The following is a 62,088-nucleotide window of genomic DNA, read 5'->3' on the forward strand; positions in this document are numbered from 1 at the left end:
GATGGGCATTTGGGTTGGTTCCAGGTCCTTGCTATTGTAAACAGTGCTGCAATGAACATTCGTGTACACGTGTCCTTATAGTAGAACGATTTGTAATCCTTTGGATATATACCCAGTAAGATAATTTAATCCATTTGTAGTCAAGGTAATTATGTGATAGGTAAAGTCTTTCTATTGCCATTTTGTCAACTGTCTTCTGTTTTATTTGTAAATACTTTGTTTCTTTCTTCCTCTTTTGCTGTCTTCCTTTGTGGTTTGATGGTTTTCTTGTCATGGTATGCTTTGAACTCTTTCTAATTTTGTTTTGTGCTTCTAGCATAGAGTTTTTCCTTTGTGATTATCATGAGGCTTGCATTAAAACATCTCATAATAGTATTTTTCAATCTTGTAACAACTTAACTTTACATACCACTGTATGATTTTATCCTCCCATGCACATTTTGATGTCAGAATTGACATAATTTTGTTATATGTATCCCTTGACACTTTATTTTAGCAATAGTTGCTGATAATAGTTTTGTATTTTAATCTTCACCCTATAGATAAAATTGCTTTGCACAGCAGTGTTATAGACCTAGAGTAATCTTAATATAGCTCTGTCTTACTTATGCCATTAAATTTTGTTACTAGTAATATTTTCTTCAGCTAAAAGCACTTTCTTTAGCAATTTCTATAAGGCAAGCCTAGTGGTAATAAAGTCCCTTAGCCTTTGTGTGTCTGGAAAAGGCTTTATTTCTCCCTCATTTTGACCAACAGATTTGCTGGGTAATTTATTCTTGGCTGGAAATTATTTTTCTTTCAGCACTTGGAATATATACTCCAACTCTCTCCTGGCCTGCAGGGTTTCTGCTGAGCAAACTATAGATAATTGTATGTGGACTTTTTGTACGTGATGTGTTTCTTATACATTACTGCTCTCAGAATTTTTTCTTTATCATTGATTTTTGATAGTTTGATTATTATGTGTCTTGGTAAACTTTTCTTACAGTTGAATTTGTTGGAGGGCCTCTGTACTTTCTGTACTGGGATGTTGACTTCCCTTTCCAGATTAGGGAAGCCATTAGTTTCTTTAAATATTTTTTCTGACCCTTTTCTCTTTCTTTTACTTCTTAAATTTCTATTATGTGAAATCAGATCTCTTTATAGTGTCCCATAATTACTGTAGGCTTTCTTCATTCTTTCTTATTCTTTTTTCTTTTAGATCCTCTTCAAGCTCACTTTTTCCTTTTAGATTTTTGAGGCTTCTGTTAAATATTTCTTTTTTTTTTTTTGAAGAGAAGGCAAGTTTTTATTTTATTAGGACAATTGCAGTCATACTGAGGAGGGATAAGAGAATGGGACAGATTTTATGAGGGTTTCACCATGAAGTCCCTCAAATGATACCATGTAAATAGCCACTGACTTCTATTTATGTGCTGACCCCTTTTCAGATGATATACCCTTGTCCATGTCCAAAATCTGTTATATCCACCTGTACCTTATCCTGGAACAGTGTTGCTCATGCAAAGTAACCAGCCCAAGTAAGGATTAACTCTGATCTTAGTTTCTTTAACACAGATTCTAACCAGTAGAACTAGCTACTTCGGATCTAATATCAGGAAACACTTTTGATAATGTACATCTAGTAGCTGTTAAACATCTAAGTGAATATTCTTCTCATATGATTTCTCAGATTTTTTTGAGTATAAAAATTATGTAAGAACTAGATAGGAAAAATCATGACTATTGTTTTCTTTCCTGACTATATAATGAAGCTGTACTAGCTTGCCACTGATCATGTTTTCTGAAAAGCTACCTTCTATGTCTTTTGGACAATAATCATTACCCATTATTAGTTTCTTGGCATGGTTTTTATTTGCTAGGGAAGCTATTCAGAAGCTCCCACACCCTGCTTATGACCCAGATAGTAACAGAATATCAACATCTCTGCAGTGCACATTACCAAAACAGCAATCTGGCAGCATTGATTAATAGGAAGGATAAAGTGGCATTTTAAAATTCTATTTTAAATGTCAGAATTCTTTCATTTTAAAGTATTTTTTAACCCCTTTAAAAAATCAGGGAATAAAACGTCTAATAAACTCTATGGTGGAGTTTGTGCCAGGATAAATCTGTTAAATATTTCTATTGCATTTTTTTTTTTCCAGTGTAGCCTTGTTTTCTTCATGCCTAGATTTTACATATTTTTTATTATTCATATGTCTTGGTCAAACTTTTAATTTTCTTTGTGTATTGTTTTCCAAGTGTTATTTTTTAAATCTGTATATTCTTATAGTTAATTGAACTCTACAAGGATTATTCAAATTATTTGCTTGTAATTTCACAGATCTCTGTTTCTTTAGAGACCATTCTTGTAGTATTCTTAGTTTCTTTTAGATGCGTCATGATTTCCTGTGTCATTGTAATCTTTGTGTCCTTGTTTTGGCGTCTGTGCCTTTCAGGACACAACCACCACTTCTGGCTTTCACAGGTGTTCTCTACCAGAGATAGACCTTCACTTTTTATTTTATCCTGTGATTCTGCTATTTTCTTGGCCAGGTAGTACTACTGTTTTGGTTCTGCAGTTGGGCAATGCGTAAGAGGGGCCTTAAGGTTAGATTGAGTAGTTGCTCAGGATGGATGAGACCAGCTGCTATACTCAACAGAAATGCATGATTGAGATTTGCCTTTCTGCCTAGGTAGGACCTTAAAATGGAGATTTGAGACTCAGCTGAGTGCTAATTAAAATACTAGTTGTTGCAGAATGAGTCCCTGTTCTTTGCTGAAATGTACTCTGGGAGTTTTCTCCCTCTCTGGGTGGAGTCTTTACGTGAGCTTTAAGGCTATGCTAAGAAATATTTGAACTCTTGAATGTAGCAGAGCTAGCCCCTGCTTTTCACTGAAATGTGCAGTTGTGTTCATCTCTCTGCTTGGATGGGGTTTTAGGATAGGGACTGAGGTTGGGCCTGGAGGCTGGCCATCTAGGGATTAAAGTCAAGTAGAACTTCCTACCCCTTTTGAGAACAGCCAGCTTGACTTTGTGTATGGCCTACACTGTTTGCTGGCACCTCTAATTGGGCACTGTTGGCAGATACACATAACTAGCAACAAGTTCTGTATGCTGGTCCTTGTGGGCTCCACCTCTTTGCTTTGTTTCTACTTGACCCTAGGTAATCTAGCCATGATGTTATCCCTTGCATTTCCCATGAGGTGAGACTAAAGTGAGATTCCTATAAAGCATCTTGGAATTCTAGGAAAGCTGGATGTCCCCTTCTGGGGTAGAAATCATGGACCTTGGGGAATCCTCTCCATGTGGTGTTTTACTGACATAGAGGAGTGTATGGAAGAATGCAATCAAAATGAGAATATTTTTACTTTTTAAATGTGAGTTTTTATTCAATTCTGTGTTCTACAAAGATGTCTCAGGCTTATTTCCAAGTGTTGAGGTTTTCACTAAGGTGTTCTTGTCCATGGGTAGTTGCTAGTTAAACTTTCTTCAGGGGTTATGGAAGCCTGGGACCTCCTATTCTGCTATCTTGCTGAGGTCTGACATTACTCCCTCTGGAATTTTTAACTCTCAGCATTGTCCACTGTGAGCCTCCAACAATTCGTCAATTAAAGTTCAGGTTTTCTTACCCAGGTAATGCTCTTTGAGAAGATTCCTGCCCCAGTTGACTTGTAAGTCTATGTATCTGTTTGCCTCTCTCTCCAATTTTGGGAGGTTTGCCCTGTGACCTCACTTCTTTTATACATCTAACTTCCGTTTTCAGTTTTTTCCAACATTTTACTTGTTATTAGGAGGAAGTGGCAATTTCTAAGCTCCTTATGTGTCAGGCCAGAAACTGGAAGCCCCAAAGTTATCTCGAATAATTTTTTTCTATTAACCCACAAGTGCAGTCTTGAGTTAATCTTATTTCTAGCTAATGGCATATGATTTTTTCACTCTTTCAGCCTTCAAAAATATTATGACTATCTTATATCTCAGTTGGGATGAGTCTCACTGAGGTTGCATGTAGTTTTCTGATGACATAACTTAGTAGAGGTCTACAGAGCAACATAAGAAAAAATTCATAGGTAAAATTAATGTTACATTTGTTATTTCAGTGTTCTTTATACTGGAATATGCCTTCCTCTGAGGGTCCATTTACACTTTCCTAGGCACTCTGGCAGGAATAGTTTTAAGAAAATCAATTTCCAAATTTTTAACTGTCAAATGTGTAATTTCCTAGAATTGATTTATCTGACAATTTTCCAGTGGTCAGCTATGCTAGAGGCTTCCCATCTATTCTCTTTTACTAATTTTCCTCTCATAACTTTTTCACACTTTACAAAAGAAAGCCATAGGTATCACACAAAGGAAATTGTACATAATACCTTACCTGTGGGTGAGGGTCCAATCAAAGGAAGAATTTAAGTGATAGAAATGACTGGGAAATAAGTTATTTTGACAATTGTCTAGGTTCTAATTGTTTATTCCCAATAAGATTGAATGAAGAACTACTCTAGCAATTGGATTGTTACTTGTATGTTTTTAATGAAAAGTCAATATATGATTTTTGTCTTAAAATTTGAAAGGAGTTCAATGAATTGTGTTTCACTGTTGTAACAAAACTCTTCATTCCAATCTACTTACATGTGACAATTTATCTCAATGCATATGTCTTTAATTGATCTGAATCCTGTTTCATTTTTAAAATTAGTTTTTAAATGTTTTTAATTGACATGAAATGTTTTTTATATTTATGGGATACAGGCTGATATTTTGATACATGTGCACAATGGGTAATAATCAAATCTAGGTTATTAGCATATCCAACACCTCAAACATTTATCATTTCTTTGTCTTGGGAACATTCAAAATCCTTTCTTTTATCTCTTTGAAAATATACAATAAATTATTTTTAGCTATAGTCACCCTACAGTGCTATTGAACTCTGGAACTTATGTCTTCTATCTAGCTAAAATTGCGTATCCATTAACCAACGTATATTTTCCTACCCACTTTCCCAGCCTCTAGTAACCAATATACTACTGCCTTATATGAGATCAACTCTTTTAGCTTCCATACATGAGTGAGAACATATGTGAGCCCTGTTTTATTTTCAAGGAGGATACACAAACTAACTGAAATGAAATAAGAGCTTATTTCATTACGAAATATATTTCTAATGCCATTAGACTTATTTTCCTTAATGATTACTTATCAAAATTTTGTAATGAATGTATTTTCTGTTGGTCCATATAGATGCCTATAGAAAATGATTTAAAAGTTTATGTTTATTTATGTGTGTTTGTATTATAGGGTAATCTAGAAAATATTTTCATAACACAAAATATGTTTTGTAAGAATAAGATTATATGTTGAGGGGGAATGGAAAAACAACAAGATCAAAACGAAATGATATTAGATTTGTGAAGAATATCTTGTTCATATTTTTCTTTAATGAATAATAGTGGGTATTAAATCATGATAACAATCACATTTTATTGAAAATGTTTTAAATCGTGATCTACCAGTATTATTTTAAAGTGCTATTAAAAAAAAACAGCTTTTATACATTCTTTGAAACTAAAGTTAAAATGATGGAAAAATTTTAGATGTCAACTTCAAATGTGCAAGATGATTCATAGTTTTCAAAATTGTTTTAGAGTATCTAATGATAAAATGTTAGAAAGCCACTATTTTTATCTACTGTATGTAGATATCATTTCTCTTAACCAGGCTTTTGATAAGAGAAAGATGGCAGGAAGTGTGAGACCTTTTTATCTCAAGAGAACCAGCACGGCTGAAATTCTGTGATTCTGACTGTCACACTCTATAATGCTTAAAAAACGCAATCAGAGTTAGGATACAAGGTCATAAGAACTTGGTGTAAAATAAGCTAAAATCTCCCAACAACAACAAAAAAAATCATATTCTCCCAAGAGAAACAGAGTTTGATATATATTTTAATGCCCATATGATTTTTGTTTTGTGTCCATGGTGGGTGAAGTCCTTCTTCTTTCTCTAATACAATCTTCTTATTCTAATGTACATCCACCTAACTCCCAAATTTTATAGTTTATTTGTTTAATATGCATATTATTTTCTCTCTACTAGATTGTAATTTGGATACACTATTGAAATTTCTGAAGTCCAATGATAAAGAAAATTTTGTGAAGGTGTCCCAACTGAAAGAGCAAATGATCTTTCACACACTCAAATTTGGAAGCAGGTAGCATTATATTGCTTGCTTATGCATTGCCCATGTGTTGCTCTATTTCTTTGGAAATCCCTCTTTCATTCCTGTCCTTCCCGGAAATCTCTGCTCTGTATAGTAGCCTGTCCTACCACACCTAGAAAACTTTTGATCACAAAAGAGCCAGGGTGATGAAGCAGAAGAAAACTGAGTCCAGAGGAAAGAAAAAAATATTTAATGAACTTTGACACTGCTTTAGATAACTGAGCATGAACAACTTTCTGCACCTAAACAAAACAAAACAAAACAAAACAAAACAAAAAAACCTTAGTTTTCCCTTTTCTTTTTTTAAAGACAGGGTTTCACTGTGTTGATCAGGCTGGTCTTGAACTTCCGACCTCAGGTGATCCACCCACCTTGGCATCCAAAGTGCTTGAATTACAGGTGTGAGCTACCATGCCCGGCCCAGTTTTCTTACATATAAAATAAAAATTGTGGCTAGATCCCACAAAATTTTATTCAAGTCTTAAAAGTCTGTGACTGTGAGAACATTTTAGGATGATGGATATGTTCAATTTCATGACTGTGGCCATGGTTATTCTACTGTATATATGATAAAAATTCGCAGGTGAATTTAATATAATAAAGCTGAAAAAAATTTATGACTTTCAAAAATAATGATAACAGCAACATTTATTGAACATTGTATCAGCTGTTAACTTCTTTACATATACTGTTTCATCAAATTATCTTATGTACACTAAGAATTTGATACGATTTTTATCCCCATTCTTCTGGGCATATCACTGAAATCTAAAGATATAAGTGACTTGCCGAAAGTCACACACTTAGTGAGGGACAATGCCAAAACTCAAATATAGTTCTTCCAGTTCCAAAGTCTGTGTTTGAACAATTTATTTACTATTAGTGAAAGAGCTGGCAATGAAGTATATATACTGAACTCTTTCTTCCCAGAGTTGTATGTGAGAAAAAGGCTGAGGTAGTATTGTTTTATCTGTACCACGTATTAGTGTGGGTTTCTAGAATTATCCTGATTCCTAAAACAGGCTTAGAGATTCCATATCTTTCTTTGCAGGCTTAAAACCAATACTACCTTACATGGAAAACTTCAAAAAAAAAAAGTGAAAAAAAATCACAACACACAGCAATTTATGGTTTTGTTGTTGAAGCACACATGTTTTAATTTAAGATGCACTCAACTGATTGTAAATCATCATTTGCACATAGAATCCTAAGGGAATGCTAAACCTGACCATTGACCCAACCTGGACTGTTGTCATATTCCTCTATAAATCAATACTGCAATGTGTGCTTTTGTCAGAATTTGTGCTATATCATGTGATTTTTAGAGAAAGAGAATCAGCAAGGTTATTTTTGACCGTATTTGAAGTACCAGTAAACAAACATGTCTAAAATAAAAAACAGAAGAACGCTTGGCTAACAAAATAGAGCTAAGAACAGTGGCTGTTGTTTCTTCCTTGAAAATTTCTTTTAGCAGCTCATATTGTTTTCATTTTTAAATGCCTTTTTAAAGAAATATATAATTATAATATATGCATTATAATGATATATGGCATTAATTCATGCCTAAAATAACTTAAAATCAAATAAATACTCCCTACATTGGAGATACTGATTGATAGTATCCAGGAGGAAGCTGAAATATGTCTACAAATTAAAGATTGATGCTGGGAGAATTTGCTCTGTCCCAAGAGAAAATTAACGGCATTTGAGGTCTAATTGTCATACCCTCAGCAATTTTGCTTAAGAAATTAACCCTGGATTTCTTTGGGTCATTGATTCTTCTAATGCATGAGTAGTAGATATTACCTGTTTCAGTCTTTGAGATCTAATTATACTCATTCTCTTAACTTAAAAGCAGTTTTCACATCCAAAATTTTCTTAAATATGGCTTCATATTTAAGAAATCTACCATTTGGCAGATTTAAATGGTAACATAAAAAACATTTTTAGAATCATTGCAGGTTGTCTTTTCTTAGGTGGGAGGCAAAGAAGCTATCAAGGATAAGTTAAGATTAATTTGCAAAACATGCTTTAAGAAAAAAAGCTGTCTCTCATTAAATTTTTCAAAATTTGGTGTCATCTGTGTTAAAACCACTAAGCAAGATTTGTAAAGCACACATTCTATCCAAGACTTGCTTTTGAATTGAGCCTTATTTTTCTGTGCAGAAGTAGAATAAATTATAAATGATGATAACATTTAAATTCTAGGTTTATTTTCAAGTGTAGTTGATTTTACTTAAATAGAAATTCTGTAGTTATTTAGTAATTAGGAATGATAGTTCTCTGCAATTCATAATTAGACCCAAAACAGGTATTTTCCTTCTTTCTTTTTTTTTTAAATTAGAAGTATTTTCAGCTTTGGCAGAATAATACAAATGCAAATGGCTATAAGCTAATGAAAAATTTAGGAAAAAGTAAAATACAGGAAGGTTGCATTTTTGTTACATTTTTAAAAACTATTTTTATTGAGCAAATCAAAGGAATCTTCACTCCTAATTGAAGTATGCATCATTTGAGGTTTTAATACCGACTGACTAGCTAGAAATGATAGTTTAAATGGGCATTAAAGGATGATAGTAAAAGAATAAAGATAATTAAAACAAAACAAATGGATAAAATTATGTTACCCACTATTCCAGAGCACGCGCGCGTGCACACACACACACACACACACATACATCTGTGTGTACAAAACCAAACTATTCCAATTATGAACTTAACTTTAAAATAGAACAAAAGTTACATCTTATTTCACCATCATAATCGAAATAAGGATAGATCACAATGTATTTGGTGCCATTAATGAGAGAATGAGCCTAAGAATTGTGTAATCCTAATAAGATAAAATTTTACTAATAAATGACCCAAAGCAATTTTCCAATATAAAATGTCAAATTGAAAATGGTTTGGATAGAGTACAATTCCCAAAGTAGTATATGTTCAAAATGTTTTACAAACCACAAAATAGAATTAAGAGGAAGGTTATTAGAGGCTAGACCTATCAAGAGGATTCTGCTGTCTCATTAGCGTGTACTATCTCATACTAATACCAGCTGGCTCATGAAACTGTACCCAAGAGTGACCACAAAAGCAAAACAGTCTGTAGCAAACAATGTTACAAAGTGATATCTAGGTTTCCTCCTTCTTTCAAAGGAATATGATGTAAAAGATATTTGATTTACATAAAATAGTGAATTAGGAAACAATGACCTAAACTGGAGATATTTACTGGAAGGCTGTAGCAATTAGTCAGATGGTAGGTGATTCCTCTTCCTATTTTGTGTCAGCATGCTCACAAATAGTCTTAGAAAAGACATATGAAGTCTGCTTAAAAATTTTCCTTTGATTAGCTACTTTGCTTGTTTTATGTCTTTATTAATGTAAAAGGAGTTTATTCTGATTTGGAATCCACCCTATTTTAAAGTTTCCTCTAACTTTTCCTCTTTTAGAATAAATGCAGCTCATTTGAGATATTCTGAAAATGAAGTTAAGTAGAAAAAAGAAAAAACACATAGGATCCTTTTTCTCAGTGATGTACATTTTGATATGCTAAGTGGCTTGAATGCCTCTGAGAAATATCTTCATATGATTACTATGTTGGTTAAATACAGACAAGTGTGATTAAGTGTAAATCTACACATATGCCATAAATGACCACAGGATTGGAGAAGGGCACAGGGGATGCTAGCACTTTGTTACTGCAAATTGAGGGGAGCACTTGTGAGCCACCCTATGTACTGCCAGCATTCTTAATTGAGAAGACACAGGGACAAGAAGGTATAACCTGGACCATTATTAGACCTTGTTAAACCCAGCCACATTGCTTTTCTAGGAAAGAATGCTTTCTTGGCACACTCCTTTACAGTTTCATTACATTTTCATTTTCATGTGTTTGGCATTCAGATTCTAGCTGTCTCAGTGAGGATCCTTGAGCTCCTCACAGGATTTTGCCTTCATTCTGGTTAGTAATGTGAAACACAGAGGATGTCTGAATAAAATTTCAAGTAGGTGGGAGGTTGACTCAAGAATTACTCAGATTGGATTACAGTCCTGCTATAAATGTATTAAAATCCTATCATGCTAACCCATTAGGCAGAACTTTCTTCTTCTTTCAGTTGCCGTCTTGTAAAATGTCAATTATTTTATAAGCGTAAGAAAAGCAGTTGCCTAACAATTCTAACAATGAATATAACCCCAAAGATAAGACTCATTTCACAACTTCAAAAAGCTGATTATTTTCAGACCGACACTAGTTGTATGTGCCTTTGTATTAGACAGAAGTCCTCCTGATAACCTCCTCATTATTAAAATTGTGCACAGTGCACTAATCTGTTTATTTTGGGTCTTTATCCAAGTACACACCTTAGTCAATGTCAGAATATAGAAAGAAAAACCTAATATTGATTTTGAAGCCTACCACGGAGATACTAAAAGTCTAAACAACATTTTAGTGGCGTTTTCCATGTTAAGATTTAAGAAAGAAGACAACAAAGGTCACTTTGATTATTTACTTGATTGGATTATTTGACTAAGCCTACGGTATATGAATATGTTGATTCTTTCATTACAGACAAAAAGTATTATCCTCAAGTCTATTCTGGAAAAGAGAATCTCCATTTTATTTTGGCTTCTAACCAAAGAATCAGCCCACTTCTAAGGAAGTTTTTCTTTTGACATTTCTGTCTTCAATGCATTAAGCTTCTATTCATATATATTTGTGTCTGTTCTTTTAACAGCCACGTCATCTAGCAGTCAAGTAACTTATTTGATTTTCTTCAAATGATCTGATCTCAGATACCTTTATCCTCACAGCAGGCAATTTTTATGTAAAATACTGGTATCAACTCTATTGGATCTGATGACAGTTTTAAAACCTTTCTACATTAATGGCCTTTCCATTGTATTTAAGCATCATGTCTCCTATATGCCGTGATAAATGTGACACTCCCATTATAATGTCCTAACCACCCTGAATGGGGCACTATCCAATCTTCAAAATTGTAATTGCCTAATGCAATATATCATTATGACTTTCGGGGGGAGAAAAATAACCTTTAACTTACATGAGTGTTTAGTTGCAAATGTGTGATTATGTGGTTACTTTGCTATTGGAATATATTTAGCAAAGATAAAATAAGATACAGTTACTGGAGTTTCATATATTGATATCTATCCCAAATATTCAAGTTTACTTTGTAGGGGAAAACAAGGAGCAGATCTTATAGTGGCTATTAATATATTATTAAATATCCAGAACCAAATTTAAGTTTAAAAAAATCTTACTGCGCCCTGTTACAAAACATAACTTTGGGACATACTCTCAGTCTATACTGAGTCTGTTCCTGGGCTTAAGTCCTCAAACTTGGCTAAGAATAAATCTAACTGTGACTTTTCTAAGTGCTAGTACCTGTCTCTTTTCACCTTTTGGTGGCTAATCACATTCCTGTTCTCTTAGTTTTTACTTCATATATTTTGAATCCCTCATATTTGGTGCACACATGCTTGGACTGTAATGTTCTGTTGATGAATTGACCTCTGTATCATTATTACGTGGCATTTTTATCCCTGCTAGAATTCTTTGCTCTTATATATGCTTTCTCTGATATAATATAGCCATTCCAAAATTTCTATAGATTAGTGTTAACATGGTATGACTCTTTCCATTCTTTTACTTTAGCCTTATTTTGCCTTTATATATAGGTGTAACCAACACATAGTTGATTCCTACTGTTCTATCCAGTCTGCCAATTTCTGCCTTTTAATTTGGGCATGCAGACCACTTATATGCAACATGATGGTTGGTATGGTTAGTTTAGATTTTTCATCTTGCTATTTGTTTTCCATTTCTCCCATCTATCCTTTGTTGCCTCTTTTATTTATTATTACTGAGTAGCTTATAGTCCCATTTCATCTTTTTTTTTTTTTTGCCTCATTAGTAGTTATAACTCTTCATTTTGTTCTTTTAATGGTTGCTGTAGGATTCACAGTATGCATTTTTAACCCACTATACTCTGTCTCAAGTTACATTATACAACTTCATCTATAGTATTAGAAATATCCTATTTTATTTCTTTTCTTCCCTCCCAACATTTATTCTAGTATTTTAATACATTTTTCTTATAGATATGCTATAAACATCTCTAAAATACCTTTACAGTTTTTTTCATTTCATGGTCAATTATCATTAACCAATTTTAAATATTAAGAAAAATATATTTATGATGTAGTTACAGTGTTTGGTGATGTGTGTTGTGAAAACCCATATTTCCATTTGATATCATTTTTTCTGCCTCAAATGCCTTATTTTATCCTTTTTTCTTTTTTTTTGTAGTGCAGGTGTGCAGGTATTAAATTATTTCAACTGTTTTATATTTCAAATAGTCTTTTTTTCTCTTCATTTTAGAAAGATATTTTCATTCAGTATATAACTGTGGATTAACAATTTTTCCACTATCTTCTTACCTGCATTGTCTCTGATGAGAAATTTTTTGTCATCCTGATTTTTGTTATTATGTACATTACATGTTTTTTTCCTTTGGCTTTTAAGATTTAAAAATCCTGAAATCACTGATTTTAAACATGTCATGCACATTAATTTTTTTTAACATCACTTTGAGTTCATGGAGCTTCTTTGATTTGACTTTTCATCACATGTGGACAAGTTATTTTGTTAAATGTTTTCTCCTTTACTTCTCTCTTTCCCATGGGGAACTTCGATTATATACTTATTAGGCTGCTTCAAGTTGTTCCAGTGATCTCTAATTTTGCATTCATTATTGGGAAGAGGTACTTTCTTCTTTTCTGTTTCCTTTTGGGTAGATTCCATTGCTTTTTAACATTTTCTCTCACAATATCAAATCAATTTTCTATGAATCTACAAATTTTCTGGTTTGGCTTGTAGGAACAGACCTATTTCTTGTTCGGTGTTAGTATGGGCACTGTTTTAATCCTTTTGGGTGGTTCTTTCCACATTGTTGGTTAGTTTTCTTACATGCATGCATCAATCAGTGCCAAATACTTGAGGGGACCCTCTGCCAATTTCTTGGGTTCTCTGAGCTACTATTCTCTCCTCTTTTGTACATTTTCTTCTGAACTCCTGTAACAGGCCTTGTTTTCTCCGGACTCTAAATTCTAGTTCCTCAATTCAGGAAGTCTGCTGAGAACTCCTGGTGCTAATTAAAGGTGAGTATATACAAGTAAGATTGTGGAATAGAAAACTCCACTGATTGTCACCGCTGACCCCCAGCCAGGACACCAAATTAACAAGTATCTAACAGGAAAAGAAAAGGCCAGGACTGGTGGCTCATGTCTGTAATCTCAGAACTTTGGGAGGCCAAGGTGGGTGGATCAAGAGATCAGGAGTTCAAGACTAGCCTGACCAACATAGTGAAACACTGTCTCTACTAAAAATACAAAAGTTAGCTGGATGTGGTGGCATGTGCCTGTAGTCCCAGCTACTCAGGAGTCTAAAGTGGGAGAATTGCTTGAACCTGGGAGGTGGAGGTTGCAGTGAGCTGAGACCATGCCGTTGCACTCCAGCCTGGGTAACAGAATGAAATGCTGTGTCAAAAAAGCAAAACAAAACAAACAAACAAAAAAACACCTTTGTAAGAACTAAAATTCAGATGAGTACTCATAGTACCTAGTTTTAACTTCATATCGCTGAAAAGAGCACTGAAGAGGTAGAAAAAACAGTCCTGAATCACAGATGCCACCCCTCCCTTATCATCTCACTCCCTACCCCCAGGAGGGAGAATGCAACAGTTGTTGTGATACGTTGAACTCAGTGCTGTCCTGTTAGAGCAGAAGGGAAAACCACACCATGGCCATGGGGATAGAGCACCAAATAGGCTCTTAGGGTCCCTGATTCTAGGAGTTGACTCTTGGATGGTGTTTGTGGGCCTGCCCTCCGCCAGAGGGGAACCCACTGCCCTGAAGGGTGAGTCCCAGGCCAGGCAGCATTCATGACAAACCGACTTAAGAGACCTTGGGCTTTAAGGGAATATTGGTGGTAGTCTAACAATGTTCCTTGTGGCCTGGGGTGATGATGGTTATGGGGTGAGGCTCCTTTGCCTTTGGAAAGTGGAGAGAAGAGTGGAAAGGACTGTGTCTTGTGGTTCGAGTGCCAGCTCAGCCACAATGCAGTAGAATACCAGGTAGATTTCTAAGATTTTTTACTTTAGTCCCTGATTCTTGGATAGCACTTCTGGACCCCACCTGGGGCCTGGAGGATCTCACTGCTCTGAAGAGAACACAGGCCTAGCTGGCTTTGCCATCTGCTGACTGTAAAGCCCTAAGGCCTTGAGCAAACATAAGTGGTAGTCAGGTAGTGGTGACAGCAGGCCTTGGGTGAGAGTGCTGTGCTGATTTCAGGTCTGACCCAGTAGAGTCACAGTGGTAGTGGCCACAAGGGTACTTGTGTCACTTCACTTTCAGCTTTAGGTGGCTCAGAACAGAGACAGATACTCTGTGTGTTTGGGAGAAAGATGAGAACAAGAGTCTCTAGTAGTCCAGAGTTTCCTGGACCTTATTCAATAGAATAAAAGTGGTACCTCTATGAGTCTGTAAGAACCACAGCAATACTGGGCTTCAGTTGCCCCCTAAAGCAGATACAATTTAGATTACCACACCCAAGTCCTTTCACAAACCTGGAAAGTTCTTCCCAAGAAACAGACTAGTCCTGGAGAAGCAGAGCTATGTGACCTTTCAGGCAGAATTCAAAATGGCTGTGTTGAGGAAACTCAAAGAAATTCAAGTTAACATAGAGAAGTAATTCAGAAATCCGTCAAATAAACTTAATGAAGAGATTGAAATAATTAAAAAAAAAATTTTAGAGCTGAGAAATACAATCGGCATATTGAAGAATGCATCAGTCTTTTAATACCAGAATTGATCAACCAGAAGAAAGAATTAGTAAGCTCGAAGACAGGCTATTTCAAAACATACGGTCAAAGGAGACAAAAGAAAAAAGAATAAAAAGCAATGAAGCACACGTACAGGTTCTAGAGAATAGCCTCAAAAGGGGAAATCTAAGAGCTAATTGGCCTTAAAGAGAAGGTAGAGAAAGAGATAGGAGTAGAAACTTTTTTCAAAGGGATAACAGAGAACTTCCCAAACCTAGAGAAATATGTCAATATCCAAGTACAAGATGGTAACAGAACACCAAGCAGACTTAATCCAAAGAAGACTACCTCAAGGCATTTAATAACTCAATTCTCAAAATTCAAGGATAGAGAAAGAATTCTAAAAGCAACAAGGAAAAAGAAATAAATAACATACAATGGAGCTCCAATTCATCTGGCAGCAAACTTTTCAGTGGAAGCCTTACAGGCCACAGGAGAGTGGCATGAAGTATTTGAGTTACTGAAGAAAAACAATTTTACCCTGGAATAGTATATCTGGTGAAAATATCCTTCAAACATGTATGAGAAATAAAGATTTCCCAGACAAACATAAGCTGGAGGATTTCATACACCAGACCTGTCCTAGAGGTAAATGCAAAAGGTGCTACTTCAATCAGAAATAAAAGGACTTTAGTGAGCAAAAATAATCATCTGAAGGTGCAAAACACACTGATAATAGTAAGTACACAGCAAAACACAGAAGATTATAACACTGTTACTGTGGTGTATGAACTGCTTTTATCCTAAGTGGAAAAATTTAACAATGAAGCAATCAGTAATGATAACTACAACTTTTCAAGATATAGTACAATAAGATATAATAGAAACAATAACTTTAAAAAGTTACAAAATGAAGGACAAAGTTAAGATATAGAGTTTTTATTTTTGTTTGTTTATTCTAATTGTATTAACTTATTATCAGGTTAAAATAATGTGATACAAAATTTACAAGCCTTAGAGTAATCTCAAACTAAAAATCATACAATGAATACAGAAAAAAATAAAAATCAAGAACCTAATTCATACCACTAAAGAAAACAACTTTCACTAGAGGAAGACAGGAAGGAAAGAAGGCGGAAGAGAAGACCACAAAACAACCAGAAAACAAATAAGTCTATACTTATCAGTAATAACATTAAATGTAAATAGACTAAACTCTCCAATCAAAAGATATAAAGTGGCTGGATGGATTAAAAACAAGATCCACTAATCTATTGCCTACAAGAAACACACTTCATTTATAAAGACACATATAGACTGAAAATAAAGGAATGGTAATAAGCTTTTCCACACCAATGGAAAATGAAAGAGAACAGGAGTCACTATACTTATATCAGAAAAAAATACATTTCAACAGAAAAACTAAAAGAAGAGACAAAGAAGGTCATTATATAATGATAAAGGGGTCAATCCAGCAAGGGTATATAAGAATTGTACGTACATATATACCCAACACTGGAGCACTGAGGTATATATAGGAAATATATATTTTTAATTTTTATTATACTGTAAGTTCTGGGATACATGTGCAGAATCTGTAGGTTTGTTAGATATATATACAGGTGCCATGGTGGTTTGCTGCACCCATCAACCCATTATCTCCATTAGGTATTTCTCCTAATGCTATTCCTTCCCTAGCCCACCACCCCACAGCAGGTCCCAGGGTGTGATGTTCCCCTCCCTGTGTCCATGTGTTCTCATTGTGCAACCGCCACATATGAGTAAGAACATGCGGTGTTTGGTTTTCCGTTCCTGTGTTATTTTGCTGAGAATGATGGTTTCCAGCTTCATCCATGTCCTGGCAAAGGATATGAACTCATCCTTTTTTATGGCTTCATGGTATTCCATGGTGTATATGTGCCACATTTTCTTTATCCAGTCTATCATTGATGGGCATTTTGGGTTGGTTCCAAGTCCTTGCTATTGTGAATAGTGCTGCAATAAACATATATGTGCATGTGTCTTTATAAGTAGAATGATTTATAATCATTTGGGTATATACCTAGTAATGGGATTGCTGAGTCAAACGGTATTTCTGGTTCTAGACCCTTGAGAAATCACACTGTCTTCCATAGTGGCTGAACTAATTTACACTCCCACTAACAGTGTAAAAGCATTCCTATTTCTCCACAGCCTTAACAGCATCTGTTGTTTCCTGACTTTTTAATGATTGCCATTCTAACTGGCATTGTGAGATGTTATCTCATTGTGGTTTTGATTTGCATTTCTCTAATGATCAGTGGTGGTGAGCTTTTTTCATATGTTTGTTGGCAGCATAATTGTCTTCTTTTGAAAAGTGTCTGTTGATATCCTTTGCCCACTTTTTGAAATGGTTGTTTGTTATTTTCTTGTAAATTTGTTTAACTTTTTGGAGATTCTGGATATTAGCCCTGTGTCAGATGGATAGATTGCAAGAATTTACTCCCATGCTGTAGGTTGCCTGTTCACTTGATGATAGTTTCTTTTGCTGTGCAGAAGCTCTTTAGTTTAATTAGATCCCATTTGTCAATTTTGGCTTTTGTTGCCATTGCTTATAGTGTTTTAGTGGTAAAGTCTTCACCCATGCCTATGTCCTGAATGGTTATTGCCTAGGTTTTCTTCTAGGATTTTAATGGTTTTAGATCTTACATTTAAGTCTTTAATCTATCTGGAGTTAATTTTTGTATAAGGTGTGAGGAAGGAGTCCAGTTTGTTTTCTGCATATGGCTAGCTAGTTTTCCCAACATCATTTATTAAATAGGGAATCCATTCCCCATTGCATGTTTTTTTGTCTTGTGTGTCAAAGATCAGGTGGTTATAGATGTGTGGTGTTATTTCTGAGGCCTCTGTTCTGCTCCATTGGTCTATGTATCTGTTCTGGTACCAGTACCATGATGTTTTTGTTACTGTAGCCTTGTAGTATAGTTTGAAGTCAGGTAGCATGATATCTCCAGCTTTGTTCTTTTTTCTTAGGATTGTCTTAGCTATATGGGGTCTTTTATGGTTTCATATAAAATTTAAAGTAGTTTTTCCTAATTTGGTGAAGAAAGTCAATGGTAGCTTGAGGGGGATAGCACTGAATCTATAAATTACTTTGGGCAGTATGACCATTTTCACAATATTGATTTCTCCTATCCATGAGCATGGAATGTTCTTCCATCTGTTTGTGCCCTCTCTTATTTCCTTGAGCAGTGGTTTGTAGTTCTTCTTAAAGAGGTCCTTCACATCTCTTGTAAGTTGTATTCCTGGTTTTTCTTTTCTCTTTGTAGCAATTGTGAATGGGGGTTCACTTATGATTTGGTTCTCTGTTTGTCTATTATTGGTGCATCGGAGTTCTTGTGAGTTTTGTACATGAATTTTGTATCCTGAGACTTTGTTGAAGTTGCTTATTGGCTTAAGGAGATTCTGAGATGAGATGCTGGGGTTTTCTAAGTATACAATCATGTCATCTGCAAACAGAGACAATTTGATTTCTTCTCTTCCCATTTAAGTATCCTTTATTTCTTTCTCTTGCCTGATTGCCCTGGCCAGAACTTCCAATACTATGTTGAATAGGAGTGGTAAGATAGGGCATCCTTGCCTTGTGCTGGTTTTCAAAGAATGCTTCCAGCTTTCGCCCATTCCATATGATATTGGCTGTAGGTTTGTCAAAATAGCTCTTATTATTTTGAAATACATCCCATGAATACTTAGTTTATTGAGAATTTTTATCATGAAAGGGTGTTGAATTTTATCAAAGGCCTTTTCTGTGTCTGTTGAGATAATTGTGTATTTTGTCATTGGCTCAGTTTATGTGATGGATTACATTTATTAATTTGCGTATGTTGAACCAGTCTTACATCCAAGGGATGAAGCCGACTTGATCATGATGGATAAGCTTTTTGATGTGCTGGTGGATTTGGTTTGCCAGTATTTTATTGAGGATTTTCACATCAGTGTTCATCAGGGATGTTGGCCTGAATTTTTTTTTTTATTGCACCTCAGCCAGGTTTTAGTATCAGGATGATGCTGACCTCATAAAAGGAGTTAGGGAAGATTCTCTCTTTTCTATTGTTGGAATAGTTTCAGAAGGAATGGTACCAGCTCCTCTTTGTAGCTCTAGTAGAATTTGGCTGTGAATCTGTCTGGTCCTGGGCTTTTTTGGTTGGTAGGCTATTAATTACTGCCTCAATTTCAGAACTTGTTTTTAGTCTATTCAGGGATTTGTATTATCAGAGTTAAAGCCAGAGACAGGCCCCAATACTATAATAGCTGGAGACTTCAACATCCCACTTTCAGCTTTGGACAGATCTTCCAAACAGAAAATCACAAAGAAATTTCAGACTTAATCTACCATATAGACCAAATGGATTGAATATATATTTACAGAATATTTCATTCAAGAGCTACAGAATATACATTCTTTTCCTCAGCCCTTGGATTATTCTCAAGGACAGACCATAGGTTAGGTCATAAGATAAATCTTAAAACATTCAAAAAATTGAAATGAAACCACGAAACTTATCTGACCACAGTGAAATAAAACTAGAAATTAATAACAAGTAGAATTTTGGAAATTATAGAAATAGATAAAAGTTAAACAATATTCTCCTGAATGACCACTGGGTCAAAAAATTAAGAAAAAAATTGGAAAAATTCTTATAATCAAAAACAATAAAAACACAACATACAAAAACCCATGAGATACAACAAAAGCAGTACTAAGAAGAAAGTTTATAAGTGCCTACATCAAAAAAGAGGAAAAAATCCAAATAAGCATCTAATAATGAATCTTAAATAACTAGAAAAGCAAGAACAAATCCAAAATTAACAGAAGAAAAGACACAATAGACATTAGAGCAGAAATAAATGAAATTAAAACTTAAAAATACAAAAGATCAATGAAACCAAAAGATGGGTTTTTGACAAGTTAAACAAAATTGACAAACCTTTAGCCAGACTAAGAAAGAAGGGGAAAAAAAAGAGACAAGATCTAAATAAATAAGATCATAAATGAAAAAGGAGATATTAAAAAAGATACTGCAAAAATTCAAAGGATCATTTAGTGGCCACTATGAACAACTATATACTAATAAATTGGAAAACCTAGAAGAAATGGACAAATTCCTAGATACATACAACCTATCAAGATTGAAACAGGAAGAAATGTAAAATCTGAACAGATTAATAACAAATAATAAAATCAAAGCCATAATAAAATGTTTCACAGCAAAGAAAAGCCTGGGACTCAATGGCTTCACTGCTGAATTGTACCAAACATTTAAAGAACTAATGCAAATTCTATTCAAACTATTCTGAAAAATTGAGGAGGAGGGAATACTTCCAAACTAATTCTTCAAGGCTGGTATTACCCTAATATCAAAATCAAAGACACATCAATAAGAGAAAACTATGAGCCAATATCTCTGATGATTATTGATGCAAAAATCCTCAATGATATACTAGCATACTGAATTCAACAATACATTTGAAAAATTATTCATCATGAACAAGTGGGATTTCTCCCTAGGATGTAAGGATGGTTCAAAATACACAAATAAATCAATGTGATACATCATATCCACAGAATGAAGGATAAAAATCCTATCATAATTTCACCTAATGATGAAAAAGTATTGGATAAAATTCAACATCTTTACATGATGAAAAAAAATCTCAAAAACTGAGGATAGAAGGAACATACCTCAACGTAATAAAAGCCACATATGACAGACCCACATTTAGTATTACACTGAATGGGGAAAAGCTTAAAGACTTTTCTCTAAGATCTGGAACCCAACAAGAAGGTCTACTGTAATCACTATTATTGAAAGACCTAGCTAGAGCAATCAGACAAGAGAAAAATAAAAAGGCATCCAAATTGGAAAGGAAGAAGTCAAGTTATACTTGTTTGCAGATGATAACATTATATATTTAGAAAAACCTAAAGATTCCACAATAAAATTATTAGAATTGATAAACAAACTCAGGAAAGTTGCAGGATACAGAGTAAATGTACGGAAATCAGTAACATTTCTATATGCCAACAGTTAACAATTTGAAAAATTAATAAAATTAATTCCACTTACAATAGCCACATGTAAATTAAATATCTAGGAATTAATCAAAGAAGTTAAAGATCTCTATAATGAAAAAAGTAAGACACTGATGAAAGAAATTGAAGAGGATGCAAAAAAATGAAAAAATGTTTTATGTTCATGGATTGGAAGAATCACTATTATTAAAATACCCATACTACCCAAAGCAACCTACAGATTCAATGAAATCTGTATCAAAATACCAATAACATTCTTCAGAGAAATACAAAAACAATTCTAGAATTTACATGGAACCATGAAAGATCCAGAACAGGCAAAACTATCCTAAGTAAAAAGAACTGGAGGGACCACATTACCTGACATCAATTATATTGTAGAGCTATAGTACCCCAAAACAGCATGGTGCTGTCATAAAAATAGATACATATACTAATGAAACAGAATAGAGAATCCAGAAGAAAATCCACACACCTACAGGGAATTCATTTTTGACAAAGGTACCCAGAACATACACGGAGGGAAAAACAGTCTCCTCAATAAATGGTGCTGAGAAAACTGGATATCCATATGTAGAAGAATGAAACCAGACTCCATCTCTCACTATATACAAAGACCAAATCAAAATAGATTACAGACTTAACTCTCAGACCTCAAACTATGAAAACTCAAACCACCATAAGAAAACATTGGGGATAATCTCCAGGACACTGGTCTGAGCAAAAAATTTTTAGCACTATCCGACAAGCACAGGCAACTAAAGCAATAATGGATAAGTGGGATCACATCAGTTAAAAAGCTTATGCACAGCAAAGGAAACAGTCAACAAAGTGAAGAGTCAACAAACAGAACAGAAGAAAATATTATCAAACTACCCATGTTAAAAGGGTTTAAAAACCAGAATATATGAAATGTTTAAACAAGTCTTTAGGAAAAAATCTGGTAATCCAAATTAAAATATGGGCAGAAGATTTGCATAGACATTTCTCAAAGGAAGACATAAAAATGACAAATAGGCATATGACAAGGTACTCTACATCACTGATCATCAGAGAAAAGCAAGTCAAAACTACAATGAAATATCATCTCACCCCAGTTAAAATGGCTTATATCTAAAAGACAGACAATAACAAATACTGGCAAGGATGTAGAGAAAAGAAAACACTGCACACTGTTGGTGGTAATGTAAATTAGTACAACCACTATAAAGAACATTTTGGAGGCTCCTCAATAAACTAAAAATTGAGCTACCATATGATCCAGCAATCCCACTTCTGGGTATATGCCCAAAATAAAGGAAATCAGAATATTGACGCAGTATCTGCATTTCCATATTTGTGGCAGCACTGTTCACAATAGCCAAGATTTGGAAGCAACGTAAGTGTGCATTCAGTGTATGAAGAAAATGTGGTTCACATACACAATGAAGTACTATTCAGCCATAAAATCATTAGTTTCTGTCATTTGCAACAATATGGATAGAACTGAAAATCATTATGTTAAGTAAAATAAGCCAGGTATAGAAAGTCGGATCACTTGTTTTCACTTATTTGTGGGATTGAAACATCAAGTAAACTAATTGACATAGACATAGAAAGTAGAAGCATGGTAACTACAGGCTGGGAAGTGTAGTGGTGGGTTGGGGGGCTGCAATGGAGCTGGTTTGGTAGTTCCATCCCTAGGCCCCCAACCCACCACTACGCTTTCCAGCCTATAGTAACCAGTACAAAAAATAGTTAGAAACAATGAATAAGACCTACTGTTTGATAGCACAATAGGGTGACTACAGTCAATAATAACTTAGTTACACATATTAAAATAAATATTAATCAGATAATTTGTAATTCAAAGCATCAGTGCTTGAGGAGAGGGATACTTCATTCTTATTTCAAATTGCAAGCCTGCATCAAACCATTTGATGTACTGCATAAATGCATGCAACTACTACGTACCCATAAAAATTTTTAATAAATAAAAAAATTAAAGAATAAAAAATTGAAACAAAAAAAAAGACTCCTGGTGTTCTCTTCCCTGTGCAAATCCCAAAAACTCTAGCATGACTATAATATAGAAAAATTATAAGGTACATCTTGTTGTTTCCTTTGTTGTTTGAAACTCATCATCTTGACGACTATTTTCACACATTTTGATTGTTTCATTTTTTATTGTTTCAGGCAGTGGGAATTTTTCATTCTTGTGATTTTGTGTTGGCCCTCTAATACTAAGCCTTATTTTTACACTTAACGCTTGACATTTTTATTAGACTCCTGAATAATTTGCATCTTATGTAATGGAGTCGGAGCAACTGTTTAGACACATGAAGTATCTTCTTAGATCAATATAAATATCTTGAATTTTCCACCAGGGTGAAAATCACAGCTACAGCTTAGCATCTGGGCCCAAAGTGCTGAGGTGTGCCTTAGACTAAAAGACTCCAAGCTTAATGAAAGAACTGCCTCTAATTATGCTTTAAAAGTGAATCTATACTTCAAGTCCCAGGTGCTATAGTAGTTTTACAAGATCCCAAGCCTAGAATACTAGCTCTGCAGCTTGTCTAAGCATCTGGGCCTGGATCCCAATGCCACTGCAGTTGGCTGTAGGCTATTTCAGACCCAATATCAAAATAGATCTCCTTATCTATAACATTTCACTGAAGGAAAAATCAAGCACAGAAGAATCCCTGAAGCCCTTGCCCTTATAAACTACACAGCCTACATCCCTGTCAAAAAGTCCTGCAGCCTAGACTACTAAGGCATTTGCAGTCATTGTTGACATTAGTCATAACTAAAGAAGTTGCATGGGAGACTATGTCAATGTGCCCCATGGAAACAGAATTACCATAGCCTGCTGCACAAACATCTTCAGGTCTATCTGCAGGTGTTACTCTTCCCTTATGAAAACCACTCTGTAAAATTTGTAAGAGGTGGCTACAATACCAGATGCATAGACATCATTCAGGGACACAAGAAACATGAAAGAACAATGAAACATGACACCATCGAAAAACAATAATTCTCTATTAACTGAGCTCAAAGAAATAAAAATTTATGGATTGCATTAAAAAGAATTGAAATTAATGATCTTAAGGAAATTCAGTTAGGTACAAGTACCTACACAAGTAGACAATTCAAAGAAATCAGAAAAACAATTTGTAATTTAAATGAGAGATTCAACAACGAGGGATATATAATAAAATAGAACTAAACAGAAATCTTAGAGCCAAAAAATTCAATCAGGGAAATAAAATTAGAATATATAACTTTAACAGCAGACTAGATCAAGCAGAATAAATAATCTGTCAACTAGAAGACATATCTTTTGAAATAAATTTGAGGAAAAGGAGAAAAAAGAATAAAAAGGAGTGAAGACAGCCTATAGGACTTATGGGACACCATCAAACAAACAAATACTTATATTGTGGGAGTTTGCAAAGAGAAGAGATGGTGAAAGGGACAGAAAGTTTATTTAATGAAATAATTGCTAAAATTTTCCAAGTCTTGGGAGATATCTGGACATTCAGATGCATGAAGATGGAAGATCTTCACACAGATACAAACAAAAGATAGCCACTTCAAGGCACATTATGGTCAAGCTGTCAAAAGTCAAGGACAAAGAGACAGTTGTTAAGTCAGCAAGAAAAAAGCAACAAGTCACATATAAGTGCCATTAGACTTATCAGATTTCTCAGGAGAAACTTTGCAGTCCAGGAGAGGATCAAATGATATATTCAAAGTGATGAAAAAAAAAATTCTGCAAACTGAGAATACTATGCCCAGCAAAACCATCATTCAGAAATAAAAGAGAAATAAAGTCTTCCCCAACAAAAAAAAAGTAGAAGGAATTCATCACTACATATGCTCTGCCAGAAATGCTTAAATAAGTTCTTCAAACAGAAACAAAAAGATGATAACTACAGATGGACCTCCAACTTATGATGATTTGATTTACTATTTTTTTACTTTATGATTGTTTGAAACAATTGCAATCTCAACATACTTTGAATTTTGAACTTTTCCTGGGCTAGTGATACATAGTACATGGCATATTTCATATTTTATTATAAAAATATGCTTTGTATAAATAATTTTGCAAAACTGTAGGCTAACATAAATGTTGTAAGCACATTTAAGGCATATTATTTTAAGCTATGATTTTGGATAGGTTAGATGTATTAATTGCATTTTCTATTTACAGAATTTTCAACTTAAAATGGGTTTACTGGGATGTATCACCATTATAAGTAATGGAGCATTTGTACTACAATGATACATATGAAAGTATAACATTCACGGTAGAAGTAAATACATAGTCAAATGCTGACTACTCCAATATTTTAATGACAATATATAAAGCATACAGATCTCTAATATGAGCCTTTTTGTTAAGCCTCATTAAAACCACAATAAACGAACAAACAAACAAAAAACCTGACAATAGATATACAAATTATCGAGAGAAAGGAATTAAAGCTAAGGACTATAAAAACTTACCAAATTAAAAATGAAGATGATAAGTGAGGAAGAAAGGAACAAAGGAGATGCAAAACAATCAGAAAAAAAAAGGCTGTGGTGAGTTGTTACCTATCAATAATAACCTTGAATATAAATGAATGAATTCTCCAAGCAAAAGCAAAGTGACTGAATGGATTAAAAAACAATATTTAATTACATGCTGCCTACAAGAAATTCTTTTAAGCTTTAAGGACACATATATGTTGAAACAAAAAGGAGGAGGAAGATATTCCATGCAAATAATATTCAAAAGAGAATAGAGGCAGCAATACTTATGTATCTGATAAAACAGACTTCAAGTCAAAGCTGTTGCAAGAGACAAAGAAGATAATTATTTAATGATAAATGGATCAATTTATTAAGAGGATATAACAGTGGTAAATATATATGCACTCAACATTGATGCACCTAAATATATAAAGCAAATATTAATGGACATGAAGGAAGAAATAGGTACCAATACAATAATAGCAGGAGAATACGATACATATTCAAAAATAGATAGATCAATCAGACAGAAAATCAACATGGAAATACTAGATTTGAAATGCACTTTAACCTAAATGGAACTAACAGACTGTATAAAACTCTCCATTGTACAGCAGCAGAATGTACGTTCTTCTCTAGTGCACATGGAACATTCTCCAGGATAGACCATATGTTAGGCCAAAAAACAAGTCTTAACAAATTTAAGATTGAAATCATACCTAGTATTGTTTCCAAACATAATGATATGAAACTAGAATTGATAACAGGAGGAATCTTGAAAAATTTATAAATATATGGAAATTAAACAACATGCTTCTGAACTACTGATGGGTAAAATAAGAATTCATAAGAAAAAATTTAAAATATCTTGAGCCAATGATGGAAACACAATATATAAAAACCTATGAAATGTGGTCAAAGTAGTGCTTTTTTTTTTTTTTTTCAACAATGACTCTTTATAAACTTGTATGGGGTCTAAATTATCTCTTGTAATATATTTGTGTGTATTCATTCCAGAGAGAATTAGGTGATCTGCCTTCAGGTAACCTGCTGGGAATTTCTCCAGAGCTTCTGGCTCCCCTTGAATGGCCGCCTCCAACTTGTTAGAACTCCCAGCATCACAGCGATGGCAGCTCTCTTAGATTCCCCACACATCCACGACCTATATCATGTCCAATAAATCATCCACATCACCACCTTCTTCAAATACGACTGCTGTGTCTTCACTTGGTTTTTCTTTGGGGGCCAGAAACTTTTTGGCTTCCTCAGCTGTGACAGAACTTCAAGATGCTTCCTCTTTGGCGATCAGAGTAATTCCATCATGAACAACAATTTCCCAGAAATGATTTAATTGTTTACTTTCCACTTTCTCTTGAAGGACTTTCAGGAAGTTGTTAAAGCGCTGCTCTTCTGAAAACTTAATGGCTTCTTCCCGGAAGGCCCTGATGCAGTCCATGCTCTTCATAAAATAAAATGTTTCATTAGTATCCAAAAACTGTTTGATGTGATTTATGAGCTGGTTACTTGCTTCCTCAAAGCTGGATTTCTTCTGTTTTCCTAGAACATGGAAGTTTTCAGCAGGATTCACACTTCCAACAGAGGTGACACTGCCTTCATTCAGGCTGGAGATGCTGAAATGGGCTCCCCCTTCCTCAGTCTTCAATTTTTTTTAGTGGTGAGTGGGTCCATCTTCATGGTTGTCTTGGAAAACATCCTGAGCAGTTACCTGATCATTTTTCTTGGCTTCAATCAGAGGAAAAAGAGTCTTTATTTTAGACAGCAGAATATGAAATTTCTTTGGCACCTCAGTGGGAGGATTCAGCATATTCCAAATATGCTGCTGAACTGGAGCCAGAGGCTCCCGGGGATATAAAGCTCAGTGCAGCAGACACTGGAATAATCTCTAAAATCGAGGATTTGGGATTTTGGTGGTTGGAAACAAGGCTTCAAGGGTGTTTGTCTTCTCATCTTTCTTTGCCAAGCTCATGGAGTCAATCAAAGTATCAATAGCATTCAACTGTGCCTCAGTGGGAGTGTATTTCTTACTGTTTTTCAAGGATAAAAACATGTATTGCCTCAAGTCTTCTATGAAAGGCAGCTGCACATACACCTAACACTCATAGTTATGTTTGATATGAGGAAAAGCCAAGCTGACTTGAAGATTAGCTCTTTTGTCATAAACATATCGAACTATGGCCACCATGTCTAAGTCATTCAAAGCATGAATCAGGGAGGAAGGTGCAACTGCTGCTGCCTCATCATCTCTTGCTGCAAATACCTTTAGAACTTGATTTCCCATGAAGAATCTTCTCTGAACCTGAGATGATTTACGAAATCCCAAAACAGAGAAGCACTTCCCCTCCAATTTATATTTCATTTGTTCCTCATCTACTTTAGAGAAAGGAACTATATCACTTCCATAGTGGAACTCTTGAATAATATCCTCTTTTAAAATTTCAGTTTCATCATCGTCATTTAAGCAATTAACTGTTTCTTTTTGTATATCTTCTTTTTTTAGGGTTTTTGCATCCACAACTGTACAAGTCTTTTAACTCTCTCCCATAGAATCGATTTATAGGCTGCAAACCTTATAGACAAATTGGAGCCAATGGTCAGTCAGCAGGGCCAGTGGATGGAATGTCTCTCAATTTTCTTGAAGACACACAGTTTTCTCAGACTCTCACTGAAGGAATAAATTTCATCCAACCCATCTTCACCTTCTAAAGATATCATCACCATTTTCACTATCTCAAGACCTTTTTGCTGTTCAGTAATTTCTTTTAGTGGAAAGGAAGGCCCATGGCCACCCAAGAGAAAGGGGCCATCTCCTCTGTCTCCACTTCCATCTTCCTTGCCAGGTGAGAAAGGCAAGAAGAATTGCAGGGAGATGTCACGTTTCTTTAAGCTATGAATTATAATATCCAGCTGACTTTTGCTGAATCGGCTGCTGAGGCCAGTGAATATTTCAATATGCCTCTTCTCGAACTTCTTTCCTATGGTTTCATGTCAAATCACATCCGTGCTCACGATTAGTGCATACAGGAAGTCAGCCTGTTTAGAACCTGGTTGGATTTTGCTTTCAATGTCCTCTAGCAAATCAAAATCCTGTAGCATCAGATGTCTGTGCACTGTGATGTTCTGATACTGATCACCACCAGAAAGCGGATTGTCAGTGCCATCTGTACCAAACAGGACTAAAGCAATCTTATCCTTGTTCTCAGCAAACACCTATCGCTGAACAAAAATGGTTATCACCTTCTTTGCTTGTTCAAATGGGGATTTCTTGACTAGGAAAAGAGTTACACATGGTAAAGCCCACATCTATACACACACAACAGCTGCCTTATTTCCCGACTGCACTGTGTTGCCAGTCTTCAGGAGCTTTGGTTGCTGCTTCCGGGCAGGAACCCGCCAAGTGGCAACTCCAGTCAAAGTAGTTCTAAGGAAAACATTTTATAATAATAAATGGCTCATTTAAAAAAGACTAATGCTAAATAAATAGCCTAACATTATGTTCCAAAAAGCTAGAATACGAAAAATAAAATGAGCTCAAAATTAGCAGATTAAAGAACAGAACAGAAATAATCAGAGAATAGGAAAAAAAAACAAAATAAAAAATGAATAAAACTAAAAATGGGTTTTTTACAAAATAAAGAAATTGACATATGTCTAGCTAGACTAAGAAAAAGATGACTCAAAAAAATAAAATAGGAAATGAAAGTGGACACACTACAACAGATGCCTCTGAAATTTAAAAAATCATAAGGGACTATTATGAACAATTATATGCCAACAAACTGGCTAACATGGAAAAAGTGAATGAATTTTTAGAAAAATTTAGCCTACCAAGATTGAATCAAGAAGAAATAGAAATATTAAACAGATTGATAAGAAATAAAAGAATTTAAAAACGTATTAAATACCTTCCAAGAAAGAAAATATCAGGACCAGATGGCTTGGATGAATTCAAGCTGAATTCTACCAAACATTCAAATAATTATTACCAATACTTCTTGAATGCTTTCAAAATATAGAGGTAAAGAAAACATGTCTGACTATATTTTACAGGCCCAGTATCACATTGATACTAGAGTTGGACAAAGAAATCACAGGGAAAAAAACAAACCAAAAACAAACTACAGACCAATATCTCTGATGAAACACTGATGCAAAATTTCTCAATAAAATATTAGCAAACCAAATTCAATAACACTTCAGAAGATTATATACCATGGCCAAGTGTATATATTCCTGGCATGCAAGTCTGAATTAAAACACATATCACACAATGGCATACTGGAAGATCAAAACAATATAATCATTTCAATTGATGCAGAAAAAGCATTTAACAAAATGCAGCATTTTTTCTTTCTTTCTCTCTATAATATGTAGAAAATATATACACATATATTTTATTGTACTGTAGGTTCTGGGGTACATGTGCAGATTATGCAGGATTGTTGCATAGATACATACATGGCAATGTGGTTTGCTGCCTCCATCCTCCAGTCACCTATATCTGACATTTCTCCCCATGTTATCCCTCCCCAACCTCCCTACCCCCCCATCCCTCCCCTATTCACCCCCAACAGACCCCAGTGTGTGATGCTTGCCACCCTGTGTCCATGTGTTCTCATTTTTCAACACCTACCTATGAATGAGAACATTAAGTGTTTATTTTTCTCTACTGGGGTCAGTTTGCTGAGAATGATGGTTTCCAGATTCATCCATGTCACTACAAAGGACATGAACTCATCATTTTTTATGGCTGCATAGTATTCCATGGCGTGTATGTGCCACATTTTCCTTCTCCAGTCTATCATCAGTGGACATTTGGGTTGGTTCCAGGTCTTTGCTATTGTAAATAGTGCAAGAATGAACATATGTGTACATGTTTCTTTATAATAGAATGATTTATAATCCTTTGGAGATATACCTAGTAATGGAATTGCTGGGTCAAATGGAATTTCTATTTCTAGGTCCTTGAGGAATCACCACACTGTTTTCCACAATGATTGAACTAATTTATACTCCTACCAACAGTGTAAAAGTGTTCCTATTTCTCCACATCCTCTCCAGCATCTGTTGTCTCCAGATTTTTTGATGATCACCATTCTAACTGGCGTGAGATGGTATCTCAACGTGGTTTTGATTTGCGTTTCTCTAATGCTCAGTGATGATGAGCATTTTTTCATGTGTTTGTTGTCCTCATAAATTTCTTCTTTTGAAAAGTGTCTGTTCATATCCTTTGCCCACTTTTGAATGGGTTTGTTTGTTTTTTTCTTGTAAATCTGTTTTGGTTCTTTGTAGATTCTAGATATTAGCCCTTTGTCAGATGGATAAATTGCAAAAGTTTTTCCCATTCTGTTGGTTGCCAGTTCACTCTAATGATTGTTTCTTTTGTTGTACAGAAGCTCTGGAGTTTAATTAGATCCCATTTGTCTATTTTGGCTTTTGTTGCCATTGCTTACGGTGTTTTAGTCATGAAGTCCTTGCCTATGCCTATGTCCTGAATGGTTTTGCCTAGGTTTTCTTCTAGGGTTTTTATGGTGTTAGGTCTTATGGTTAAGTCTGTAATTCATCTGAAGTTAATTTTAGTGTAAGGTGTCAGGAAGGGGTCCAGTTTCTGTTTTCTACAAATGGCTAGCCAGTTATCCAAACACCATTTATTAAACAGGGAATCCTTTCACCATTGCTTGTTTTTGTCAGGTTTGTCAAAGATCAGATGGTTGCAGATATGTGGCATTGCCTCTGAGGCCTCTGCTCTGTTCCATTGGTCTACATCTCTGTTTTGGTAAAAATTACCATGCTGTTTTGATTACTGTAGCCTTGTAGTATAGTTTGAAGTCAGGTAGCATAATGCCTCTAGATTTGTTCTTTTTGCTTAGGATTGTCTTGGCTATGCAGGCTCTCTTTTGGTTCCATATGAAGATTAAGGTGCTTTTTTCCAGTTCTGTGAAGAGGACCATAGGTGGCTTGATAAGGATAGAGTTGAATCTATAAATTACTTTGGGCAGTATGGCCATTTTCACAATATTGATTCTTCCTAACCATGAGCATGGAATATGTTTTTCCATCTGTTTGTGCCCTCTTATTTCCTTGAGAAGTGGTTTGTAGTTCTCCCTGAAGAGGTCCTTTACATCCTTTGTTAGTTGTATTCCTAGGTATTTTATTCTCTTTGTAGCAATTGTGAATGGGAGTTTGCTCTTAATTTGGCTCTCTTAGTCTGTTATTGGTGTATAGGAATGCTTGTGGTTTCTGTACATTGATTTTGTATCCTGAAGTTGCATATCAGTTTGCTGAAGTTGCTTATCAATTTCAGGAGATTTTGGGCTGGGATGATGGGGTCTTTTAAATATACAATCATGTCTTCCAATACTATACTGAACAGGAATGGTGAGAGAGGGCATCCTTGTCTAGTGCCAGATTTCAAAGAGAATGCTTCCAGTTTTTGCCCATTCAGTTTGATATTTTCTGTGGGTTTGTCATAAACAGCTTTTATTATTTTGAGATACATTCTATTGATACCTAGTTTATTGAGAGTTTTTGGCATAAAGGGCTGTTGAATTTTGTAGAAGACCTTCTCTGCATCTATTGAGATAATCATGTGGTTTTGTCTTTGGTTCTGTTTATGTGGTGGATTATGTTTATAGACTTGTATATGTTGAACCAGCTTTGCATCCCTGGGGCGAAGCCTACTTGATTGTGATGGATAAGCTTTTTGATGTGCTTTTGCAATGGGTTTGCTAGTATTTTATTGAAGATTATTGCATCTATGGTCATCATGGATATTAGCCTGAAGTTTTCTTTTTTTATTGAGTCTCTGCCTGGTTTTGCTCTCAAGATGATGTTGGTCTCATAAAATGATTTGGGAAGGATTCCCTTTTTTTGTATTGTTTGGAACAGTTTCAGAAGGAGTGACACCATCTCCTCTTTGTACATCTGGTAGAATTCGGCTGTAAACTCAACTGGACCTGGGCTTTTTTTCGTTGTAAGCTATTAATTGCTGCCTTAACTTCAGCCCTTGTTATTGGTCTATTCAGGGTTTCAACTTCTTCCTGATTTAGGCTTGGGAGGGTGCAAGTCTTGATAAGTATTTCTCAACAATTTAGATATAGAATGAAATTTCCTCAACATAAGGGTCATTTATAAATAACCATAGATAACATGATGATCAATGGAGAAAAACTGAAGACCTTCCTGGTAAGATCCAGTACAAGGCAGGGATATGCACTCTCACCGCTTCCGTTAAATATAATATTGGAAGTATTATCATTATTCTATTTTTCTCAAAAAATTGTGATGATTGTTTTATTTTTCTCAAAAAATAGCCTTGCTCTATCATCCAGGCTGAAGTGAAGAGTTGCAGTCTCGACTCACTGCAACCTCTATCTCCTGGGTTCAAGCAATTCTCATGCCTCAGCCTCCTGAGTAGCTGGGATTACAGGCGTCTGCCACCACACCCAGCTAATTTTTGTATATTTAGTAAAAACAGAGTTTCACCATATTGGCCAGGCTGGTCTCGAACTCCTGACCTCAATCGATCCTCTCACTTTGGCCTCCCAACATGCTGGGATTACAGGTGTGAGCCACCGTATCCAGCAGCTTGGTCACTGTTGCTTTGTAACGGAGCTACTGATTGTGTTCTAGTAGCTTTGGGGATGAGTCTTTAGGATATTCTATGTGCATAATCATGTTATCAGCAAACAGTTACCGTATGACTTCCTCTTTCCTGATTTGGATGCCCCTTTTTTTCTTTTTCTTGCCTGACTAATCTGTTAGGATTTCCAGTACTATGTTGAATAGAAGTGATAAAAGTGCGCATCTTTGTCTTTTTCCAGTTCTCAGGGGAAATGTTTTTAACTTTTCCCCATTCAGTATAATGTTGGCTGTGGGTTTGTCATAGATGGTTTTTATTACCTTAAGGTAGGTCCCATCTATGCCAATTTTCTTGAGAGTTTTAATCAAAGAGATGCTGTATTTTTTGAAATGGTTTTTCTGCATCTATTAAGATGATTATGTGATTTTTGCTATTAATTCTGTTTATATGATGTATCATGTTAATTGACTTGCATATGTTAAACCATCCCTGAATCCTGGATATGAAACCTACTTAATCATGGTGGACTTTTTTTTTTTTTTTTGATATGCTGTCGGACTCAATTCTCTAGTATTTTTTTGAAGATTTTTGCATACATGTTCACCACGGATATTTGTCACTAGTTTTGTTTTTGTGTTATGTCCTTTCTTGGTTTTGGTATTAGGGTGATACTGGCTTTCAAGAATGATTTAGGGAGGAGTCCTTCTTTCTGTATCTTTTGGAATAGTGTCAATAGTATTGGTACCAATTTTTCTTTGAATGTCTGATCTAATTGAGCTGTGAATCAATCTGGTCCTGGACTCTTTTTGTTGGTAAATTTTTCATTATTCTTTCAATCTTGGTGCTTGCTATTGGTCTGTTTACAGTTTCTATTTATTCCTGGCTTAATCTAGAAGGATTGTATATTTTCAGAAATGTGTCCATCTCATCTAGGTTTTCTAGTTTATGTGCTAAATTTATTGAGAATCCCTTATATGTGATGAGTTCTTTCTCTCTGTGTTCAAAAGTCTCTGTCATTAATTTTAGACAGTTTGATTATTATGTTTCTTGGTATGGGTCACTTTGAGTTAGCATATTTGGATTTTGTTGAGCTTTCTGGATGTTTATATTCATGTCTTTCCTCAAATTTGGGAAATTGTCAGCCATTATTTCTTCAAATGTTCTCTTAGTTCCTTTCTTTTTCTCTCTCATTTTTACATGATCACAATGCATATGTTGGTCTGCTTGATATTTTCCTAAAGATCCCTTAAAGTTTGTTCATTGTTCTTTATGATTATTTCTATTCCTCAGACTCAATAATTTCTATTGTTTTACCTTCAATTTCACTAAATTTTTAAACTATGTGTTCATATCTGCCTTTGGAATCCTCTGAATTTTTCATTTTAGTTGTATTTTTCAGCTCAAGAATTTCTTATTGGTTTCTTTTTAGGTTTTCTATCTCTTTAATTGTATTTACATTTTGATAATACATCATGTTACTGGCTTTGTCCATGACTTCTTTTAATTCTTTGAGGGCCTCTAAGACAGTACTTTTAACTACTTTGTCTAATATATCTGTCATTAAATTTTTTTCAGAGACAGTTTTAGATGTTTTCCTTTAAATGAACAATAATTTTTTATTTCTTTATGTGCCTTGTTGATTATTTTTGGTCAAAAACCATACATTTAATACATTTAAACTATACTACACATCTAATAATGTGTTTTCTCTGGATATCAGATTCTCCCCCTTACCTGGAGTTTGCTGTTTTCTTTTTATTTAATTTTTTTTACAAACCGATTCAGGTTTTTTTTTTGGTTTTTTTTTTTTTCTGCTGAGGACCCACCTGAGATGTTAAAACCTTCTCAGGTCTTTTCTTAGCCTGTACCTTCCCCGGTGCATAAGCAGTAACTTTATAACTCCCCCTGTATATGAAGTTGTTTTTGAATGGCCTGGTCTTAAATGTCCGGCTTACAAAAGGAAATAAAGAGAAAAATGATGGGGGAACAAAAAAGTGCCTGCCCTTTAAATCCCCTGAAATCAAGTCACCCTTATGGGGCAGGGCTTACAACAAAGAAGGAAGGGGTTACAACAATGGCTGCTGCCTTTTATACTGCACCTCTGTAATCAGAAGTAGCAATCAGCAATCAGAGCACACATACCTTATATTTGGAGAATAAGGTACTTTTCACCTACCCTAGCTCCTGCAAACTATGGGCAAGGTGTTCCAAGAACATTTGCACAGACGCTTGCCATAGAAGTGAAGAGTGGAGGATGTGTAGCTGCTACTATACTCAAAACTGAAATTGACGGAAACTAACTACAATATATTATTTAAGTCTTCCCTGGAAGTTGCGAGCCTTCAGTAGATACAAGAGTTCCAAAATAGTTACGTCATAAATATTCTACCAGTGTAATTGTTTTCCAGGTAGAGAGACAGACTTCTGGTACTTCCTACTCCAGTCTTCCCAGAACCCTCTTCAATCCATTTTGTACATACAGAACACCTGTGTGTGATAATCACTTCCAGATCAGGTTCATCATAGGAATGGCATAGACAGGTCTGATCAGAGGGAGAAAAGAACACTTCCGGAAAAAAGAAATGATGTAATTTTTTATATTTGGTTTTTCCAAACTGATAAATCAGGGAAACTATATGGTTTTTATTTTTAAATATACTGATTATTTTCTTTGTAAGTTCTCTATGTTTTTTTCCCCAGGAATTTATTTAGAGACATGGCTCTCAACTTGGTGTAAGGCTCATATGTTAGGGAGAAGAAAAGAATTTTTTAAAGCCATATGAACAACTCTGAGACTCTGTACAATTCTCTTCTTACTTCCCAAATTTCACAATTATGAAGCCCCACTAAAATTATTGGTATATATTACAGAGGGATAGTAACCAAAACAGCATGGTAGTGGTATGCAAACAGACTCATAGAACAATGGAACAGAATAGTGAACCTAGAAAGAAATCCACACACCTACAGTGAACTCATTTTTGCCAAAGGTGCCAGGAACATACACTGGGGAAAAAGTAGTCTTCTCAACAAGCAATGCTGGAAAAACTGAATATCCATATACAGAAGAATGAAACTAGACCTCTTTCTCTCATGATCACGAAAATCAAATCAAAATGGATTATAGACTTAAATCTAAGACCTCAAACTGTGAAACTACTGTTAAGAAAACTCTCAGAAAATTCTCTAGGACATTGGTCTGGGCAAAAATTTCTTTAGTAATACCTCCACAAACATAGACAACCAGAGTAAAAAAGGATAAGGACTAATGGAATCATATCAAGTTAAAAAGCTTCTGCCCAGCAAAGGAAACAATCAACAAAGTGAGGAGACAACAAACAGAATGGGAAACAATATTTGCAAACTACCCATAAGGAGCTCAAACAACTCTACAGGAAAAAAAAATGTGATAACCCATCTAAAAAAATAAGCAAAATATTTGAATAGAATGTCAAAAAAGAAGACATACAAATGCCAAATAGGCGTGTGAAAAGGTGCTCAACATCATTGATCATCGTGGAAATGTAAATCAAAACTGCAATGAGATATCATCTCACCCCAGTTAAAATGGCTTACATTAAAAAGACATAACAGCAAAGCTGGTGAGGAGGTGGAGAAAGGGAACCTTCATACACTGTTGGTAGGAATGTAAATTAGTACAACCACTATGGAGAACAGTGTGGAAACTCCTCAAAAAAACAAAGTTGAGCTCCATATGATCCAGGAAACCCACTGCTGGTTTTATACTCAAAAGAAAGTAAATCAGGATTTTGAAGTGATCTCTACACTCTCATCTTTGTTGCAGTACTGTTTACAATAGCTGAGATTTGGAAGAAACCCAAGTGTTTATCAACAAATACATGGATAAAGAAAATATACTTATACACAATGGAGTATTCTTCAGACATAAGAAAGCATCAGTTCCTGTCATTTGAAACATTGATGGAACTAGAGGTCATTACATTAAGTGCAATAAGCCAGGCACAGAAAGACAAACATCACGTATTCTCACTATTTGTGAAACCTTATAATCAAAATAATTGAACTCATTGACATAGCGAGCAGAAGGATGGTTACCAGTGGCTGTGAAGGGTAGTGGGAGTGTGACAGGGGAGGTCAGCTGGTTAATGGGTACACAAAAAAAATAGAAAGAATGAATAAGAACTAGTATTTGATAAAATAACAGTGTGACTATAGTCAATAATAATTTAATTGTATATTCTAAAATAACTTAAAGAATATAATTTGTTTGTTTGTAACACAAAGGATAAATGTTTGAGGGGGTAGATACTCCATTTTCTATGATGTAATTATTATGCATTGCATGCCTGTATCAAAACAACTCATTCATTCCATAAATATATATGCCTATTATGAACCCACAGAAATTTAAAATACAAAAATAAAAAAGACAAAAAGAAGAAATAATTTTTAAAATTTCAGTTAAGAAAATTGCTATTAATGCCCTTATTTTCATGATTGGTTTAAATTAGATAAAGCTTTCTTGTTTTATGTATGCATAGCACTTAATAGCGATTATTTTGGTAATTATTCTCAAACATGTAACAAATTACTGACGTTACTTTTTTGTTTAAAATACATATAAAAAGCATTTTTATCATTAAAAATACATTAAAATCTTAAAAAATAAATGACAAAAAATGTCATTGTAATGGTCATCTTTTCAGCCTTTCCTTTAAAATTTGTCAGCCTCCAGATAATAGAAGTTTCTGTTGCAAAAAGAAAATAATAATTCCATTTATGTGTATATGTGTGTATATACGTATATGTGCACACACATACTACAGAATCATCAATATTCTGAAGTTTCTTCATCTTTTCATGACCCTTGACAACTCAGCCAATTACTCCGTAGCAGCTTGAAAACAAGAAATGCAGCATCTCTGGTGCAAGCCATCAAATTAGAATTCAACCATAAGAGCAGCCCATGTGAGAACCCACAAATCAGGACACATGTCAGAGAGACAGTAGACAGGAATGATTATTCTACCTAAATTACCCCCAAGAGACTAGAGGTAGCAGCAGAACAATCCACCTAATTGTAATGCAGAAATGGAGAGAATCTAGTATATTTTCCTGAAGCTGAACAGAATCTGTAGTATGCTTCTGGAATGTCCCAAACCAGCTCTGTGTAAAACTAAAGCACTATTCACTTTATTAGTAAACTTCAACATGTGATCCAAGGATTATCTGATTTGAAATTAAATTGTAGATTCTGGAACTCAATCCCCTTAAATCTCTTAAATCGGAAACTCTGAAGTTGTCTTTCAAGAATTTGCATTTCTAACAGAGTATCCAGTGGATTATTTTTAAAATAATATTTCATGGAAACATAATTACATGTAGAAAATAATGTGTGATGAATACCCATACTAAGATTTAAAGCATTTCCATCATTCTAGAAAGTTCCTCTTGCCCCTTTTTAGTCAACTCCCCTCAATATACCAACGATGCTAAGTGAATTTCTAACTTTTCTTAGTATACATTGGTTATTTCTGCTCCTTAGCCTCATAAAAATGGAACCTATGGAAACTGGACTTTGAAAATCAAAGCTTTGTAGAGCAGAAATTGTCATAAGAAAGTCTGATATTGGAATTCTTCTGAAGTGATGGATCTGTCTCAAGTTATCTCATTTTAAGGATATTTTGCCTCTGAGGCAGGTCCATTATGTGGTTGCCAGATAGGCTGTGAAGCTGAACTCTTCTGCACCAAGGATTTCACTCTTAGAGTCAAAACCAGCTTAAGAAATCAACTACTACATTTTCATTGTCACATTTTCACCATTTCTAAAGTTATTTTTGTCTTCAATTTGAAATTATGTAAGAGGAATTTTAAAAACACTACAATGACAACCAGTCAAAATTTCAGTTAATATCTGGCTTTAAATAAAATAATCACAAGTGGCTATCTCAGCATTTACTGTTTCTTTTCACAGTCCTTTCAGCTTGATTGTTACAAGATTTCACTTAAAAATTCTAGGTTGTTTCTCAGAATGAGAGAATAACACAGCAAGGAAACAGTTATAATTATCAGAGAAGCATGAAAATTATGATGCAAAACACATAGTAGACCACCTAGGCTTCAGCCCTGCTGGAGAGATGTTGGCCACTGTGGTATGTTGTTGAATGTTTTGCCAAGTTCAGTGCTTCAAGCAATTTGACTTAACCTTTTTTTGTTTAACTGAGTCTTCCACAATCAAATAGTTGTTGGATCACAGACTTGCTGGAGATGTAAATTAACTTTTCTTTCCCTTGTGTTTCCCTCTACAGACTCCAGCGAGGTAAGTCAGCTTTTCATTAAATAGTCTTCTCTCTTGATCTCTGATGTCAGAAGGAGTGATAAAAGTTAGAAGTGACAGTCGTACTTCCCTGTACTGCTGCTATACCAAAAGGCCTGCTTGGAGCTGGCAGGGGATGCATGTGAGATTAAATGAGAAGAGGAATAATCTAGACAGTGAAGAATGTATGCATGGCTGATGGGCAGCATGGGATGGTCAGGACAGGAAATAGTGAAAGAGGGCTTCTGAAGACGTTTTCAACTAAAGGTGATCCCATAAGTGGAATATGCTGGGGAAACCTGGAATCTCAAATAGTCACTTTATCAGCTGCATTATTACCAAATAGGATGTTGGCTAATGTTCTTTTAAAGCTTACCATCTGATTTGGGCTTTACCCTGTTTGGCTTAGTTTTTTTCTTGCATTAACTATCATTGCTCAGAAAAATACTGTTAACTATATTTCAATTTATATGTTTGCAAACTGCTCTTTCTTGAAGCAAATATTTACTCATATCTTTAATGCTATCATGTAGAAAACATTAACTTTGCACCAAGATGTGAGTCAACTTGTAACTGTGGGACTTTTAACTGGTCAATAAGAGGTTCACAGTTTATAGTCAAGCTTTTTTAGGAAGCTGTAGTTTCTACTTTAATTTATTGTAGATGTAAAGAAAAGAAAGCTACTATAATTCTGGGTCACTCAAGTAGCCTATTAGCTCCATTACCTTCTGCTTCAAAGAATAATATATCATTGAAAATGTTACTAATTCTGAACTGAGGTCTTTTTCATTTCTTTGACCTTTGATACTTCCCATTGATTCAGCACAAACTCTATTTCATAGTGATGGAGATAAAATGCATATTTCCACTCTATTCTCAATTCTGTACATCGCTGTTGGAGAAATAAAAATTTTATAACTTTGAAGTGATGTGCTAAGAGATGAGGGTTCAAAAAAAGAGAGAAATATATGGTTACCAGGAATCGTAAAATTGGCAAAATCTACAAAGTCGTCTAGAAAAACAGGGCATTTGCATTGAGAATAAAAAAATGCTGGTCCAAATTGAAGCTCTGCTCTTAATAATTGGAAATCACATAATCTGAATCTTATTTTCTTGATCTGTGAATTGAGTATACTATTACCTGGCCTTTCTAAAGTTTTTTTCTGGGGTTAAGGGTGAAAATCAAACGAAGTAATCAATGTGAATATACCTTGTGTATCAAAAAGTACTATGAACATGTGCACAGTTGCTGTTGTTTTTGCTGCTACTTGTGCTGATGGTGATGACAAGCCTCATGATATTCTAGAAGACAGATAAACTGGACTACAAACCCAAGCTACTGTTCTGCTAAATGTGTGTCACTATTTAGTGTATGTCACATTTCTATATTAAATTTTCTTATCTGTAAAATGAGGTTAAATATTGCTGTTTAAAATCAGCACACAAAAATATAATTATTTAAATAATATATAAAGTATATAACGTTAGAAAATGCCAAACACATAATAGATGATTAATAAATATTATTTTTCTTTGTAACTCCCTCCTACACACACACACACACACACACACACACACACACACACCACACTCTGAAGCACACATTTGGGACCAGGTCAAGAGTTGGAATTAGAGCAAGAATTGGCAATTTCGAGCCTGTGAAATAAATCTGGTCCACACTCTGTTTTTGTAAATAACATTTTATCTGAACACAGCAACACTCATTTACTTACATATTACCTATAGTTACTTTTGCACTATAATGACAGAATTGACTAGTTGCAACAGAAATTGTATGGCCCATGAAACCTAAATACAGACCCATATAGCCCTTTACAAAATGTTTTCTGATTCCTGGTGTAAAGAAAGGATCTAGAATTACAAAAATAAGAAATGTATAGTCTTGTGACTTGACGTATACTTATATGAACAACAGATACAACCTTGAAAGTGTAGATGGAATCACAAACATTTTGATGTCAGGACTTCTTTACAATTAAAAAACTTTAAAACATGTTGGTTTTATCTGTCTATATTTATCATATTCAAAATTAAAAATAAACTTGTTTTTAAAAATATTCATAAAATTATCTTACTACATATTAAAATAAATAACTTTCATTAAAAATATATTTTCCAAAGCAAAAAATTAGTTAAAATATTAGTGCTTTATATTTTTGCAAATACCTTTAATGTTTGACAATGGGAATATAATATCTGTGTCTGCATTCAATCTGTTCTGATAATATACATTATAGCATTTGCAAAATTCTGCTGTACACTTGCACAGAGTGAGTGCAAAGAACACCCTAGCATTATTATAAAAATAGTTCTGAGTTTGTTGACACTGAATTGTCCAATATTACAGTTTGAAAACCACTTCGTGGCTATGTGGGCTCTTTTTGGTTCCATGTGAAGTTTAAGGTATTTTTTTTCCAGTTCTGTGAAGAGGGTCATAAGAAGCTTGATGGGGATAGCATTGAATCTATAAATTTCGTTGGGTAGTATGGCCATTTTCACAATATTGGTTCTTCCTCACCATAAGCATAGAATATTTTCTCATCTGTTGTGTCCTCTCTTATTTCCTTGAGCAGTGGTTTGTAGTTCTCCTTGAAGAGGTCCTTTACATTCTTTGTTAGTTGCATTCCTGGATATTTTATTCTCTTTGTAGCAATTGTGAATGGGAGTTTGCTCTTGATTTGGCTCTCTTAGTCTGTTATTGGTGTATAGGAATGCTTGTGATTTCTGCACATTGATTTTGTATCCTGAAGTTGTGTATCAGTTTGCTGAAGTTGCTTATCAGTTTCAGGAGATTTTGGGCTGAGATTATGGGGTCTTTTAAATATATAATCATGTCTTCTGCAAATAGAGACAATTTGATTTCTTCCTTTCCAAAATGAATACCCTTTATTTCTTTTCCTTGCCTGATTGCTCTGGCTAGAACTTCCAATACTATACTGAATAGGAGGGTTGAGAGAGGGCATCCTTATCTAGTGCCAGATTTCAAAGAGAATGCTTCCAGTTTTTGCCCATTCAGTATGATATTGGCTGTGGGTTTGTCATAAATACCTTTTATTATTTTGAGATACATTCCATTGATACCTGGTTTATTGAGAGTTTTTAGCATAAAGGGCTGTTGAATTTTGTTGAAGGCCTTCTCTGCATCAATTGAGAATAATCATGTGGTTTTTGTCTTTGGTTCTGCTTATGTGGTGGATTATGTTTATAAACTTGTGTATGTTGAACCAGCCTTGCATCCCTGGGATGAAGCCTACTTGATTGTGATGGATCAGCTTTTTGAGGCACTGTTGCAATCGGTTTGCTAGTATTTTATTGAAGATTATTGCATCTGTGTTCATCATGGATACCGGCCTGAAGTTTTCTTTTTTGGTTGAGTCTCTGCCGGGTTTTGGTATCAGGATGATGTTGGTCTCATAAAATGATTTGGGAAGGTTTTCCTCTTTTTGTATTGTTTGGAACAGTTTCAGAAGGAGTGCTACCAGCTTCTCTTTGTACGTCTGGTAGAATTCGGCTGTGAACCCATCTGGACCTGGGCTTTTTTTGGTTGGTAGGCTATTAATTGATGCCTCAACTGCATTCCTTGTCATTGGTCTATTCATAGTTTCGACATCTTCCTGGTTTAGACCTGGGAGGGTGCAAGTATCCAGGAATTTGTATCCTGAGACTGCTGAAGTTGCTTATCATCTTAAGGAGATTTTGGGCTGAGCCGAGGGGCTCTTCTAAATATACAATCATCTGGAGACATCATGCTACCTGACTTTAAACTATAGTATAAGGGTACAGTAATCCAATGTGCATGGGACAGGACCCAAAATAGAGATATAGACCAATGGAACAGAACAGAGGCCTCAGAGGCAATGCCACACATCTACAACCATCTGATCTTTGACAAACCTGACAAAAACAAGCAATGGGGAAAGGATTCTCTGTTTAATAAATGGTGTTGGGAAAACTGGCTAGCCATGTGCTGAAAGCAGAAACGCGACCCCTTTCTGACAGCTTACATTAAAATTAACTCCAGATGGATTAAAGATTTAAACATAAGACCTAACACCATAAAAACCCTAGGCAAAAGAAAACCTAGGCAAAACCATCAGGACATGGGCATAGGAAAGGACTTTATAACTAAAACACTAAAAGCATTGGCAACAAAAGCTAAAATAGGCAAATAGGATCTAATTAAACTCCAGAGCTCTGTACAGCAAAAGAAACAATCATTAGGGTGAACCTGCAACCAACAGAATGGGAAAAATTTTTTTGCAATCTTCCCATCTGACAAAGGGCTAATATCCAGAATCTACATAGAACTAAAACAGATTTACAAGAAAAAAATAAACAAACCCATTCAAAAGTGGGCAAAGGACATGAACAGACGCTTTTCAAAATAAGACATTTATGAGGCCAACAAACATATGACAAAACGCTCATCATCACTGGTCATTAGAGAAATGCAAATCAAAACCACATTGAGATACCATCTCAGGCCAGTTAGAATGGCAATCATTAAAAAATCTGGAGACAATAGATGCTGGAGAGGATGTGGAGAAATAGAAACACTTTTACACTGTTGGTGGGAGGATAAATTAGTTCAACCATTGTGGAAGACAATGTGATGCTTCTTAAAGGACCTAGAAATAGAAATACCATTTGACCCAGCAATCCCATTACTGGGTATATATCCAAAGAATTATACATCCTTCTATTAGATTTATAATCTAATAGAGACACATGCACACATATGTTCATTGCAGCTCTGTTTACAATAGCAAAGACCTGGAAGCAACCCAAATGTCTCTATATAGACACATGCACACATATGTTCATTGCGGCACTGTTTACAATAGAAAAGACCTGGAACCAACCCAAATACCCATTGACAATAGACTGGACAAGGAAAATGTGACACATAGACATCATGGAATACTATTCAGCCATAAAAAATAATGAGTTCGTGTCCTTTGTAGGGACATGGATAAATCTGGAAACCATCATTCTCAGCAAACTGACACAAGTAGAGAAAAACAAACACTGCATGTTCTCACTCATAGGTGGGTGTTGAAAAATGAGAACACATGGACACAGGGAGGGAAGCATCATACACTGGGGTCTGCTGGGGGGGAATAGGGGAGGGACAGAGGGGGCTAGGGAGGTTGGAGAGGGATAACATTGGGAGAAATGCCAGATATAGGTGACGGGGGAATGGAGGCAGCAAACTACAATGCCATGTATGTACCTATGCAACAATCCTACATGTTTTGCACACGTACCCCAGAATCTAAAGTGCAATAAAAAAATACATATATATATATATATATATATATATATATATACACACATATATGAGAAACCACTTCTATAAGGTGGTATGTAAATGTACAAAATCCAAACCAGGATAATAACCTCAAAATATAAAATTTAACTTATAATTTTAAGACCCCGATAAATTTTACTCTCTGCTTTATAACAAATAATTTGTTTTGAATACAGATATATTTTGTTAAGCAGAAGACTGTGCACTAAAAGGTAGTCCTTAAACCAAAATCCCCTGTATAAAACCACATATTTTCTATTGATTTGCATTTTTCAAAGGTAAAAATGGATTCACATTTTTATGTGTAAAATTTACTGCCTATGATCCCATGTCTTATTTACTGAGGAGGCAAACCATACTAACCCAGAATCAGGGTTTTGTGTCCATCCATTTTAAATATAATTGCCTCTGCTATTTCTAAGTCCCTGTTCTGCAACCCTGTGGCTCTTCCAAATTTGAGAAATAGTTGTGATGGGCCCCGTACTGAGTATTAGTGTTTCCCAGAGGTACTATTAATGTTTATGGCCAGATCATCCCTGAGTTTCCATTAAAAGAAAGAGGTTCTTAGGCACTGCAACTTTTCCCCATCAGATTTTCTGATCATCTGCCTTTGCTCCTCAGGAGCTCCATTTGCCTCCCTGTGTTTGTCCATCCCTGCGAATGCCAAAGATATGGAATAAATGAGCCTACTTCTGTGGCACTGTGAGGGGAATCCTTGGCAATGTGTCCATATCTACTTGATGTCTCCTTACTTCTTCGATCACTAATGTAGAATTAGATCACTAATGTAGAATTAGATCAGGCACAAGCTACCACAAAAAATAAACATAGAGTGTTTGATGTAAATAAAGAAATCTTTAAAAATTACGATACAAACATGTTCACTGTGGATAACTTAGAAATACATATGCACAAAACCGAAACCAAATGTACACCCTAATATCACCACTAGAAACAACTATTTTGGAATACTTTTAGTGCTCTCATTATTATTTTAATTAGTCACTTGTGATCTCATTTAAAACTTAAAAACAAGTACTAAATGATTTCTTTAAGATACTCAACTAGTAGAAAAACTTAACCTACTATTTTCACAAAACCTCATCACAATAAATACTTATTGAAAAATAATAACCATATGTTATCTTTTAAAATACTTTTAATAAATATTATTTTACTAAGAGTATAGAAAATTTATATAGGCTTTTAATTATTATTTTTGAATAAAATGAAATCATTTATTTTCTATTAGAGAATTGAAAAATAGTGTTTCTATTTAAGTAAATTCAAATAAACTTGTGCAAAAATGCATAACTGGTTTAATGCATAACTGAACTTGACATTATTTCAGGTAGGACAGACTGGATAATGAAATGAGCAATATTGGGATTATAATCAGCTGAACAGTGAAAATTTAATTTTTTATGTGATTTACACATGAAAAAGTAAAAAAGAGGATTTGATTTATAGATAATAATATCCTTTAGCTATTACATTTAAAACAATTAAATTTAAAAATGGCAATGAACTCAGTACTTTTTATGTTTTTGCAACACATGATATGTATCACTGTACAATTTCAGTTTTTGAAGGTTTTTGATAAAATTTAACATAACTTCATGCTAAAAACTCTTGATAAACTAGGTATTAATGGAACATATCTCAAAATACTAAGAGCTATTTATGACAAGCCCATAGTCAATATCATACTGAATGGGCAAAAGCTGGAACCATTCCCTCCGAAAATCAGCACAAAACAAGGATGCCCTCTCTTACCACTCCTATTCAACATAGAATTGGAAGTTCTGGCCAGAGTAATCAGGCAAGAGAAAGAATAAAAGTATTTGAATAGTTAGAGAAGTCAAATTGTCTCTGCAGATGACATGACTATATATTCAGAAAACTCTATCATCTCAGCCCCAAAACTCCTTAAGCTGATAAGCAACTTCAACAAAACCAATGTGAAAAAATCACAAGCATTCCTATACACCAATAATAGACAAACAGAGAGCCAAATCATGAGTGAATTCCTATTCACAATTGCTACGAAGAAAATAAGACACGTAGGAATACAACTTGCAAGGAACATGAAGGACTTCTTTAAGGAGAACAACAAACCACTGCTGAAGGAAATAAGAGAGGACACAAACAAATGGAAAAACATTCCATACTCAGGGATAGAAAGCATGAATATAATGAAAATGGCCATACTGCTCAAAGTAATTTATAGATTCAATGATATTCCCATCAAAACACCGTTGACTTTTTCACAGAATTAGAAAGAATGACTTTAAATTTCATATGGAACAAAAAAAGCCCATATAGCCAAGACAATCCTAAGCAAAAAGAACAAAGCTGGAGGCATCATGCTCCCTGACTTCAGACCATACTACAAGGCTACCATAACCAAAGCAGCATGGTATTGGTACCAAACAGATAAACAGACCAATGGAACAGAACAGAGATCTTGGAAATAACATCATACATATACAACCATCTGGTCTTTGATAAACCTGACAAAAACAAGCAATGGGAAAATGATTTCCTATTTAATAAATGATACTGGGAAAACTGGTTAGCCATATGCAGAACCTGGATCCCTTCCTTACACTTTATACAAAAATTAATTTGAGATGGATTAAAGACTTAAATGTTAAACCCAACACCACAAAAATCCTAGAAGAAAACCTAGGCAATACCATTCAAGACATAGGCATGGGCACAGACCTCATGACTAAAACACCAAAAGCAATGGCAACAAAAGTCAAAATTGACAAATGGAATCTAATTAAACTAAACAGCTCGTGCACAGCCAAAGAAACTATCATCTGAGTGAACAGGCAATCTAGAGAATAGGAAAAATTTTTGCAATCTATCCATCTGACAAAGGACTAATATCCAGAATCTACAAGGAACCTTAAAAAATTTACAAGAAAAAACAGCCAAATCAAAAAATGGGTGAATGATATAAACAGACACTTCTGAAAAGAAGACATTTATGTGGCCAAAAGACGAAAAAAACTCATCATCACTAGAGAAATGCAAATCAAAAACACAATGACTTTTTATTTTTGAATGCAGTTGACCGCATTGAGTGATTTGTTCTCATCATAAAGGGAAGATGGATCAGAATGAGTAATAATTCTTTGGTGAGTTTTAGGAAAGCGGAAAGATGTCCTGTTATTGTTTTTTCAACAAATGCTTAATGATTAACTTCTATGTACAAGGACCTGCTTCCATAGTTTCTATCTTCAGAACCCTCAAAATCTGAACCTTGAATCAGAAAAAAAAACTACTTAGGATATATTGTTGATTTCAATATTTTGAGATTTAATCATAAAATAAAATGGCAAAACATAGAAGTCAGTTACTTTAATTGGATACATTGAAGAATCTTTGAAATGGTCACTCAAGCCCAATTTGAAGAATGAGTTGAAATTTGCTGGAGACATAAAGAGAGGAAGGGAACAGTTAGAAGATAGCCCATGAGGGGATTTAAGAATTTTCAGACCAGTGTGGTGGCTCATGCCTGTAATTTCAATACTTTATGAGGCTGAGGTTGGAGGATCACTTGAGGCCAGGATGTCAAGACTAGCCTGGTCAACAGAGTGAGACCCCATCTCTACAAAAATAAAAAGCAAAATATTAGCTGGATGTGATGTCATACCCTTGCTGTCCCAGCTAATCTAGAGGCTGAGGTGGGACAATTGTTGGAACCCAGGAGTTCAAGGCTGCAGGGAACCATGATTACACCACTGAACTCCAGGGTAGGTGACAGAGAACAACCCTGTCTCTTAAAATAATATATAACTTTGAACCATTATAATCAAGTCCTTAAAGTGCTCTTAGTTACCCATCCATTTGCACAAGGAATAGCATGTGCTGTGATAGCTTAAGTGCAGGTTGTTATGAGAGCCAACAGGAAGATCATCATACCTGGATTGTGGGGAGAAATAAGGGAAGGCAGCAAGGAAGATCAGGGAATGTAAAAGTTAACACATTAACACACTTAACGTAAGTGGGTGAAGGAAGAATAGGTAAATGCCTACTTAATAAAAGAAGAAAATAAACAGCATCAAATTTAAGAGGTTATAAAAAATTGTGTTAAAAAGCAAGACATATGAGGGTAATAATAACAATAAAATCATAAGTCAGAAAAAATGTAGTTGCAAAATCTTGACTGGCTTCTAACAAAAGAAACGATCATAAAACAGATAAGTTTCAATAAAATTTAATTAGGATAAACTACACATTTAAAAATTACAAATAAAGCATATAACAACAGGTATGAAGATATTTAAAGTTATAATTTAATACAATGATATATTAATATTTTAAGTCTTAATTAAGTAGATAATTTAACTTTAACAGATGACTATAGCAATAACAAAGTAGTATACACTAAAAAAGGATAACTTTACTCCAAAAAAACTTCACAAGCAACGAACTTATAGAAAATTTCCTTCAATAATCAAGAAATGTAAAATGTCAACAAAATGTTCAATGACATAGAAAAGTGGGGGGAAAACCAAATTTTTAACAAAGCTTTTGTAAATCTGATATATATAATCTGATAATGGCAACAGTGAAGAATATTACAGAACCTCTTTCAGATAAACATATGGAAAATCTTCGAAAACCTTCCCAAAATATTAAGGAAAGTAACATAAAAATCAGAATCAATGTCATAAATGTATTGAACAAAATTCAAGACTGATTTCTGATTAAGAAGAAAACAATTACTGGGAAAAGTGAAAATATTAATATCTAACTAATACATCAAGGATGCCAATCTACAATTTGCTAATAGCATTATATTTACAAAATTAACATGAGAAGGAAATAATAATAACATTATGTTACAATTCTGGGAATTCTGATCAATGCAATAAAATAGCAAGCAGAAATAACTGATTAGAAAGAAGTGATAACTCATATTATTTACAAATATTACAAGTATAAGGAACCTTAAAATGATTATTTTCTGGAATTTATTATAATAAATTATTAAAGTCTACCTTAGGAAAATAACACTAAGAAATGTTATTAACAAAAATATTTTTGGATTTATTTATGTTAACAAAATGTGGAAAAGCCTAAATATTTAGCTAGAAGGAAATGGAACCTTGATATAGACTGGCATTAAACTTAGTTTCTTAATTAGATTAAACTATGCTTCTATGAGACTTTTGTATTGCTCCAAGTCTGTATGCATAGACACTGACTGAAACACAATGTGGGTCATAATACTGAATATGTGATATAATGATAACCATGAAGAAAATACCAGAGAACCAAATGGAAGGAAAGCAGCAAACCCTGAATAATGATTACCTTTGGACTGTGGGATCTTAGTTCCTTTTACTCTTCCTACTAATTTGAAATTTGCAAATTTATTACCTTGAGAATTTGAGACTACATTATATATATAATTAGAAAACATAAAATGCGTGCTAAATAAACAAATATATCAAATTCTGTTTAGAATTCACTTCCCCAGGAAACTTTCCTTGATTAATCCTACTCGCAGTGATCATTACTTTATATGGCACCCCCATACTTATGTATTCAGTTTTCACCATATTAATTTGCATGTTTTAAAAAGTCAATTTATGAGTATAATCATAGCATTTCTACATTTATATACTGTAGTTTCCAAACTGAATTATAAGCTTGAGAATATGAGCAACCACAGTGTATTTCCAACTATATTTGTACAATAAATCATGTGGTACTTTTCACAGAGTGAATGTTGTTAACAAACTGAACACCTGATGAAACATTAGAAACATGGGAATGTCTGACAAGAGGAACAGACATGAAATGAAATCGAACATTTTGTATAATTCTTATTGCCTCTTAACCCTACTTGTTGAATTACAAAGATACATATACAAAAAGTTGAGCATTATACTCTTTTAGCTGTACGTTATCATTTTGAAACAAACTTATACATGGCTTGTCCAATAGTGCTCCCATTGTAAAAACTTTTAAGCTCTAACTTTCTGCCACTACTACATTACCTTTATATTAGTTTATGACATACTTCTTTTTGAGGTTCTGTCAATATTCGTCTGAAGTATTTTGGTGTAAAAATTTGATAGTAATGAGAAAATAGATAACTGCTTCTAATAGGTAGAAGTCATTACCACTGCTTTTCCTATTAACACATACTCACTATTTCTTCATGTCCCAGATGTTCAGGCATATGGGAATGAAAAAAATTAATGAGTTGGAACCTCTTGATTTAGTTATTCTGGTGACAAACAATCTGTATAGCTCATTGATGATTGTTTTACCCTTGACAAAGTAGCTGCAATTGTTACTTGCAGATGAAGCCACACTTAATTTCTTTTCTCCACTCCCCACTTAATTGTATTTGTTATTCCTGATCAGAGAAATCAGTTAAGAAACATGCCACTAACTGCATGTGCTCCCTATACTTATCGATTAGCAAAAGAACACTATTAGTGTTTCCTACTTTAGCCAGATAAAAAAAATGTGATCCAGTAATTTAGTGAATGTTACTCACTTCAGGGGATAGGGCTTTGGTCAAGAATTGTGAGAAGCTCTTGAAAAAGGAAAAGAAAGCCTTCCATAACAGTAATGCAATTGCAAAAGCAAAAGGAGAAAAATGCAAATGTATTAAATCAAAAAATATTTTAAGATAAGGGAAAAGAAGGTTTAGAATTGTGAGTCACATACAAATTGTGAAGGTGAGTAATGGCCCAGAAATCAAAGCAGAGGGGAAAATATGGTTGGTGAATATAGTTACAATGCTACTTAAATAATGTTATTAGCAGCTAGCTCAATTCAAGCTTTGAAGAAATAGAAATAGAGTGTTTATAACAGTACTCTTAATCTACTGGTGACAATATTAAGACAATTGTTGAAATATACTTAAAAGAAAAGAAGTTAGTGAAAGCAGAGAAGGAAAGACTATTGAACTTTTATGGTTTGCTTTGTAAAAATGTTCCCATGTCCAACGTTACATACACACAAAAAAAATACTGAAAATAGCAAATCTTGGCCATTCAAATGAGAGTCAGCTATTAATTCTTTGGCCATAGGCTGTATTTCCACAAGCAAGCTTTAGCTAAAATATGTGATTCAATACAGATACTATTTTTTTCCAAGTGTTTACAACCCGTTTTAGTCCATTTAGACTGCTATAACAAATTACCTTAGACTGTGTAATTTATAAACAGAATTTATTGTTCACAGTTCTGAGGGTTGGGAAGTCCAAAATCAAGGTGCCAGCAGAGTTGGTATCTGGTGAGGTTTGTTTCTCATAGATGGTACCTTACTGCTGCATCTTCACATGACATAAGGGTAAAAGGGGCAAACTAGCTTCCTCAGGGTTCTTTAATAAGGGCACTAAATTATTCATGAAGGTTCCCCCTCAACTCCCATGCCATGATCTACTTATATCCAAAAGGCATCACCTTTATTTATTTATTTATTTTTGAGATGGAGTCTTGCTATGTTGCCCAGGCTGGAGTGCAGTGGCATGATCTTGGCTCACTGCAACCTCTGCCTCCCAGGTTCAAGCAATTCTCCTGCCTCAGCCTTCCAAGTAGCTGGGATTACAGGAGTGTGCTAATTTTTGTGCTAAAATTAGCCATGCCTGGCTAATTTTTGCATTTTTAATAGAGATGGCATTTCACCATGTTGGCCAGGCTGGTCTAGAACTCCTGACCATGTGATCCATCCATGTCAGCCTCCCAAAGCGCTGGGATTACAGGTGTGAGCCACCATGCTCAGCCTGGCCTCACCTCTTAACACCAACATAATTGGGAATTCCATTTCAATATATGAACTTAGAGAGCTATAATCATTGAGCCCCTAGCACAAATCAAGTTTGAATTTTTGAGGCACCTGTCAAAATATACATTTGAAAAGAGCAGAATGTCTGGAATGCCAAATAAATTACATTAGCGGAGGCAAATACTAACAATGAAATGAAAAGAAATGCAAAAGAAAAAATTACAGAGAGAACCATTTAATTTAAATATTGAGGAAAATCTTTGAATGTGGGTTCCATTCAATTGCACAATAGCTCGATGTATACAGCATCAACACTTTTAAAAAATGAGATAAAATATTTTTGAATTTTATCAAATTAGGATGTAATGCTAGGAGAAGAATTCATACTTTGAAGAGACTGTCATAAAGGATTTACTTGGTCCTGTTTGCACTTGCCACATGCTGTTTTCAATATGAATATTTTCACAAGATTTACATGCCTAATACATGAGTTGGCTCCTAACCTTGCAGCAATTGTTACCAATAGATACACTGGTCAAAAAATTATCTTCTGCTGTCCTGCATGAGCATGGACATGGACATCTTAGTATTAATGCATAATAAAAACTTTCATTTCCACTTAATAAATATTTATTGACAATGTGCTAATCATAAGGAGGACTGTGGATAAAGGTGGATGATAAAGATAGATTTAAGTTGGGAAAACTACAACCACTAAATCTACAAGGGCTGAAAATATATACGAGTCAGAAGCACACAGAAATCACTGAACTACAAATTAAATGGCCATAAGTGCTATGACATACCCAAATCATGTCCTACTTAAATAGTCCTTTAAATGGATAAATAATACCTTAATTCTGACTAAGAAGGGAGAATGTTTCTAGGAATAGTTCTCGAAAAAGTAGCATCAGTTTTGATTCATACAGAGATTGTTCCAGAAAAAGAACTAGCTAAAGGAAGACCTAGCATAATTTTCTTCTTGCACAATATCAGGGAACCCAACAGTTTTGTCAGCAGAAGCTACTTTTAATTTCTTTGGATACTTGAGATCATCTGGGAGGATGGTGGTAAGTAAGGCAGCTGATGATTGTATATTTAGAAGACCCCATCATCTCAGCACATAATCTCCTGAAACTGATAAGCAACTTCAGCAAAGTCTCAGGATACAAAATCAGTGTGCAGAAATCACAAGCATTCATATACACCAATAACAGACTTAAAGAGAGCCAAATCAAGAACAAACTTCCATTCACAATTGCCACAAAGAGAATAATATACCCAGAAATACAACTAACAAAGGATGTAAAGGACGTCTTCAAGGAGAACTACAAACCACTGCTCAAGGAAATAATAGAGGACACAAACAGATGGAAAAACCTTCCATGCTTATGGTTAGGAAGAATGAATATTGTGAAAATGGCCATACTGCCCAAAATAGTTTATAGATTCAACGCTATCCCCATCAAACTACCTATGACACTCTTCACAGAACTGGAATAAAAACCACCTTAAACTTCATATGGAACCAAAAGAGAGCCCACAGAGCCAAGTCAATTCTAAGCAAAAAGAACAAAGCTGGAGGCATCATGCTACTGGACTTCAAACTATACTACAAGGCTACAGTAATCAAAACAGCATGGTACTGGTATCAAAACAGAGATATAGACCAATGGAACAGAACAGAGGCCTCAGAGGCAATGCCACATATCTACAACCATCTGATCTTTGACAACCCTCACAAAAACAAGCAACGGGGAAAGAATTCCCTGTTTAATAAATGGTGTAGGGAAAACTGGCTAGCCATGTGCAGAAAGCAGAAACTGGACCCCTTCCTGACACCTTATACTAAAATTAATTCCAGATGGATTAAAGACTTAAACATAAGACCTAACACCATAAAATCCCTGGAAGAAAACCTAGGCAAAGACATTCAGGACATAGGCATAGGCAAGGACTTCATGACTAAAACAGCGAAAGCAATGGCAACAAAAGCCCAAATAGACAAATGGGATCTAATTAAACTCCAGAGCTTCTGCACAGCAAAATAAACAATCATTAGGGTGAACCGGCAACCAACAGAATGGGAAAACGTTGTTGCAGTCTATCCATCTGACGAAGGGCTAATATCCAGAATCTCCAACAAACTAAAACAGATTTCCAAGAAAAAAACACACAAACCCATTCAAAAGTGGGCAAAGGATATGAATGGACACTTTTAAAAAGAAGACATATATGAGGTCAACAAACATGAAAAAGTGCTCATCATCCCTGATTATTAGAGAAATGCAAATCAAAACCACATTAAGATAATTGAAATACCATCTCATGCCAGTTAGAATGGCGATCATTAAAAAATCTGGAGACAACAGATGCTGGAGAGGATGTGGAGAAACAGCAACACTTTTACACTGTTGATGGGAGTATAAATTAGTTCAACCATTGTGGAAGACAGTGTGGCGATTCCTCAAGGACCGAGAAATAGAAATTCCATTTGACCCAGCAATCCTATTACTGGGTATATATCCAAAGGATTATAAATCGTTCTTTTATAAAGACACATGCACATGTATGTTCATTGCTGTCCTGTTTCCAATAGCAAAGACCTGGAACCAACCTAAATGCCCATTGATGATAGATGGGACAGGGAAAATGTGGCACATATGCACCATGGAATACTATGCAGCCATAAAAAATGATGAGTTCATGTCCTTTGTAGGCACATGGTTGAACCTGGAAAACATCTTTCTCAGCAAGCTGACACAAGAACAGAAAATCAAACACCACATGTTCTCACTCATAGGCAGGTGTTGAACAATGAGAACACATGGACACAGGGAGGGGAGCACTACACACTGGAGTCTGTTGGGGGGGAATAGAGGAGGGACTGCGGGGGGTAGGGAGTTGGGGAGGGATAATATGGGGAGAAATGCCAGATATAGGTGATGGGGATGGAGGCAGCAAACCACACTACCATGTATGTACCTATGCAGCAATCCTGCATGTTCTTTACATGTACCCCAGAACCTAATGTGCAATAAAATATATATTAATTAATTAATTAATTTTTAAAAAAGAAAGGATTTATCAGGAGCTGGGCACAGTGGCTCATGCCTGTAATCCCAGCCATTTAGAAGGCAAAGGCTGGAAGATTGCTTAAGGCCAGATCTTAGAGATCAACCTGGGCAATATAGCTAGACCCCCATCTCTACAAAACATAAAAACAATTAGATGGGCATTGTGGCCACATGCTTATGACCCCAGCTATTGGGGAGGCTGAGGTAAAAGATCACTTGGGCCAGGAGTTTGAGGCTACAGTGAACTATGATTGTGATGACAGTGGCTGATAACATCATGCCAGCTGCAGCGGGGAGGTGCAGCTGGGGCTATATACTCCCTGGAGTTGGCAGGACGGGGACAAGTGGAAGTCCTGGCCCTTCCGAGTTGTAATGGGAGCTCCCTGGGTGCTGCTGCAGCTGCCGAAACTGCAGCTATAGTTGTAGACCTGGGACTCCCACTCCGTGGAGCAGGTAGGAGTCAAGCCACCTCCCCAACTCTGCCCTTGCCTCAGCCACATGACTCAGCCACCAGAGCTTCAGACTCAGGCATTCTTGCACTCTTGGGGGGCCTGGGAAGGCCCCTCTTGCCCCTTCCAGGCTCAGAGAGGCCTACTCCTGCTGCCTGGCCTCTCCCAGATCCTGACACTATTCTCTGATCTCAGAGCAGGTTTGGAGCCCAGCCAGGTGCTGTCATAGCCCAGCCAGGTGTGCATACTTTAGGAACAGTATTGACATGCCAGCCTCCTGGTACCTCAACCACCTCTGGATTTTGGGCACTGAGGAGCAGAAGTGTGGGAGGGGAAGCTGAGGGGGTCTGAGGGTGCCTGCGCACTGGCCTGCAGGTGCCCCTTGATGCCAGCAGCCTGGGTGGTATGGATGGATCTGGGAGGCAGACAGGCTCCTGGGCGGAAGGGGGCAGTTCCCCAGTGAAGCCTCACCTTCAGGTGAGGCTGCCAGTCCTGCAGACTGGAGGAGAAATTCATGGTGCTTTTCCCTGGGCCCACCCGTGGCTGCCCATGGATCAGTGGGCACACACTTCCTCCCCTCCAATGTCCATAAAAGCCCAGGATTCAGCCAGAGCATGGCAGAAGACAGAGGAGGGAAGACTAGCTGCAGAGAGGAACTACCCTCTCTGCCAAGTGCTTCAGAGACCTGCAGAGATGTCTGGGGACTACCAGCTGCAGAGAGGAGCAACCCTCTCCAGGGCTACCTTTTCCGCAAGAGCTGAACACCTGACAGGATGACCTACAGAAAGGAGTTACCGACTGTGTGTCTCGTCTGAGCTGTTCTAACATTTAATATAGCTCCTCTTTATTCCTTATTCACTTGTCTGCCTACTCCATTCTTCCCAGATGCAGGATAAGAGCTCAGGCAAAGGCTCCACCTGCCACATAGGTTTCCAGCCAGAAAATTGACATCCCAAAAATTCCGTAACAATTGTCCAGCAATTCTGTACTCCAGCGTGGGTGACAGACTGAGACCCTGAGTCTTAAAAAAAATAATAAATGAATTATCCACAAGTTATTAAAGACTGCTAATAGCTTATAATTGTGCCACCTTCCTATTTGAAATGAAAGGGATGGATGTTAACCCTAGGTAAGTTTTCCCAAAGTTATAACCCTGCTTTTGACCTCTTTCAGATTCAGACAGACATTAGCACTGCTCAGTTACCTTCAATATTAAGCCAGTCCTCAAATGAAACTGGCAGCATTTGAGAACACTGACCCAGACTTGAAGGTAGATCTGTAATTAGGATTGCTGCTTTAAGCCCAATATCAAGGTCCACAATAAATCATGAATTTCTCATCAACCAAATTTAGTGAATTTTTTCCTATAATTCTGATTATAACTTTGCCTTGATTGCACATTAATACAACTATTTGCTGTATCATCTTTATTGTCCCAAATGCTTTGGGTTGACATACTGATGTTACCTCGTAGTTTTGGTCTCAAGTTTCAGTAGCTGCTCCAATGTAAAATGATCAACCATAAGCTTAGGTTTTTACTCATATGATACCTTCTCTGATACTATCATCATCTATCAAATAAAAAGTTGAGGATTTTCTTAGTCAGTGTGGGCTGTTATAACGGAATACCATATATTGAGTGGCTAAAACAGCAAACATTTATTTTTCACAGATAGGTAGACTAGAAATCTGAGACTAGGGAGTCAACATGGTTGGGTTCTTGGTGAAAGCTGTCTTCCTGGTTTACAGATGGCTGTCTTACTGTATTCTCACATGATGGAGAAAAAAATCTCTTGTGTCTCTTCTTAGAAGGGCACTACTTTCCTTTGATGAGGGCTTCATCTTCATGACCTGATTACCTCCCAAAGGATTACCTCCTAATACCAACACATTAAGAGTTAGGATTTCAACATATAAATTTGAGGGATTTTCAGTGGGTACACTATAATCAGTTCAAAATAAGTATCAATGTCAACTCAGTTCAAGCTTGAGTTTGTTTTGCTTTGGATGACAAATCTCTAACGAATTTGAATTCATCTTTCCCCAGTCTGGTTCCATGTTGTCTTCTTTCTCTTTCACCACCAACAGTTAACAAGATGTCAGTTTTCCTTTAGGCTAAGTCTGTTTTAGTTATCACAATAGAGAACTCTGTAAGCTATATCTTAGTTGCCCCTTTCATAATATTTTCCATTACAGAAAAAATACGTTCTAAACATTGTTCCTATTCTAAGAAACTTGGCTGTGTCATTGCAACAAAAATGAAGTGGAAATTTGCCAAATACAGCTGTAGAGAAAGGTAAAATTATTGCTCTGAATTATTCATAAAATCACAGAAATTAGGGGCAAACACTAAATGAGGATGCATTATTCAGTGACCTGAAACAGATATTTTCTTTAGTTTCTACTGTAATTTTAAATGTACTGCGATTTACATCTTCACTGTTATGTGATATTTCTCTTTTAGTGAAAACCACCCAACAGAACTTGTTAAACAAATGAGTTTTTCTTTCTTCCTATTTCCAAAAGCAATTTTTATACTGACACATCTACAAATGTATGTTTTAATAGACCTAACCTCTCTGTTATGTCATTTTCCCCCTTTCCCCCTGAACACCAGTATATATATTGAGTTCTGTAGAATTATTTAGCTCTCAGGTGCTGAGTTACTATTTCCCTGGAGTTGCATTGCCCAAAGTAATGTGGACATTTTTCTCATTTTCACTTTCACCTCACATGGTCCTTTGGTTTTGTAACATTTTGTACCTGTTTTGATTGTTTTTTTCCTCTCCATGGAAATTATTTGCCAAGTAAGGAGAAAAAGTGTTGATGCTTTTCCTTATTCAAAAATTATGGCAAAAGAAAATAAAATCTGATTAAATAAGTCTATTACAGTCTTTCTCAACTTTTTACTAAGATAAACATGAGGACACTGAAAAGGTGAAAATTTCAGCTATTGAAAATTTGGAATGTAGGGCATCATGCTGCGATTTGAGAAAACATATCAATAATTTAGCAAGGGATGGTAGTAGAAACATAAGAAGCAATTAGAAACAAAAAGGCTTTGGATTATTTTCTTGATAAAGAAAATACATTTTGAAAATAAGTACAAAGACCCTTTGCATTTCCTTTATAACCTGCTCCTTAACAGAATACGAGGGCCCATGCCAATGGAAAAACAGTGTAGATGTGTTTTTCTCTTCTGTTGCTGGTGTGGTCATAGGATGGGGACTCTCTTTGCTATTTCTCTAACTAATCTTATTACTATATCAAAACATTTCAAGTCTAGTTATTGACAAGAGAGTAAGCTAGAATGGATTCCTGACTCCCTAACAAGGATTCAGATCTAGAGATCTCATAGAGTGAAGAGATTATGTTTGCAACTGAGAAACAAATGTCAAAACTGTAAGGAATCCATGGAGAGTCTGGAAGTCCCTGAGCCCTGATATAGAGAGCAAATAGCAGTTTAAGACTGATCACCTCTCATTATCTCCACTATTTCTCACAAAAGAATATTACAGTAAGCCCTTCACTGCTTTCTCTGCTTCAGGCTTTGCCTTCCCACTCTCTATTCCACAGAGCGGACAGAGTGGTCCTCTTAAAATATAAGGTGGATTATTTTACTCATCTGCTTAAAAACTTTTCAATGGCTTCTCATCTCATTCTGAATAAAATTGAAAGTGTTTGCTAGGGTTACAAGTCCCTGTAAGATCCTGAGCCTTGACTGTATCTCTGACAAAATCTCCAACCTCCTATTTCTCACTCCTGCTCTGTCACACTAGTGTCCTTACTGTTGTTTTGAAATATAGCAAGCATGATTTCACTTCAGGGTCTTTATCCTTATTATTTTCTCTGCCTGCCTTTTTCTGTATCTTGGACATTCCATATGACTCATCTCCTCATTCCCCTTAGTCCTTTTTCCATGTGATATTTAATACAGAAACCTTCACTGTCTAAAATTATACTCCTATAACTCCTTTTATTGCTCCAGATATCCTTACAGCATTTATCCTTACCATTTATTAGTTACTTGTCTTTCCTTACTAAAATGTAAGCTAAGTACAGACAGAAATTTTTGTTATTAAAAAACACATAACACAAAATCTACCATCGTAACAAAATTTCAAGTGTGCAAAACAGTTTGTTAATGATACACATTGTTGCACAGCAGCAATCTAGAATGTTTTTATCTTGCTTGACTGAAACTCTATACCCTCTTTCCTCCACGCCCTGGCAACTACCATTTTATCTTCTGTTTCCATGTGTTTGGCTACTTTCAATACCTCATATAAATGGAATCATGAAATATTTGTCTTTGTTACTGGCTTATTTCACTTAGCACAATATCCTTAAGATTGATACATGTTGGAATATGACAATTTCCCTTTTGAAGGCTGAATAATATTCCATTGCATATATATATATATGTGTGTGTATATATATATATATATGTGTGTGTGTGTATACACACACACACACACACACACACCACATTTTCTTTATCTATTCATTTGATGATGGACTTTTAGGTTATTTATACTTTTTGGCTATTGTGAATAATTTTGCAATAAGCATGGGAATGTAAATATTACTTTAAGATTTTGTTTTCAGCTGTTTTGGAAAAACCCACAAGTGGGATTTCTGCATCGTATGGTAGGTCTATTTTTTAATGTTTTCAGAACCCTCCATGATGTTTTCCATAGTGACTGTACCATTTTACATTCCTACTGACAATACACAGGATTCCAATTCAATTTATCCACTTCTTCATCAACAGTTGTTATTTTTTTAAATAACACTTATGCAGTTATGATTGTGATTTTAATCAGCATTTCCCTGATGATTAATAATGTTGAGTATCTTTTCATATACCTATTGGTCATTTGTATGTCTTCCTGAAAAATGCCTATTTAAGAATTGGACATTTTAAAATTGGGGGTTATTTTTTTTGCTTTTGAGTTATAGGTTTTTCTTATATATTTTAGATATTATCACATATGTGGTTTTCAAATAACTTCTCCAATTCTGTAGGCTGCCTGTTCACTCTATTTACTTTTTATTGCCCAGAAGCATTTTATCTTGATGTAATCCCTCTAACCTATTTTTGCTTTGGTTGCCTGTGCTTTTGGTATGAAATCCAAGAAATTATTGCCAAGGCCAATGTAATGAAGGCTTTCTTCATGTTTTCTTTCAGGAGTTTTACAGTTTTAGGTCTTACATTTAAATCTTTAATCCATTTGGAGTTAACATTTGTGAACCGTGTAAGATAAGGGTTCACTTTCATTCTTTTGCATATGGATATCCAGTTTTCCCAACACAATTTGTTGAAGAAACTATCCTTTCTCCATTGTGTAGTCTTGGCACCCTCGTCAAAGATCATTTGACCATAAGCATGTGGGTTTATTTCTGGGCTTTCTATTCTGATCCACTGGTCTATTCTGTTCCATTCATCTATATGACTATTTTTATGTTAGTATCACACAATTGGGATTGCTGTAGCTTTGTAATATATTTCAAGTCAGAATATGTGAGATCTCTAACTTTGTTTTTCTTTCTTAGGATCGTTTTGGACATTCAGGGTCCCTTGTTGTTCCATATGAATTTTAGAACTGTCTTTTCTAATTCTGTAAAATTATCATTGGAATTTTTATAGGGATTATATCAAACCTGTAAATTGCTTTGGCTAGTATTAGAATTTAAAAATTTTCTTTCAATCCATGAAAATGGATGTCTTTCCATTTACTTGTGGCTTCCTTAATTTCTTTCAGCAGTGTTTTGCAGTATTCAGTGTACAAGTCTTTCCCCTCCCTAAGTTTATTCCTAAGTATTTTATTCATTTGATGCCATTGCAAATAGATTGCTTTCTTGATTTCCTTTTCAGAATGTTTGCTGTTTGTGTGTTTGGTTTTTTTTTTTTTTTTTTTTTTTTTTTTTTTTTTTTTTTTTTTT

General features: G+C 35.2%; 1 pseudogene across 1 annotated transcript; it reads right to left on the reverse strand.

Annotated features, from left to right (window-relative positions):
• Nucleotides 1-26,563: 26,563 nt before the first annotated feature.
• On the reverse strand, nt 26,564-45,501 carry LOC108315780 (annotated as a pseudogene). Its single transcript, XR_001830073.2, has 2 exons — nt 45,422-45,501; nt 26,564-29,058 (listed from the first exon to the last, which is right to left on the reverse strand). The product of XR_001830073.2 is annotated as an X-ray repair cross-complementing protein 5-like (transcript).
• Nucleotides 45,502-62,088: the final 16,587 nt, after the last annotated feature.

Source organism: Cebus imitator, unplaced genomic scaffold (assembly GCF_001604975.1).
Source record: "Cebus imitator isolate Cc_AM_T3 unplaced genomic scaffold, Cebus_imitator-1.0 Scaffold9, whole genome shotgun sequence".
Lineage (NCBI taxonomy): Eukaryota > Metazoa > Chordata > Mammalia > Primates > Cebidae > Cebus > Cebus imitator.